Here is a 72,089-nt window from a genome sequence, read left to right as displayed (position 1 = left end):
ATGTTCACAGATGTACACTTACTAATCTGTACTGCACACATCACACACACACTGTCCACTCACTAGCACATGCTGGCAACACATTACACTTCAGCCAAGTGGCACATGGGTGGACAATACATACACAGACCTAACAGTGGTGTAAACAATGCTACATTGACAATCAGAGCTTTGATGTATAATGTCTGCTCAGACATACCTACAAGGATGTCATTACACTTTCCTGTTGACAACTTGCTAATATTGCTACACTGCTATAATGTCACCCTGTCCATCAGCACCATGTTAGCCTATTCCTACATCAATGTTACAGATGACAGGAGTCGATACAGGTATCATCATATGCACAGGGTGTGTTGTTTGCCAGAGCCTGACATTGACCCATCCAATCGACATGTTTGTGTGTGTGTGAGCCCTAGCTGATGTAATGTGTGTGTGTATGTGTGAGCCCTAGTTGTTTGGTTGATGTGTGTGTGTGTCTGCATGTGCACAGCTCCACCATGTGGCTGCCATATACGGTAGTTTGTGGGACAGCCACAGACTGTATCTGCTAGGCTGTACAGATCACTGTCTTCAGCCAAGGGCACAGTACCTGTGCCTTGAAGGGGTGCTATGGACAGTATCGGGTACCAGCCCCGACTGGGTACTGTCATCAGAAGCAGAGTTATGATGACTGGACCGATGTCCCTGCTGGGACTGGCCAGAGCCACGTGCACGTGGTCTACTGGGACGGTCAATGGACAGGCCAGCCCTGGTACTGCCACTACGGGAGTGGCTGTGAACTGTGGGCCATCTGCGACCACTGCCAGCTGTTGCTGTTGCTGGCATGCGTCCGCGTCGACGTCGCAACTGTCCCGCATGGTCCTGGCTCATGGAAGACATATTGTGGAGGGCAGCTACTGTCTCCCCCCAATGTCTATCAATGACCTCGGTGTAATTCCGGAAGGCACCGGCAAGGTCACGGATGCTGTCATTGATAGCAGTGTAATGGGCCCTCTGTGCCCTAAGTCCCATGAACACATGCACACATGCACACATGAACACATGAACACATGCACGCATGCACACATATACACTCCTCACTACAGCACATACACACACATACCAGCAATCCAACACATACTCTATAGTAGGTGAAGGTGGGTGTCAGTATCACAAGGCTAACAGTCACCACACACATGTCAGCATGCAGAATATGTGTTGCACAAGACCATGCAGTGCAAGTGTAGATGCCCCTATTTCATGGAAGTGTACATGGCTTTGATGCAACTGTGTAGTTGTTCAGTGATTGGCTACACCCTGGAACACAATGTGTACCTGGACACAACATTGCTGTGCAAGTATCATCAGCTCTGTAATGCCCTGTGCACCATCACTCACAGGTATACATGCCATGGCTGCATGTGTCACCTGTGTGACACATAGATTTCCATGTCTGAGTACAGTGTATGTGTCCATAGCAGATAATAGTGGGCACAGGTGTAGCACATGCATGCTATGTACACACACGGGATGAGTGCTGCATGTTGACATGAAGGAATCCCAATGCTCGACATGGCCAGTGTACAGTGGTTATGGTGAGTGTGGGACATATTGCAGATATGTCGGTGCCAGCCATGGCATGGCATGCTACATGACTGCAACATTAAACACCACACATACCCAATGTGTGTCATGTGACCTATACATCCGCTAGCATTCCATGACATATATGTGACACTTTGTTCGGATGGCGACTGCTGTGCATATTGTGTAAACTGGCATATGTAAGCACACAAACAACATGCTATGCATATTGTATATAGGTGCAGATGTTTGCACACACAAAACATTGAGGTGCACAGCAATGACTGCTCTGAGTAGCACTGTGGTCACTGTAACTGGATGGGGTGTAGTACCCTGTGCCATCATCATCATGCATCTTGTGGTCACTCACAGCTACTAATGTGTGCAAGACCACCACCTAGCATGCTGTACCTGAACTGCAGTGCCGTGGCTACATTCACAATTACACAGCCACTTTGTACATGGGTGTGTGAGGTGCCCAATAGGGAGCATTGCCTAACATAACTGTGTTATGTGTTGAAGAGTGTTGCAGAGCCCCATGATAGGCCTCTACCCCTGAGGTACATCATGTGTGTGTGCATGACATGTGGGATACTGAAGTGTGACCTTACAGTGGGTGTGTGGTAATGCCAAATGTAGCATGTTTTCGTGTACTGCATATGATAAACATGTTCTGTTGTGTACAGCTGTAGCAGCTATGCATATCCAATGTGCACTACAGTGTTGCCACAAATGTGTCTGCTGCTCTGTGCATTGCATGTGATTGAGGCAGCTACTGACTTTACTGAGATGTTTAATGTCTCACAGCAAACATGCACAGCATGCATTATGCGTAGGTGTGTTATGTGTACATGGCCTACACCTCACCTATGACATGCACATGTCATTACCAATGTTAAAGTGTTAATACACTCACCAGCATGTATCGTCTGCCCTGCTGTCACACCAGAGGGACCTACAAGAATATGACACAGTTTGCCAGTGGCCACAACTGTGGCATTGCTACTGTGAGTGTGCTAAACTACAGTAGAACAACAGTCAACAGTCACAGGTGTACAGATAGTATTCCAAATATCAGTATTGCACACACTAGGCAGCACAACTGCTGAACACACAGTACACATCTCACATATGCATATTCTAACAATACAGGTAACAGTAGTCTACAGCTAGAGCATATTACCTGCACGCTCATTGTCATCATGCTGGGTGGCTCCAGCTTCCATGATGACACATGTGTGATGCTGTTGCTGCTGTAGGCCAGGAGCCACCATGCTTAGGAGCAGTTCCTCCACTCTGGTGAGGGGGGATGTATGGCCACCCCACCACCTATGGCAAGCTGTTGTTTATGGATATCAGACGCACACTGCCGGACATGTCTAATTAAGTATCTGCAGTGATGGTGTACCTGCTCATATGTCCAGTTATGCATGGCTATGTCATTTACCCAATGAACAAGGTCTTGGCACAGTGCAGTATGCTCATGCTGGTGCTGGCTGGCCCTGGAAAACAGCAGTGTATAGTGCTGCACCAGGCTGTTGTGTATTTCCTGTTCCTCTGCAGCTGTATATGATGGATTGCGTTGATGAGCCATAACCCTGGAAGACAATTAAACGATATGTGTGAGCAAGTCATGTGGCACACTTAACATTATTAAGAACAGATATCACTTAACTGCCATATATAGCATCTGTTTGTCTGTCAGAGGGTACACACATTCAATACCACATATCAGTGCTCAGCCCACAACTGGCTGACAGTGCCTGCCACACTCCATATAACAAACCAGTATACACCAGTACTCGGCACAATGTTTGGGATACAATGCACAACCTTGCCACGGGGGTATATATCAAGCTAATGCATGAAGAAATATGTCATCCAATGCATTGAATGTAAAGTACATTTACAGTATTACCAATAAACCACCCTAGTCATTGATGCCATACCCCTACCTAACATATGTGCACGGTTGTTAATATAGCTGGCATACTGCTGTAACAGAGTATACATGTTGCTAGGTACACACACATACCCTGTAACACACATGTGATTGCGGGCATGGTACAGGCATCATTACACATGCATCAGACATACATACAACACACAAATGTATGCCAACACAGATGAGGATTACCTGTGTACCTTACAGTACTGTGTGCCCTACTTACAGATACCTATGCCTGAGGTATGTAATCTGTGCAGACTACAGGAAACACACAAGACAGTGTTACCAGGGAATGTGAACATACACCATAGTGTGCTGTTTAGGCCTACAGCTTCAGGTAGTACAACAGTTCATATGTGAGCTGGATTCACTAGCAGTACCACTTACTGAGCATACATGTATTGCTTCAGCCTACAATGGGACACCACAGTCGTACACAAGGAACTACGTCACAACATATGCCATCCTACTATGTCTGCATCCCAATAACTGACACATCTTTCTCTGGCCTCACACCTAGGACACAAACTACCATGACAGAAACAACCTCACACTAAGCTATCACACCTTTACAGACCTTGCACACATTCACTGTCACACTCATTCAACTTCACATAGCAGGTATTGCACTAAGTACATGTGTGTGTGTGCATTGTGTCATAAGTAGGTAATACGCTATTGGCCCTAGGGCCTAGAGCAGCCTAGAAATATGCTACCCTGGCCTTTGACACACATGTAATGTGATTTCACGTGCTCCTGTCAACCGGATACACAGAGGTGACTCCCAGGGCATATTACCTATCTCCCAAACAATCATCAGGGGTATGTATGACATCTGCTAATGAGGAGCCTTGTTTGTTAATGCTGGGTGGTTTAGTCCAGAGTATGGCATATTTGTGGATAGGAACCTGTACCTCCAGCATGTGCTGTTTAGTGAGGTGGGGAGGATTAGGGCCCTAGGTCATGTAGCCTGGATGGATTGTGATGTGTTGACATTGGGGTTGGCTGACTGCTATGGGTGTAACATTCCTCTGTATGTCCGACAGAGGTAACCTCTGCGTGGGTGGTATGCAACGCACTCTAGCTGTGGTTTTGTGACTCAGTGTGCATAGGGCATATGTTTGAGGGCTGTATTACTCTTTGTGAGGTATGTCTGCAGCCTTCCACTTGCTGTAGTTGTCATGTGAGGTACATACCACATGGGGCATTGTGATGAGTAGAGGGGAACACTGACCTATATTTCCCTAGATGACACACCTTTTGTGATGACACGTATCATGTAGACAGATTACAAGACTAGCGTGGCACTGTGATTATCAATGGGGAGGCGTCCCATGTTCCCTTCTGACACCTTCAGTGTTAGGCAGGCTACCACCTATGTGGTAATTACTGGGTAAAGTGTTTTGGAATGGGGTATGGCACTGCAGTACCAACACTGGTGCTCAGTCCATGCCTTGGTCAACAGGCACCTGTTGCAGTACGTATGACCCCATGTCTCCCTCTCTCTCTCGATATATATATATATATATATATATATATATATATATATATATATATATATATATATATATATATATACATAGATATAGATATCTATACATATCTATACATATTTATACATATCCATATTTGTTTATATATTTCTATATATCTATATATATATATATATATATATATATATATATATATATATATATATATATATATATATATATATATATATATATATATATATATATATATATATATATATATATATATATATATATATATATATCTATATATCTATATATATATATATATATATATATATATATATATATATATATATATATATATATATATATATATATATATATATATATATATATATATACACACACACACACACACACACACATACATGTATACAGCTATTCTTGTACATATAGATGCACATATAGGCACATATACTGCCCACCTTTCATGGTGGGGATGTCAATTATGCAACAGTTGTGAGACATATGGTTATGTAATAATATTGCACAGTGTTGTGCAGAATGCATTTTGCTGTCCTCAGCCCGTATAGCTGTAGCAGGCCTCACTGCCTGTAGCTCAGTCCCACAGTGTTTAACCACCACATGACATATACCGGCACTGCTTGCTGTCTGCAATGCCACACACTACAACCTACATACATATGTGCACATAGCAACCTTCAACAACATGTATATGTCTAGCCTTCACTAACAGTTGCAGTATGTCCCTTGCCCTATGCACATGTGCATATACATATAGATAGGGACTGCTGCCACATATGGATGATTCACAGTATGTACAGTACCCTTCAGACACATCAGTCAGATGCCAGCAAATACATATCTGTTACATACCTTCCCTTTGTATTCCTCACCGCCATCTGTTTGTAGCTGGTCCTTTTTTTTTTTTTTTTTTGGTTTTGGTTACCTCTGTGTGTTGGTCTTTCTTTTCAGTGTCTGTCTCTTACAGCCTGTTTGTCTCTGTCTGTCTGTCTGTCTTTCTCTGTCTGTCTGTCTGTCTCTCTTGCTCTCTCTCTCTCAGTTGGTGCAATGATATTATTGCATGTGTGGACAGCAAGTACAGGCTGCTTTTCTAGGTATCTGCACATGTGCATGTGATGGCCTCTGCACAAGTTGGTGCCCACCATTTAGCAATTGCATGCAGCCTACTGTGTGGTAATTGCAGTTCTCACTGTGACTGCAGGACACTGCTATAAAATGCTAGGTTAGGTAGGTGTAGCCCTTTCAGTTGTGCAAGGTGGGGCCCATGCTTGTTTGCTGTGGACACCGTTGTCTCAGTCAGAAGGTTGGTATATGTCTCATATCTGAAGCTAGGGTTGTAGCCAGTGATATGCATGTTGTTCTGAAGCCTGACTGTTGCTTCTTCCAGTGCACTCTTCTCAGTGTGTAAGTTTACTCACACCTCCTAATGCTAACACTGGATACATGGGAGTATGTACTTTCTTTTTGAATTAGAGAATTAACTGGCACACAACAGTAGTTATTGCAATGTGTTCCTATGTCTTTCCTATTTTCCCTTTACATTCACTCATTGTAATGCATGATATATTTCTTGCAGCACCAAGTTACTGTATATCTGCTGTGGCTTAGTGCTACTTCATACAGACGGGTGAGCCCAAGGTGTGGGGTTCAAGACTGACAAGAGTATTTTATTTTGCTGCTGAGCAGAACAAGGTCCCTGCCATAGAGTGACTAAGGCACTTTTAAGCAGTTGTAAGTGGGTTTGTGCGGGTTTGCACGACACTTAGTGACGCTTAGCTAAGTGCACACATGCACACACTGGTGCAAACCCAGTTGCTTACTCTCATTAACCCCCATGCTCATTTCTTTGACAGAAAAGTAAATGGGGAGATAGGAATGTGGTGATAAAGGGTGCACAAAGAGGGGAAGACAGTAGGGAAACCAGCCTGGGATGTACAGGATGGGTGTGGGGAAGGTCCATAGCTGCCCGTTTCTTTACTAGCAACAGCTGTGCATATGCAATACATTAGGAGTGAAATTTGAAACCTTTCACCCCTGAGAGAGGGGTGAGGACAACTAAGTATGCTTTACTACCAATTATGAATATCAGGCACATGCACTGTTTGTGAACTGCTATAATGTCATTAGTACGTTACTCACTTCTGAACAGTTTGTGGTTTGTTTGTGTTGACATTGGCACAGTCTGCTCAGGACAACTGGACATTTTTCAGTACTGTGCATACCTACCTACACCCGTGGGTGTGCCTGACTACACAGGTATATGGTACTTTTGGGTAGGGGTGCAGAACTGCGGAGAGCATTATTTATTATCATGCTGTTTATCTTGCTAAACATGCAGAGTTGCTGTGTACCTGTTAGTCTATAAAGGCTAGTAGTCTGTCTCAGTAGCTCCCACCTGTGGACATATCCAGATGGTAGACAGAGGTTAGCCTAGTATCCTTTGACTGTGCACCACACCAGTCTTTTCAGCACCTGAACAATGGCATGGTCACAGGTGGTTGCTAGCAGTACATGGCTACAGCCTTTGATATTTCTGTGGTGTACTCCTACATACGGGCATGCTTGTGGAATTCATTCTACAGCTATTTGCTGAGTGTGTAACAGCAGACAAGCCAATATGCCTGTGTGTTTCTGACACTTCCAGGCCTCAGATACCCTCAGGTAAATATTTGAACAGCCTCAGGGAAAGGTACATATAAGTGGGATACACCTGTGATATATTTCAGATATTTTGCTGTTGAGACTTTGGGGGATTTGGAGCATATGTATTACTACACCTTTTCTGATGTGCAAGCAGTGTCTACTCTCACTTATTGACATTTTTCATTAAGTGAGATTCCCCACCATTCTGCCTACTGTTAGTACATTTCACAGGGAGTCAGAGGGGCACAGCTAACATTTGTTTGCAAATCAGGGACATCCCTGTAAATCAGTCACATTTGGGAGGTCTGGCCTCTGACCTATTCAAATATGCCAGTGTTTATCCTGCTCTGATACTGTGTGGGGTTTGTAATGTGCTACTGTAACATTATTCCCTACTAGCATGGCTGGTTCTCTTTTCACAGTGATGTCATGCAATTCCACAACACTTGCTGGTTAAGGGCCACAGAACAAGATTTGTGTTATGCCATTCCTATTCTCTCTTTACATTCACTCATTGTAATGCATGATATATTTCTTTCAGCACCACATTATTGCATATCTGTTGTGGCTTAGTGGTACTTCATGCAGTCTTGTGAGTTCAAGGTCTGGGGTTTGAGACTGACAGGGGTAGTTTATTTTGTTGCTGAGCAGTACAAGGGCCCTGCAATATAGTTACTAAGGCACTTTTAAGCAGTTGTAAGCGGGTTTGCATGGATTTGCATGATGCTTAGCAATACTAAGCTAAGCGCACACATGTGCACACTCGCTTAAACCCGCTTACTACCGCTTAAATGTGCTTACTCCCACTAACCCCGCACTAATTTCTTTTAAAGAAAAGAAAATGGGGAGATAGGAAAATGGTGAAAAAGGGGGCACAAAGAGGGACAGACAGTGGGTAAACAAGCTCAGGATGTGCAGGACAGGTGTAGGGAAGGTCCATAGCTGCCCATTTCTTTAACAGCAACAGCTGTGCATATGCAATGAATTTGGAGTGAAATTTGTAACCTTCCACCCCTGGGAGAGGGGTGTGGACAACAAAGTATGTTGTACTGCCAATTCTAATTATCAGTTTACATGTCCAATGGACATGTGTGCAAAATGGGCAGCTATGTATGGGGTGCAATTTTTTTGAGGGTACAGATTGCCCTTTTTTTTTTTTTTTCTCAGGTGAGAGTGGGAAGTGAGGTAAAGGAAGTAGGTATGTCCGGGGAGGTAGGTTGGGAAGGTAAACAGACAAGACAGACAAGATGCATGCAGGGGCGGTGTATGACACATGGGGTCGGTGAACACAAGTGACGGAGTCGGATGTTTGGAAATCGCAAGCCCATGAGCCCACAGACGGTAACAGTAGGACTGAGATCCCCACCCATGGGCAGTCACCACTGAACCTTCACAGCCCCAAGGGTGGCTGTGCTGGGGGCTGCGTAGAATGGGCAGGCTCACCCGTGAGATGCGCCACTCTCGCCTCAAGCTGGTGTAGGGGATCAGCGACTGAACGCTGGATCTCCCTATGCACCACAACCCAGACCCTTCGAAGGGTGACAGGTGGCCCTTCTCCACCCACGCTTGCACGAGGGGGTGAGCCCCATCCCCTGCAGTGCTTCCACCTGAAGGTGGCACAGGACCAATGGAGGAGGGGAGCCCGGGCTAAGCACCAGAGCAGCTGGTGCCAGGTGCACTCGCCGGCTGAGGAGGGACAGGTGGGTCCGCTGGGACCGGCCTTCCCATACGTTCTGTGATTAGGTGTGTTTAATTACAACATAAGCAAAACAGCATTCCAGATTAGTTGTAACAGCATGCAATAATATTCCCATTAACCAAACACATCAAGGGTACAACAGTTGAACAGCAAGCATAACACATGCATATATTGAACCACAGTGGTTATTCCAACAGCATGCAGGGATGTTTGGTAGCAACAGGCCACCATTGTTGTGGTGTTCAAACAGGGCACATGCATCAACATGAATGCAAATATTTATAGAACAACAGGACATATGTCCCAAAAAATATTTAAGATTACACATACCCATTGAGGTGTGGAATTGCATGGTTTCTGCCCATACAGTAGGGTGTAGAAAATACCTCGTTTAACATCTTTTAATGACCTTTTCATCTACACTACATTCCTAGTAACTGCAAGTGTATATGTATTATTATACTTGCCACCATACATTAGGTTGTGTAATGGGTTTGGCTAGTTCAATATATGCCTGACCTATATCTGACATACTAATTGTCCAGGATGCAGATGTTACTGCTACATATTTCTTGATTGCATTTATATTTCTTTATTTACATATCTGGGATGTTTTCACATGACATTTTCGCTTCGATTTATACAGAACCCTGCATTTCTTGACACACACTCACATTTTTGGGGAAAATATAACATGTAACATGTGCCAGGTTTACTTATTCATGCCAGCCAGTAAGTGACTGTTGTGGACTGTATATATGTTTCACAGCTATTAGCACTTCCATCACCCACTTTATATGGGACTGCACAACTCTGGGTTGCCAGTACCTTTTCAAACAGTACTGTTTGTATAATGCAAGGGTACAACAACATTTCAGACCCTGTGACACAGACACACTCTGGGTTTTAGACCTTTATTAATGACATTACACACTTTCCACAGGCTCACTCCTTTATTTGTTTTAACGGTGTATATGGCAGACATGTTCAAGACATATTATACATTTATTAATAGGTTAGTACACTCTTTTTTCAGGCACACTCACTTATTTTATATGACAGTGCCTGCAGGGATATTATTCCAGACATACGTTACCTTTCTTAATGGGTTACTACACTCTTTTTCTGCCTCTCTGACGTTTTTATCTGACAGTACATGCAGAGGTCTTATTCAGGCAATTTTATGGCTGTATTATTGGACTACAACACTTTCTTTCATGCTCTCTCCCATATTTTATATAACAATACATGCAGAATAATCACTAACCTGCCTGGTGGCACAGCCTTAGCAGCCTATCAGCATAGGCTTGCTGATTCATAGCACAGTCACCAGCAGCTGTAAAGTAAATGAGGGGATATTGAGACATACCTATCCATTATACGCACTCCATTATCAATTCCTACATACTGCATTCCATGGCTGCATACTCAATTGTGGGTCATCCCACATCCCACGGGCCTCCTGTATCCACTGGTTCAGGCTGTCTTGCTTTCATCTCTTCAGGTCTGCATGGTGGTGACAGACCTGCTCACCAGTCTGAGGAACGCCTGTGGCACTGGTGAGGTCATGAGCTAACAATTTCCAAGCCTCTGCCTTGTACTCCGTCCCTTGGAACTGGCCCTGCAGGAGTCTTGTCTCATGATGGTGGAGGACAAGGAGCCAAACCATGTATTTGGACACCTCGATGCCCCAACGTTGTGCTCGGAAGCGTGTTCCCTCTCTGACACCAGACATTCTAACTGCAGATGTGAGCTACAATCAGTCATGGCATGTATTCCCGCCTGTGGGGCTTAAATATGCCGCATTTCCCGCACTTTTTTGTGATTGGCCATTTTGTAAAATTCTCGGCTGACTGCAGACCTGCTTCGTAATGGTTAAACTATCGTTCATAAGTATATGAATGTTAACAGTGGTTGTTTTCCTATGTTGTCATGGCTTAGTGGTTCTGTACTTTGCTTCTGATGCACAGAGTCCTGGGTCAAACCTTGTCATTCATTTTATTTTCATACTGTCCAGACAGGCTAGGGGGTGTGGCTGCATTTAAGCAACTTTGCTCTACGTTGCTCCTCAATGCCCTACGGCGCCCTGGTTGGCACGGCGCGGAACTCTGCGCAAACACATAGTGCTAGGTAAATCACCATTAAACTATTGGCAACTCTGTTGCACTGAGTAAATTGCTATGAAACAATGGGAAACTCTATTGTGCTGGGTAAAGCACTATTAAACTGTGGGCACCTCTATTGCACTAGGTAAAGCGCTATTAAACTACAGGCAACTCTATTGCGCTGGGTGAAGCGCTGCTTAACTGCAGGCAATTTTATATCAGGATCCTTTAAAATATTTATTTTCTTCACTGATACATTGGCCATTTCACTGCTTTTTAGTAATGTTTAAACATATTTGTCAAGTATTATTTCATATACTGATTTAAAAAATAAATACGAAGGGGAGTGGTGGGACTCCGAACCATGAATGTCTCTTCTTTGTGCGAATGCTCTACCATTACACTATTGCTATTTCATGTGATTTGCATAAACATTCTTTCTTATGCTCTTCCATGTCAGAATTGCTAACTCTAGCTAAGCAATGGGCACACCCGCGTACACACGTGCAAATACAGGCAGCTATTTTGGGAATTTTAAAAAATATATTGAATATTTTGCATTTTAGACCTATGATAGGGGTTTACAATATCAGGGAGTGTAGTGTTGGGTGCAGGGACATTTGAGCAGACTCACTCTTGTGTGTGTGCTTTTTTTACTTTTCAAACACTTGCAGTGACGTGGACATTTAGACTGCTCGGCAGTCCGACACGCCCCCTGCTTTCTTTCACGGTCCGTGTAAGACTTACAGTTGAGTCAGCATGCCCTCATGCATATTCACGGCACGCTGACGTCATACCATTCAACTGCAGCCTCTGAGTAAGACTTATTAAGTCTTACATAGAGGATTTGTGAATCCGGGGATTATTTAAGAAAAGTAAGTATTTTTGTTCTTAAATAATGTCATTGTATAATAGCAATAACCAACTCCATGGTTGTGATATATTGAAATTTACCCATGGTTGGCTTTATTTGATCATTCAGGCTTCACCCTCATGATCAAACCACACCAACCATGGGTAAATCTTCAATATACCACACCACGTCCTCGGTTATTGCTTAAATAAATAACAGGCAAGTCACGGCAATCAAAGAAGTCTCTTTGGCAATGGCATCCTTGCCATTGTCTTGCTGGGGACATTTCCATTTATTGCATTACTGTTGTGTTACTTTTCATACAAACATTGTCAGTTTCATGATGGTTAAATTTATGCTGGCTGAAGAATCAGAAATATGTAAATTTTCGTTTATATCATTATAGATGCAGGTAACTTCCAAACATTTTATTATTTTCTAAAATATGCAACTGCAGTAATTTTGTTTGCTGTTAAGTAGCAGTTAATGTTGATCCTGCCAAAGAATAGAAAAAATGCATTACTTTGTCAGATGTAAAGAATATTTATCTTGACCTAGAGTACAAGATTAGTATTCTGTGGCAAATAATCATTCCTAACTTTAATATAAACTTTTAATGATTCAAGTTGCATTACTGTTTAATTATGGCAATAACACTATTTAGGGTATTATTACCTACATCTACTGTCTGTTAAATTTTTTCCACTCAGTGTCTACAATTTATACATCTTGAGTTCTTTATTTCTCATCAGATATATCTTGCAAATTACTTTATATCTGATTAAAGTATTTTAGTTCCTGTTGTATTGTGGCATGTTAATTTTACTCTGTGGTCACTGTACATGTATTTAAAGGGAATTTTCAAGAATAGAGTAATAAAGTGTTTTAATTTCTGCTTAATAAACTCTGCTGTTTATTTTGGCATAATGTATTAACTGCTTTATTTGGAAATATGAATGCATTGTTCATGATATACATGATGCTAAGTCATTCAGAGGAAGGGTTATTTGGGGCTTCTAGTTTAAAAGAATTGAAAAGAGCATGTAAAACATAGGAGTATATAAGACAGGCCTGAGCCTACCTCCATCAGTACCTCTTCAGTTTACATGTACATTTTGAACCTGCACCAGCACCTTACATAATTTTGTAGCTACCTATTTGGTGGTTACAATGAAAATAGTATGGTTTACTTTTGCACTGACCTCTCCTTGAAGATCCACTGCAATGGTGAGTGTAATTACACATGTCTGTTCATTGATTAGGTACTGTCCACATATTTTTTCACTAACCATAATATCTTCCTAATGGTAATCTGTCTACCAGTTACTCATAATACAACTTCTCCAAACATATCGATTACCTTGCTAACGCCGACCGGCAAAATGTTTTCCTAAATTAGTATAATCACTATATACTATATAGTAAAAACTATTAAGATGGACCCAGTGAAGTTAAGAGTATTCACTGTACTGTCTTTACTAAATAGTTTATAGAAAGTAATGCATCATCATTGGAGGGCTTGGCTTTTGCTGATAAGGAAGCAAACAGTACTGATAATTTTAAGGAGGGACTTGAGTTGCAGTTTTTGGAAGCTGGAGCATACAAAGTCTGGTGAGAGAGCATATATGAAGGGGGTTGTGTCTTCTCCCATCTGGAAAATTACATGTGACTATATGCATGTATGAGATGTCAAAATATATATGTTTACATGCATACATGAGAGGTATGTATGCTTGTAGGTATGCATGAGAGTTATGTATGCATGTGTGTATTTGCACATATTCCTGCATGTAGGTATGCATGACGAATGTATGCATGTGTATTTGCACATATGCATGTATGTAGATATGCACAAGAAGTATGTATTTATGTTCATATTTATGTACAGTATGTATGTTTGAGTATGTATGTATATATGTATGTGTGTAGTTGTGAGGTATGTATGCATGTATGTATGTATGGGTATATTCAGTATGCATGTTATGTGTGCACAACTGTATGTTCACTTGTGTGTGAGTATGTATGTGAAGTATATGTGTATGTTATGTGTATCTGTTTGTACGTATATGCGGCATGAATGTATGGCTGTGTGTATTAATGTACGCATTTGTAGGTTTATGAGGTATGCATGTTTCAATGCATGTATGCATGCATCCATGTATATTTGATATGTATGTGCATATTAATATACGTATACATGTATGCACCTATCTGTGTGTATGTATATGTGTATGCATGTGAGATATGTATATATGTATGCACAAATTTGTGTATGCATGCATATATGTGTATGTATTTATATATGTTTGGTGTGTATGCATGTGTATATGTCTAGGTGTGTGTATATGTATTAATGTGTTCATGCATGAATATATCCAATACAACATATGGAACAGCAGGTAAAATTACTAGAAAATGTATTCTTTCCTGAATAATGTGCCTATATTATTCATGGGTGAGTTTTAATTTACCAAAATAACCTTTCAGTTAATTTAGTAAGTCCATTTGTGAGTATGAATTTCTCAAAATGATGGCTGGGAATAATTTTACTTTGCTTGCTCAGTTCCACACAAGAGGTCACAATGTATTTGATTTAATTTTGACAAACCAACAAATGCTGGCTATAAACCCTCAGCATTACCTTCTCTGGTCAATTCAGATAATGTCCCCAGTAACCTGGTTATGTCAATTTGAGCTGTAAAATGCTGATAAATTGAACTTTATGAAGTTAATTAGCAGACTAAATGCTTTGTATTCACATGGACAGCTTGTATAATAATACCTTCCAGGGGAGTTTGCCTAAAAAAAGTATGTGTGACAAAATGGCTTCACCACCATGGTGGAATATTAGGCTCAAAGTTTTGATGAATAGAAAAAGGCAAGCATACAGAATTTATAGAAAGTAATAGAAATTATAGCTACACAATCAAGAAGTTAAAGGTGACTATATTCAGAGCCAAACCAAAGTATGAAGAACATCTGGCATCATTATCTAACAACAATAAATAATTTTATAAATATGGTAACTACCAGAAACAAACTTGAGTGTCAGTGACTTTATGCCCATGGCTACAGTAATGGCCAGAACATTTAAGCCTTAACTATGAGTCTCAAGAATACTTGACATCACAGTGAGGTACAGCTACTGTAGGTGCTGAATATGATCGATTTTAACATGGTTTCTTTTATTTTAAAATTGGTATGAAGAAAATGTTAAAATAAAAAAAAACTCAAAACATTTGTGACATCTGTGAGAAAATTCTACTACAGTAACTTCATTAAAATGAATTTCCCATTGGAAATTGAACACAAAAGTAAGAGGGCATATTATTTATTAGCATGACTTCTTACCTGTGCACTACAAACTTAGTAGCAAGACATGTGTATTCAACTCAGGTCCTATTACTTTCCACTCTTAAGCACCTGCAATTCAGAGTTCTTAGCAACCAATCCCAGTGCTTTCCCAGCAATCTCTAGTTGTTTGTCTAGAGAATACAGGGAGTTACAAATGCTTGCATCTTCCCAGGTATGTTTTTTTTTTTAATTGCTGTCAGGAGACCAGATAGATCCAGTGAAAAAAACACAGTTGCATTTGTAAAACTTTAATTTTCATTCAGACCATGTGGGTGGGATATAGAAAATTACAATACATTACTGTGGCTGTAGTTTCAACACTTTTGACATTCACCAGAAGTGACCACCTGTTTGGAGGCTGTGGAAGAAAGCAAGAATAAACCCGATAGATCTGTGGCAGTGGAAACAGTACTTTCATTTATTATTATTTTTTTTTATTTAATTTTATGGCAGTCAGGGGCAGGGTGCTTTACATAGAAATACATTTACTGTGGCTGGAATTTCACAGTTTTGGCCATTACACTTAGCACATAATTGCCAGAAGTGGCTTTCAGCTTGGGGACAGTATGTTGATGAAAGCCAAACACATTTTGGGAGATCACAATAAAGTGATCATTGCTGTGATTTCATGGGTGATCTGGCAGTATGCAATGATTGAGAACTACAAACTGAAATACATTAATTCAGTTTTCTTTCAGTTTCATCATAACTGAACATCACTAGGGTACACAGAAGATGGCTATCTTTTGGGGGTACACAGGGAGACAGGGTGTGTATGAAGCACATGGCATTTGAGTTGACTCTCCTGGCAATCATAACAGCAGTGCATATGTCAACAGGCAATAGCCATGTTTCAGAAAAAATGACCCCACGGTTGCTTAAAGTGCCTAGTGCATGTAAGTCAATTTACGCAAATGGAGGAAATGCAGTGCATAGACATGCCTAGTTGCAATAAGGTAGACCATATTACTGGCTAATATGCATGTACCCTCAATCATTTATTATTAGGTCTGGTGCAAAATCACCTTGCAGCAGTAATTACCTCTGGTGGTCTATGTATCTTGTCAACATAGGCACCCACATACACTCACAGATACACAAACACACTCACAGACATCCAGTCATCACACCCCTCCACCCAAATGGACACACACACGTGCTCGCACACACACGTACACACATTCTCACACATGCTCGCACATGCACACACACACACACACACACACACACACACACACACACACACACACACACACATGCATGTGCACACACACATGCACACATGTGCACGTGCACACGTGCGCACACACACGCACATACAAATATCCACACTATCGATCCCTTACTTACCTCCTCTAGTGTGACCACATAGGCAGGACAGACAGACACATGCACACACAATCATCCTAGTCTTTTCATACCCAGAAGAGTAGCTTGGGTGAGGTGAATGGACAGCCAGCTTGAGGAAAAAGGGTTTGTGGTGGGATGTGATTGAGAGATGCTGATTGACCAGTAGTGCAGAACCACTACATATCCCTGTTTGTCTTTTAAGTAGCCATTGAAAAGAAATGGTAATCAAATCTGACTGGCTAAAATAAAGCAGGGTATCACTTGAAAACAAATGTAAAATCAATGCATTGACAGGAGCTTAGGTGCTATGATGTAATATTTTAAAGCCAAAGACTTCAATGTGTGATACCTAGAGGTAGACTAAAAATCAAGATGCAGGACCCCATAACGGTAGACTCTGGAATTACATTTAAAAACATAAAAAAGTACATAGAATTCAAAACTGGTGTTAAAACATAGGAAACATAAAGACATGATGAAATAAACATTTTTTTCAGTCTGTAGGTGTGGTTCTCCTTGGGTCTATATTAACTTAGTGAAAACTCACTTTGATGAGCAGCATTTCATTGTAAAGTTTACCAGAGTTGCTCAGAGTTTGGCTTCCACAGCCAGAGATCTGAAGTCAATCTGAATGAAATCCAAGGCATCCTGTAAATTCTTCTGAAAAATAACTATTTTTGTAACCTTCATTGCATTTTTAAACAGTGCAACTGTTTTGCCACCTAGTTTAAACTGCTTTTATTGTTTGTAATTGTGTTTTCTGCACTGCCTGTTTATAGTACTTGAACAATTTATGGCATAGGCTAGATTCAGACTTGCTGAATTAAGACTGGCATTTTCTGAGCACTAAAGCCAGACATCTTACATTAAGAGGGCCCTCCTACACCCTTGTGGTAGAAGAATGTAGTTAAGGACCCATCTGAATTTGGGGATTGTTGGAACAAGGCTCAGTATTGGGCATTCCTATTGGTTGGATTGGATTGTTTGAAAACTGCTTTACTTAGCTGATATTTAAACACACTGCATAACAGGTTTAGCGTTGTCGGTTATAGATGCAAACACTTAAAAAGTCAAAGTTTCCCTACATAACTGTTAGGAAACCTACTAAGCTTCCATGCTTCTTTGTGCCCAATGCAGTTGTGCACTGCTGCACAGAGAGCAGCCAAGCTGCACTTTTTGAGCCACCGGCACAGGTTTCTACCCCTAAACTTCCCATGGGTTAGCTGATTTTACTAGTTCTACAACAGAACCTAGTCCATCTAACCCACCCTCCACCACTGTTTTACACAATACACCTAGAATAATGGAAGGTCAGTTTTCCACCTTGTCTCCAGTCAGCCTGACTGACATGAGCAAACTAAGGCAATGTAGCAATTGTGTAAGGTATACAGATAACCTACTACTCTTAAAACATGCAAATACAATATGTGAGAGATGTATCTATAGTATGAATCTTGAATTAATGCTGTCGCTCTCACATAGCAAACCAAATACCAAGCAGGTTGTGAGCACCCACACTCCACCTCCCACACATAGCAAGCACACAACACATAAACCCGCATACATGGAGGTACTCATTAGAAATATACCAAAAGAGCAAAGACCTCCCAAGCTCAAACCTTCTACATACAATATGGTCCTAACAGCACCCGCTACACATAACACATGTATCAGTGTCCCACCCAATAAGCCTCCAAGGCAAAACATATCTAAACCAAATGTCTTGGTGATAGGTGACTCCATAGTGAGACACACAGATGTCCCCCTCACTAGGCTGAACAAGGAGAAGGCCATGGTCAACTGCCTGTCTGGTGCCAGGATCTGCCAAATCATGCACGCACTCAAGTCTCTCAACAACAAGTACTGTTATGACTCTGTCATAGTCCATGTTGGAATGAATGGCTTAAGATGTACCTGAATGGAGTATATGAAGAGAGAGTATGTGTCCCAGACAGGTATATCCCTAGCCCTAAGCAGAAATCTTCCCTCACCCAGGATGATGCCACAATACAAACAAAAAATGATTTACTTCAACAATTGGCTTAGCTTCTGGTGTCAATCCAGGGGGATCCAGTGACAGCCTGAGATGATATGGTTGACAGACCACCCTGCTTTACCAGAGATGGTCTTTACCTGCTGCCTCTAGGCTTTAGGCTGTTTGCAAAAGTAATTGCCTCCCTCATACTACCTTGTTTAGGCAATGTCATAAGAGCAAAATTCCCAAAGTAAAAATATCCCCTAGAAACAAACTCAGGGTTATGCTGCTTAATGCTAGGAGTCTAAATCAGAAACTGCACTCACTTGAAGCACTTCTCACCCTGGAGGATGCTGATGTGTGCACAGTCACACAGACATGTATAAAGGCCTCAGAGAGTACCCCTGCCATGCAGGAATACAAAACTTTCTATGCATGCAGACCACACAATGAACATGAAAAAACAAGGGAGGAGGATATCCATCTTCATTAAAAGACATATACACCTCTCCTCCAGTACGAGTCCCTAGAGTTACTCTAAGTCCAACTAACTGTAGGAAAGACCCCCCCCCTCCATGTCATTGTTAGCTATAGGTCTCGCACCATATACCACAAAAACCACACAGCCTACATGGACCTACTTGAGTTATTCTCAATACAGCCAAATACCCTGGTCATCGGTGACTAACTATCCTTCCATTGATCGGGTAACATATAAGAGCACAAACATGCTCACCCAAAGGTTCCTGGACTTTGTTAACACAAATGATCTGTAGCAGATAGTTAGCACCCCCACAAAGGGCTCTAAAATCCTTGACATAGTGCTCATCAACGTGGGACCCACCATGGCAAATTCTGGTCATAAGTCAGTCTCATTCGAAGTAATGATCATAACTGATCCACCCTCAGACCATATTCCTAGACTAGGTATTTAGCACTGCCACCAGAACCCCTTATCAGCTACTTAAGACCCTTCCCAAAAGGTCACAAATCTTACTGTGTAATGTTACTATTATCCAAATGGAAAGTGTGACCAACAGCAAGGCTATTGGAATGGCCTATACAGTGTCACCAAATACATATGCAAGTACTCTAACAGCTTAACTATCTCTAAACAAACCAGCCACAGTTAAAAGGTTTAAATATATTTAATAATAAATAATAAAAGAACTAGGGCCGGATTCACGAAGGCTTGCACGGAGTCTAAGAGTAGAGTAAGACTCCATGCAGCCAACATGTCCGCCGAGCGATCCACGAACAGCCGGTAGGGGCATGCAACAGAGCTCCCAAAATGAGTCTTACACAGACAGGGCTTGCATATGCAAATTACCTCAATTGCAGGTGAAAGCTATGCAAATGAGGTAAATTTGCGATCCAGGAAACCCGAACCTGTCTGAGTAAGAGTAGAGTTATTTACAGAAATGTACTCAGTTGACAACTGAGTACGGTTCTGCAAATAGCAAAACGGAGCTGTGACAGCTCAAAAAAGGATGCATCCAGTTGAGGAAGCATGCCAATGGCCAAAAATATGGCCATTGGCAATGTTCAGTGATGCAAAATAAAAATAAAATACATTTTTTTTTCATCCTGATCCCCGGGGTTTAAGCGTAGTGCAGCGCCACGCAAACACACTGCATTCTAAAAAACAGAAAATCAATAATTAAGATCCACAAATGTGGATTTTATTGCTATTCTGAATTTACAATGCAAGGCAATGGCAGACTGAAGACAACATGACCACCGAGTAGAGGTTGCTAAGGGGAAGCTCAGTCTAAGGGATGTAACCAAGCATTAGTAGGCAATCCTATGCAAATGAGGGTTAGGATAGTGAATCGCAAGTTTACATAGCAAATGAGCACAGTCAGTGGAGTGTAGGAGTAGGATAAGGGGACTAACAGAGTAGAAGATAGGTGACATCACGAGGGGGTATGTATGAAAGAAGTGAAGCTCATTAGAGCAGAGTGGCATGTGTCAGCTGTCATTTACACATCATTGGAAAAGGGGTGTCAACAGCTAGGCTAGGGAAAGGCAAGAAATTGAAGGTGTATGCCGTGGATAACACTAAAGTTTTTTGCTGAGCGTGTATGCATGCGGGTGCACGCCTGTAAACCCGAGTAAGACTGTGTGCACGCATGTAAGTGTGTGTGTGTGCGTTTAAGTCAGAGTAAGTATGTATACGGCTGTTTAAAGTTGTGTAAGCGCATATGCGCCGGTGTGCATGCGTTTTACCAAGAATAAGCAAGTTTTAGTCAGTGTAAGCATGTGTGCACGCATGTGAGCTGCTGTGCTCATGTTTGCGCTTGTGTGCACAGCGCTGCCCCCCTGAGGAAACAGAAAGGAAAAAGGAAGCACAACAAATAGTAGGAAGTTAACCAGGGAGTACTAGCAGAGCTAGCAGGTGAAAACAATCAGAATCAGGCAATTACACAGGCAGTACACTAGCCCAGTCCAGCCCAGCACTTAAAACTCTGCAAACAACATTCCACTATGTTTCTCTCAAGAGACACTGCAACACTGCAGTAAGCTAATAGAAGTGAAAACTGAAAAAGCTTTACTTGAGACAAAGAAATGATAGGGACTGCCATTGCCGTTATAAGGCGACATATGCACCATGCTGAGGGTGGTGACAATGCAAATGCTGCTGGACAACCCACAGTGAGGAGACGGAGAAGAGTGTACAGGCCCAGGGTAACCTACCAGGGGCTACATGAGCTGGGGATAGTGGAGCACTATAGAGTGGACAGAGACCTCTTGCAGCAAATTGTTGAGCTGTGCAAGCCATGCCTCACACACAGAACCAACAGAGGGGAACCCATCCCAGTGGAAAATAAGGTATGTGTTGGCCTAAGAATATTAGCGACAGGTACCTTCCAGAGACCAACTGGTGATATGATGGGGATATCACAGGCATCAGCATCCAGGGTACTGCACCTGGATGCCATGTCAGCACATGTCGGTGATCATGTATATTTCCCCAATTCCCATGAGGTATTGGCCAGCAATATGCGTCTCTTCCAGCAAATAGCGGAATACCCTGAGGTAGTAGGTGCAATAGACTACATGCACATACGCATCAAAGCACCAGCCGGTGAGCAGGGTAGGGTCTACTTCAACCGCAAGGGCTTCCCCTCCATCAACTGCCAGGTTGTGTGTGATGCCCAGGGCATAATACTGAATGTGTGTGCTGGCTGCCCTGGAAGCTACCATGATTCCCATATCTGGCATCTGATGCAGCTGTACCAGACATTTGCCAATGGGGACATCCCTCATGGTCACCTAGTGGGGGATGCTGGCTATGCACTGGAGCCGTGGCTGATGACACCCATCAGCAACACACACACACCTGAACAGGAACGCCATAATGAGGCACACGCACAAACACAAAATGTAATCGAGCGTGTGTTTGGCCTGCTCAAGTCACGGTTCCACTGCCTGGACACATCTGGTGGAGCCTTGCAGTACTCACCAACTACATGTACCCAAATTGTCATGGTATGTGCCATGCTACATAATATGATCCTGCGAAAACAACTGCAGCAGGAGCAGCATAGGCCTGGGCCAAACAGCCCCCCACCATTGCCAAGGCCATCACAGGCAGAAAATGACTTGGAGGAGGAACAACCTGAGCCTGCCCCAGTAGGCAGAAGGAGGCGTGTCCAGTATGCTTTGGCCTTGGCAAAGAGGCAACGCATAGCACATACACTGGCTCAGTAGAAACCCTGGAAATGATACCTCTCTCTGACTCACACAAATAGTAAAAGGGATGCCTAACTTGACACTACCTGTTTCCAAACATGTATAGGGAGTGCAGTATGTGCATCCAACATAGGCAGCCCTGCAGCACCACCTGAGGCATGATTGCCATGTCTTAAGCAATATATAGCAGTGCTAAACAGCTTTCACCACCATTTAATATATGTAAAGCAATTGCACACACTAACACTAGCACAACTGTGGTTAATGTTGAGCAATTTTGGGCAATGTTCTGCAATGCTGGTTAACGTTCAGCAATGTTGGACAAGCCTGGTCTATGTTGGGCATAGCTGAACAAAAGCCAACATGCTCATATTTGCTCTACTGGCCCTTAAGCAGTCTGGTCTGCTCAGTATGAAAATATAAAGCAGTGACAGGCCTCAAACCCAGGATACTGTGCACTACAGTCATAGTACTGAACCACTAAACCATGACAGTATTGCACTGGTGAGCCTGTATGAAGAAATGTTGATAAGTCTATGCAACGTATCTCATGGAAACCCTGCAGGCACAGCATAATCCCTGTCGAGTTATGACACAAAGGTGAGCACTGCAATAAGAATAGAACCTGATTTTCAACACACATATAGTATAATTGTTAATATTAGTCATGTTCACACACATCACGAACCAAGTGAGCACACCAATCCAACGGAGCTTGGACCCCACAGTGTAAATTAAGTAAATGATAAAATGCACCAAATATTGTAGAGTCACTGGCAGAAGGAAGCAAAGTCCAAATAGTGTCGCCACAGTTCTATATGAAGTGGAACTGAGGTTTGACTTCATATAGAACTGTGGCGACACTATTTGGACTTTGCTTCCTTCTGCCAGTGACCCTACAATATTTGGTGCATTTTATCATGTTCACACACATCAACAAATGTACTGGACTTCAGACAACAACATACTGAAAGATCACACTGGGTATGCTCACACACGAATAAATGAGACAAATATCAGGCAACAAAACACTGAAAGGACAGACTGGGCATGCTCACACACTTAGGCCATGTCTGAGTATAGCAGTGGGCCACAAATATACGGCAGTTGCATGTGTTAACACAGGAACCTCTCAGTATTCCTCAATCTGCCATGTGCACACAATTATATGACAACAGACACATATATAATATATTGGAACCCTGTCATAATAAAATATGTTCTGCAGATACTTAGGTTGTTCGTAGAAAGTGTGAAAGCAAAGAAGAGAAAAAACTTGCAATCAGTATCATCAATAAACAATGTGCATCCCAAACATTACCACAGGTGCATAGGTTGATACTAGCCTATCTGCCCTAGGGCATGTATAAGCCTAGCTGGAGTGTGTTTGGCTTTCGCAAACCTATTAGATTAGTAGACTGTGCCTGTGAATAGTAGGGCACACACAATAGGCCTTTTACATTTGCTTTATTGTGCCTCTGTCCAGCAGGGACCCAGAAGAGATTCCAGGGGTAAACATACGATCACCCATACACTCGTCAATATGTCTCCTGTAGGGGGTCAGTGGGGGGCTCAGCCTATGCGGGACTGGGATCCCATTCCAGAGTGAGGGGAGCGTCTGGGATAGAAATGTGTCTCTGCAGCATGTCCTATAAATATCTGTGCTGAGGTGTAAGTCCCTGGACCGTGTAGCTCTAAGGGATCCGGATATCCTGAGGTGGAGCATGTCCATTAATTCTGTGTTGGACATGGCTGTAAACAACAGGCACAGATCACATCCGAGTAGGTGGTAAGCGACTGAGTAGAGCTGGAGTTACTTTAGCTGAACTGCACAGGGCATTTGTGTGAGTCCCTAGATCCACTTGGTGAGGTACTTTTGTGGCCAATAGAGTTGCTGCAGGTGTCGGGTAAGGTACATCCCAAATGGGGCATTGTATCCAATCATGGGCCTCATGAGTATAGGGGCACAATGACTTTACTTGATCTAGATGTGAAACCTGTTGGGATAGGGAGGGCTATATAGAATGTCTGTCTAACCACTATGGCAATGCGATTGTCAAAGGCAAGATTACAAACTACTCATGTCCCCATATCCCTAACAACTTCTACCATACTTAATGTATTAACACCTATGTGGTAATGTGTGGGCACTATGTGATTCCCAAAGGGGATGACTATGCATTTAATGGCATTCAGCTGTAGGCCATGGCTCTGGCACCAATTATCCATCTCTGTGAAACCCTTTTGGAGGAAGCTTGTGCCAGCTGGAGAGTCAAATATAGCACCCAGTTTGCAGTCATCTGCGAACATGGTCAGCCATATTCTTCCTGTGTTAGCCTGTACGTCAGAGGAATATATACTGAACAAGACAGGTTCCAGGACTGAACCTTGTGGGATGCCACGTGTAACTGGTGTAGAGTCAGACATGGCACCTGCAATACATACCATGTGGGTGCTATCCCTGATCCACTTAGCAATTCATCTTGTGACATATATGTCGATATCTGTATGATGCCCGAGTGGGATACTGTTGTGAAGGTTTTTGCGAGGTCCAGGTAGGCTGTGAGGACCACCTTCCCTATGTCTATGGACCTGGTAACTGCTTAAAGAAGTCGACCATTTTCAAGAGGCAAGATCTGCCCACAACAAAGCTGAATTGTATAGGATCCAGTGCCTGTAGGTTTCTGATGTCTGTATGTATGAGTACCATGATGATACGCTCCATAGGTTTGCAGACCAGGCTAGATAGGCTTATAGGGCGATAGTGTCCGGGGTCTGCTTTGGCACCACCTTTGTGGAGTGGGACCACTGTTGCTGTACGCCATTCCTTGGGTACATATCCTGTAGTAAGTCTGATACTGAACAGTGGACTTCATGTGAGGGTTACGTTCATCATGAAGCTTGTGTAAGATGCAGGTTCATAGGTTCATAGGTTCATAGGTTCATACTAGGCTATCTGCCCTAGGGCATTTATAAGCCTAGCCAGAGTGTGTTTGGCTTTCGCCACCCATTTTAAATTAATTTTGCTATGCCCTTTTTTGAGGTTAGTATACTGTGCCTCTGTCTAACAGGGACACAAAAGTGATACCCGGGGTAAACCTACAATCTCCCATCCACTCATCAAGATTCCTCTTGAAGAGAGTCAATGAGGGACTCTGCCTAACCTGGACTGGGATTTTATTCCAGAGTGAAGGGAGCCTCTGGGTTATGAATCTGTCCCTCCAGCATGTCCTATTTATTTCATGGCTTTATACGTCAGGCACAGATCGCCTCTGAGCAGGCGGTATGCCACTGAGTAGAGCTGGAGTTTCTTTAACCGGGCAGCATATGGCATCTGTTTGAGCCCTATGATCCTCTTGGTGAGGTACTTTTGGGGTATTTCCAGTTGCTGCAGGTGTCTGGTAAGGTACATCCCAAATGGGGCATTGTACTTAATTATGGGCCTGATGACGGATGAGTAAAGAGGTACGATGACCTCCCTCTGGGAGGCTGGGACACCGTCTGGTCCCATTGATGCTGTGTTCTCTGCTTTGGAGAGGGCAGCACTCACCTGATCATCTGTGATGTCAGGGATGCTACACTCTGTTGGGATGGACATTTGCTCATTAGGGGGGATGGGGGATGACATTTGCACTGAACCTGTTTGCCAGGATGATGGCAATGTCTATGGGTTCAGTGTATGTATTGTCATTTTGCAGTAACACACAGCATATCTGGGAGTTGGCACCCAGGCTCATGACATAACTAAAGAAGGCCTTGTGATTGTTCTCAGTGTGTGGTGCAATTTACCTTTCGAAGTGGGTCCTAGATGAATTCATTAGTGAACGTAGCTTCTTGCTAGTACTGATCAGAGATGCCTTCCCTTATGGGGATTGTGCTCTATCATGTAGTAGCCCCCTCCTTTTGTTGTATAGCTTATTTATGGCCATGGTCCACCAGACAGGTCCCCTGCCTTTGGAGGAGTGAGCATTGTTCTTATTTGGGATAGCACGATCCATGCATTCCAGTAGGTGTCAATGGAATGTGTTTGTAAAGGATTCAGCGGTCTGAGCCATACTTACCTCTGTCCCAGGGTCTTTGAAGGATACCACCTTGGTTTAGAGAAGTGTGATGTTTGCTGTTGGTAAGTACTTCACCGAGAGAACCTAGGATGGGGATGGGATATGGATGTCCAGTGAGATAAATGTATGGTCTGACCTTACCAATGAGGGGCATACCTCTGGTGTGGAACATGGAGTCCCCATGTTCGTGATGATCAGGTCCAATATGTTTTCCCCTCATGTGGGTGTGGTGACCAGTTGTGACATAACATTTGTGTTTATAAATTCTAGCAACCGTTGGGCGAGGGTGTTGTGGCCTGAGTAGTATTCCCAGTCAATGTCTCTGTAGTTGAAGTCACCCCATATAATGGTGTTTGTAGAGACTGTCATATCCTCCAGTGTTCCCAGGAAAGCTGAGTGGGGTTCCTGAGCTTGGGAGGGTGGTCTGTAGCAGGCTACAAATTGAAAGGCAGTTTTGCCCACTGTTAGTTGCACATGTATGGTATCTGATGCTTCCTGCAGTGCTACTAACCTGGAGGTGTGTGTATCTGTGATGTATACAGATACCCCCCCCTAAATTTGTTGGTCGGTCCGAGTCTTGTGGCCAAAAAGCATGGTATGAAGTATAACCTGGTAGTACTGGTGTGCATTTGGGAGCTTGAACCAGGTGTCTGTTACTGCACAGATATCGACATTCACCATACTGAGGAGAGTCTTGAGTGTGTGCATTCTGGGGTCTAGACATCTGGTGTCGAGCAGCATTACCCGTATTTTCTTTTACCTTGTATTGTCCATGGAGGTGGGTTTGTCATTTGAGCCTTGCCCAAAAAAGGCACTGTGGGGGTGGCCACAGCCTTAGCCAGTATTTGAAAGTCCAGGGGTGACAGGTGCAAGCTGTCCATAGCAAAGCTAAGTGGCATGTCAAGCATGTCATCCCAGGCTGACAGACACTGGATCCCCTTTGAATGACACCAATGTGTTAGTCAACTGTTACAATTGATCAGCTTGTCTCTATACTGTGCCATCATTCTTGGTGAGGGTAAGATGCTACACAAGGTCAGGGCCATACTAGCCTGGGTTACATGATCAGAGAGCTCCTCTACGTCCCTTGTCATGTAGTCCAGGGAGGAACGTCTGAGGTAATACACACCAGCATGGACAATGATGGAGCCATATTTGTACTTGCTTTGGAGTGACCTGAGTGCATGTTTACTGTGGCAGAACCTGCCACCCGACAGACAGCTCAAAGTGTCCTTCTCCATGTTCAGCCTGGTGAGTGTGACGTCAGTGTGTCTGACAATAGAGTCATCTATTATAAGTGTATTAGGTGTGCTTTTAGCCCTAAGGGCAGTGACTGTGTGGCACACTGACTTTATGAACCATGTGATATGTGAGTAATGTCGTGGGGTAGCAGTTGTCTGGGTGTCTGCTTAGGAGGTCTCTGCTGCTTAGGCAGATATTATGTAGAGCCTCCGAGTATGTATTTGTGTGGTAATGTAGTTTGTTTGCTGTCGCTATAGGTCTATGTGTGACGGAGTTGTGGTGTGTGTGGTGACCTTCACCACCCCATAGACTGTGCCGGTCATGGTTCGAGAGAGCTCAGCCTCCCGTTTGTCTATATAGTTGCATCTCCCTCATATATCTGAGTTTGTTGGAAGGAGGTGAGGGTTGTCTGTGTACATAAGGCAGTTGTAACATTGCCTCAAATCTCCCATATTCACCAGCTGGACTGGAGAGCAAAAGCAAAATCAACCGTTGGACATGCCAGGATATTATGATGACATACTCTCTGTTGACTGATCAAAAGGGATCAGTAGGGTGTTAAGTGTGTAAAAGAGTATAACAGGGGTTTAGTGCTCAGGTATGTTGGTGTTTTTGAAAGATTATCTGTGAAGGAGTCCAGACAGAACCATGACACTTCCTTCAGCTATGTCATACACAGCACTGTACACACATATATGTCCTGAGTCAGGGCCAATTGTACCTGACTGACAATGCCGACATCCTGTCAGATAGGCCCATACATACATACCCACCTCGCACTGACAAATGTCCCTATCATCATACCAGGAGATATCACATGTAGAATGGGTAAACAGCTCCTTCCAAAGCTGAAAACATGGCATCAATTGGATGACATTGTTTCCCGATATGTGTCATAAGTGAACTACAAAACAAACAGACCCTGCACCTTAACAGTCTGTTGAGCCACACCCTCTCTACAGGATCTGAAACTGTTGAATGTGTTACAGCAACATATGGCACACCCCACAAGTGCTGGTGCACAACAGACCATGGGAACTATAGTCCTATAAGCCTATGATGTCTGATCTGCAAGGCCATTGAGTCCATCATAACTGAAGTCATGAACAGAGCTATCGGAAGTCGACAAACACACAGCCCTACCAACTGTGGTATGATCATGGGCAGATCATGGTTCCCAAACCTACTAGACTGTTTGCACGGCAGCCACCCAGGACACACATCACTGAAGGGAGCTACACACGTCCCACATAGACTCTGAGTAGCCCTTTATCAACATCACAGACACATGTTATATCCACAAATTCAACAACCTGTGCCTAAATATGTATTGTCATATGAAGGAATGGAAATTTGTCCACAGAGAGATCACACAAGCTAAGAATTGTGGAGTCCTGTTCAAGCTGTTAACACCTGCTGACCCACATGGTTCATTCCTGGGAATGCATAAAACAAAGTGCACACACATTACCATGTCCATTCTGATGATGTCAGCATCCTACAAATATAGCAGGAGGAAATCAAACACCCAATAAAACATATAGCGTGTCATGTTAATGCGTACCTCTGTAGATTTATAGCATAGTTAAGTAGGGGCTTGAATCCTGCAATTGCTCAGTGTGTGGGGGGATGTATGTGTATGTGTGTGTGTGTGTGATTTCCTGTGAGAGGAGTGCCCATTTTGGAGACTTGGTACACACATGAAAAGAGGTAGATTCTTCTTTGGCAAGTCTGATGATGTCAGCATCCTAGAAATATAGCAGGAGAAAAGAAAGCACCCAATAAATCATACAGTGCGTTGTGTTAATGCATATCTCGGGGTTTGAATCCTGCAATCACTGTGTGTGTGATCTCCTTTGAGAACAGTGGCTTATTTGGAGCCTGTGAAAACACATTCAAAGAGGAAATCTCTCTTTGGCATGTCTGATGATGTAGTATCCCAGAAATACAGCAGTGGAAATGAAAACTTCCAGTAAAGCATATAGAGTGTCGTGTTGATGTGGATCTCTCTAGTATCATAACATAGTTAGGTAGGGGTTTGAATCCTGCAATTGCTGTGGGTTTTACTTTTACAACTATATGACATATCAATTAAACAACAGTATGTGCATTGCACACTTCCGGTATGTGTGTGGCACATACATATATGTGTACAAGTGACCTCAATTGTTATCTGTGTGGCAAATACATATATGTACATGTGACCTCAATGAGTTCATAGGTGTGAAGCCTGCTTTCTACATGAATACATCTGTTACCATTGACAGTCTGTGCTGCTGCTTCTCAGCCCTTAAGTCACATATGTATGTATGTGTCAAGGTCAGCCACTGTAGTGATCTGTGGCCTAGGTCATCTGTGTCACACACACCCATGACAGTTTCTATAGAATAGTGTGAGTGAGGGTTCATGCCTGGGGTATATGTCAGACATGTTCAAACACAACACAGTCTGTCAATAATGGCCATTCATTACAGGTGTACAACACCTCCGTGGATATGCATACAGGCCCCTTCATGCTTATGTGATGCACTGAGGGACATCAGCATACCTTTGGAAATGTGAATACCAAAGGACAGATGACATAACATGTGGCTGTATGTACACATTGGTACCCCTGATACATGTTGTGGTCTACTAACAATGTGGTACTGTCAGGATACTATGTATTGTAAATGTGGATGACTATGCTATAGTTGGCTTATAGCTTTACAGCATGTGTTGGTCCACAGGTATCTATCTGTATGATACCCTTGTAGGCCACTGTATGCATTACCAGATCTGGACGGAGATATCCCTAGTGTGTTTGCTTGTACTTGGGACATCTACATGCCAAACAGCAGTGGTCCCAGGAATGGGTGGCGGCCAATACCACTGGTTACTGGTATAGTATAGTACCAGAAGGACTCAAATGCTACTGTGTATCCTACATCTGTGGGTCAGTTGTCAAGACATCAGCTAATGATTGGGTAAAGTCAGGCTGTTGAGGTTATGTATACTACCAGTATGCAAAACAATGACCGATATAAACAGTATCACCCACAGCATAGTGTCAAACCATGTCATACACACATGTGTACCCAAGTCGTAACATATGTGTAGTAAAATGCATACTGGCCATCAATAGGAAATATGAAGTGTTAACACTGTGTAATACAGGGAATGTCACCCTTCCCATGTGTCCACTATGCACATACATGCAGATGGTGCACCTCCACCATGTTCACAAATGTACACCTGCAAATCTGCACTGCACACATCACACACGTACCATCCACTCACCAACACATGCTGCCAGTACCGCACACATCAGCCAAGTGGCACATGGGCGGACAATACAGTATTGGAATTAACATTGGTGTAAACAATACCACATTGATAATCATAGCTTTAATGCATCATGCCTGCTCAGATATACCTACAAGGATATCAGTACACCTTGCTGTTGACAGCATGCTAACATTGCTACACTGCTATTAGGTCACCCTTTGCATCAGCACCATGTAAGCCTGTTCCTGCATCATTGTCACAGATGACAGGGGGTGGCAGAGTTTCATCATATGCACAGGGTGTGTTATTGGTTTGCCAGAGCCCGACAATGACCCATCCAATCGACATGTATGTATGTGTGTGTGTGTGTGTGTGTGTGTGTGTGTGTGTGTGTGTGTGTGTGTGTGTGAGGGACAACAGTACAGTATGGGTCAATGTTGGTGTATGTGTTAGCCCTAGGTGTTCGGTTTATGTGTGTGTGCCTGCATGCACACAGTTCCACCTTGTGGCTGCCACATACAGGTGATTGTGGGACAGCCACGGACTGTACCTGCCAGGCTGTACAGATCACTGTCTCCGGCCATGGACACAGTACCTATACCTGTCAGGGGTGCCACAGACAGTATCAGGTACCAAGCCAGACTGGGTACTATCATCAGAGGCAGAGGGATGTCGACTGGACCCATGTCCCTGCTGGGACTGGCCAGAGCCACGTGCACATGGTCGTCTAGGATGGTCTATTGACAGCCCAGCCCCAACATTACTGGGGCTGGTACTGCCACTACAGGAGCGGCTGGGACTTGTGTGTCATCTGCGAGTGCCAACTGATGATGTTGCTGGCATACGTCCATGTCAACATCTCAGCCATCCTGCACTGTCCTGGCACATGGACATTACATTGCAGAGGACATCTAGTGTCTCCCCCAATGTCTATCAATGACCTCGGTCTAATTACGGATGGCACCGGCAAAGTCACGGATACTGTCATTGATAGCAGTGTTGTGAGCCCTCTGCACCCTTAGTCCCTGCCTGGTGTACCGTTCCATACGTGCCTGTGCCTGCATTACAGACTGGAACATAGCTGAGGTTGTGGGACCTATGGGGGCACGTCTGCCAGGGGCATTATGACCAGCAGTGTTCCCACGAGCACCCCTGGACATATGCCTATGTGGTGCCATTCCAGGTGTGTGGGTATGGCTGCTGTGTGGGGTTGCATGTGCCATAGATACCACACTATGCTGGTTGATGCCTACTGTATGCTGTTCCTCCGCTAAGGCCATTGCTATTGAGGGATGTATCGGCAATATGAATGTGCACATAGATGGGGAGGACAGCTGTGTACTGTCGACTGGCAGACCAACGACAGACCCTGACAAACCTGCCTGTGCCACTACACGTGTCATCATGCCCACTATTTGTGGCAGTGACCTCAGGTTCCCTGCTGCACTCATCCAAAACCTCAGCACCTGTGAGAGGAAGACAGGAAACACACTTCACAATCATGCACACATGCACACATACACTACTCAGTCAAGTTGACACACATGCACACACACACACAACAAAAGCAATATGGAAAATATCCATTAGTGGCTGATGGTGCAGTACAGTATCACAAGCCAAAGAGTCCTATCACATGTGTCAGCATGCAGGATGTGTGTTGCTCAACAGCATGCAATGCGAGTGTGGAGAGTCCTTGTTGATAACAGTATACATATTTGCATGTGTGTTTTTCAATGATTCGCCTCACCTTGGAACACAATGTGTACATGGACACAACATTGCTGTGCAAGTCTGGAATGTTTTACAATGTCCTGTGCACCATCACTCATAGGTATACATACCATGGCCGGATGCACACAACTGTCAGGTGTATAGCAATGAATGCTATGTGTAGTACTGTAGTTACTGTAACTGGATGTAGTGTAGTACCATGATCCATCATCAGGCAGCATCATGTGGTCACTCAAGGCCACTAATGTATGTCACACTGGCAACTATTTTGCAGTACCCGACCTGCACCACTTTGGCTACATTAACCATTTTACAGCCAGTTGTTACATGGGTATGTAAGGTGTTCAATAGGGAACATTGCCTCACATGAATGTGTTGTGTGTTGAAGCATGTCACACTGCCCCATGATAGTCCTCTACCCCCAGGTATAGTATGTGTGCTGTGTTGTTGACATTTGGGATACTGGAGTATGACCTTACAGCAGGTGTCTACATACGCCATGTGTATCAAATTAACACTAACTGCATATGACAAAGTGGTGTATGTTGTGTGCATGTGTATTGACTCTGCCTATACAATGTCCACTACAGTGTACCACAATTGGTTGGGATGCTCTGTGTATTGCATGTGTTTGAGGTGGATACTCATGTTACTGGGATGTGCATAGTCCCACAGAGAACATGCAGAGCATGCATTATGCATAGGTGTTTTACATGTGTATATGGCCTACAACTCTCCTATGACATGTACATGTTATATGCTATATTAAATGTAGAACACTCACCAGCATGGGTCTGCTGTCTTGCTATCACACCAGAGGGACCTACAAGGATATGAGACAGTTTGTCAGTGTCAACAACTATGGCATTGCTGCTGTGTGTTTGCAATTCCACAGTAGTACAAGAGGTGACAGTCACAGGCATACAAATTATGTTCCAAATTATCAGTATTGCATGACACCAGGCTCCACATCTTCTGAATACACAGTAAACATCTTGTAAATGCATGATCTAATAATTGATCTAACAGTAGTCTACAGATATGCTATGTTACCTGCACGTTCTGTATCTACGTGCTGGGTGACTCCGGCCTCCATGATGACGCATGTCTGTTGTACTGGTTGGCCAGGAGCCACCACACTGAGGAGCAGCTCTTCCACTCTGGTGAGGGGGGGATGTGTTGATGCACCACCACCTGTGGCAAGCTCATAAGTCTGGTTATGCATGCCTACATCATTCACCCGACGGACAACATCCTGCCACAGTGCAGTGCATCCATACTGGTCCTAGCTAGATCTGGAGAACAGCAGGTTGTAATGCTGTACCAAGGCATCAAAGATGACCTCCTCCTCCTCAGGGGAATAGGCAGGCTTCCTGTTGTGAGACATATTCCTGTAAGACAATAAACCAGTAATTGTGAGCAAGTCATGTGGCACACTTAACATGCTAAAGTACAGACATCAATGAAATGCCATATATAGCAACCTATTGGCTGTCAGTAGATACACACCTTTAATACCACATAGGACTGCTCAGCCCACAACTGCCTGACAGTGCCTGGCACATACTATATTCCAAAACATGTTCTGCACAGCAACAAAGTGGAACCAGTATGTAAGACTATACAACAGTACATGGCACACTTTATGTGACACAATGCACCACCTAGCCACAGGGGGTGTGCATGAAGCTAACGCATGCAGACATTTGGCATCCATTGAAATGAATGTTAAGTACAGTTTAAGTACTATCAGTACACCACGCTACTTGTTGATAGCAACCCCCTCAGTAACAAATGTGCACATTCATCACTATAGGTGGAATACTGCTGTAATACACTAAACATGTTGCTAGATATGCACATATATCCTGTGACACACATACCCACACACACATCAGGCATACCTACAGGACACAAAGGTATGGCAACCCAGATCAGTTTTACCTGTGTAACATACAGTACTGTGTGTCAGCACCTACAAAACCTCATGCCTGAGGTTTGTAATGTGTGAGGACTACAGGTAACAAACAAAACAGTGTGTCCAAGCAATGTGGATATAAACCATACTGTGCTGTTTAGGCCTACAGCTTCAGGTAGTACTACTGTTCCTACAGGATTTGTATTCACTAGTGTTACCAATCAATAAGCATACATGCACTGCTTAAGCCTACAATTGCACACTCCCATCAACACCATGGGACTACGTCACACCGTATGCCTTACTGCTTTTCCTGCCTAGCAATAGCATACGTATCCTTTGCTGGGATTCGAGCTACAATACTACATAACATGATATACACAGTTTCCCACTAGGCTATCACACATATACACAACTTTGACACATTCGCCTACACATTCACCGTCACACCCAGTCAACCTCACATAGCAAGTAATGCAACAAGTACATGCGGGTGTGTATTGGGTCCTAGGTAGCTAATAGGCTATTATCCATACGGCCTATGGAAGCCTAGCCATATGGTACCCTGCCCTTCCACACCCATGTAATGTAGGTTCATATGCCCCTGTCATGCAGAGCCACAGTGGTGACTCCCGGGTTGTGTTTCCTATCTCACACCCACTCATTATGATTATTCATGACAACTGCTAATGAGGACCTTCATTTGCTATTGATAGGTGGTTAGTTCCAAAGTATGCTATGTGTCTGAGATGATAATGTATCCACTCCAGCATGTTCTGCTTTTACACATTACAGGGTTTAGATCAGTGCAGTGTGTAGCTTGTATGGAGTTTAATCTGTATATATGGAGCATGTCCAACACCTGTGGGTTTGGCATAGCTTTGTATGTTAGGCAGAGGTTGTCTCTGGGTAGGCAGTATGTGACACAGTGCAGATGTGGTTTTGTAAGACAGTCTGCATAGGGCATCTGTTTGAGTCTGGTAATACTCTTTGTGAGGTATGTGTCTGGCATCTACTGTCACTGTGGATGTCTTCTGAGGTACATACCGACAGGGCCAATGTACTCTATGATGGGTGTTATGACTGATGAGTACAGTAGAACACTGACCTCTTATTCCATGGATGACACACCTTTTCTGATATGTGGACCGTACTCAGTTTACATGACTAGTGTGGCACTGTTATTATCAATAGGGACACTACTGTCTACCATTGTCCCGTAGTCTCTCATCACACTTTCGGTGTTGAGTAGACTGCCACCTATGTGGTAATTCATGGGTACAGGGTTTTTAACAAGAGGGATGGCAATACATTTACAACATTGATTTTGGACGTACATATGATCATTCATTGGTGTACATATAGATATACATATAGGCACATATACAGTCCACCTTTCATGGTGGGAATATCACTTATGCAAAGGTTGAGAGGGATGCAGTTATGTAATGATATTGCACAGTCCTGTGCAGAATGCATGGAAGGTAGTCTCAGCCCATGTACCTTTAGCAGGACCTCCTATCTGGAAGACTAAAACCTGAGGAATCATACTCAGGGCATTTAAACACCACATGTCATATGCCAGCACTGCACACTGTCTTGATTGCCACACACTACCACCTACATATGTAAATGCACATAACCTGCAACAACATATAATTGTCCACCCTTCACAAACAATTGCCGTATGTCCCTTGCTCTATGCATATGTTCAGATGCTAATTTATCAGACACATACATATCTATCCATATGTGTGTGCCATACACACACAGGGTCCACAGTGTTGTAAGTCCATACACCTCACGGATGACCTGTTGAGCCTTGCTACAACATGGACAGTTGTCACATGTGTACATACAGTAATAGTACAGGGAGTATATATAGCTGCAAATGCTAACATTACTATACTAGCCTGGTACAGCAGTTGCCAATGCTAAGCTACAAATTATGTTACTATCATGCATGTCATACTCTGTCACATCCAAGTTTATATAGGTGTTTGCACTACTCCCCCAAACTGCCATTATACGCAGTACTGTACAGACCATAGATAACATGTTCAGATGTTCGACATTTAATGCTGAGATACATATGTCACAGTTATGCCCCACTGCACTCAGCTACACACTAATTTGTCCATGGCAGTAGTTATGCATGGCATCACTGCATACATACCTACTGCTGCCACTTTATGCATGTTTCTGAGTATGTACAGTACTATTCATAAGCATCTACTACTTGCCGGTAACTACAAATCTGTTGCATACCTGTTACTCACTGTCAGGTCCATCTATGTATGCTTTTCAAGGTTTTGTTTTATTTATTAAGTAAAGTTATTTACTTATTTGTTATTATTGGTTATTAATTAAGTTTTTTTTTTCTTAATTAATATATTTCAGTTTTACAGGAGTAAATATAATATTTACTTAAGTAAGGTTTCTTTATTAAGTAATAAAGTTTGTCAGTAGTTGCTGACACGTGCAATGTAATGATTGCATGTGGGGATAGCAAGTACAATCTGCTTTTATAGGTATCTGGGCATGTGCATGTGATGCCCTCTGCACCAATTGGTGCCCAGCAATTGGTAAATGCATACAGCCTGCTGTGTGGTAATTGCAGTACTCACTGTCATAGCAACCCAATGCTATAAATTGCTAAGGTATGTAGGCATAGCCCTTTCAGATTTCCAGTGTGGGGCCCATGCTTGTTTGCTGTGGACACTGTTGTGTAAGTCAGAAGGTTGGTATACTTCTTATATCTGAAGCAAGAGGTGTAGACAGTGACATCACATACATGTGTACATACATGTTGTACTCAGGTCTGACTGTTGCCACTTGCAGTACAGAGCTATCAGTGTAGAGTTTAACTCACCCCTACAAATGTTTACACAACATTTATGTGACTATGTAGTTTCTTTTCTACTCTTATAATTAACTGCCATACAAACGTAGTTATTGAGAAGTATTCTTTTGGCACATGAACTGTTTGTGAACTGTTATACTGTGAATATTAATGTACTCACTTCTGTAGGGTTTGTGGTTTTATTGTTGACATTAGCACAGGGTTCACGGACAACTGGACAATTCCAGTACTGTGTATGCCTACCTACATCCTTGGTAGACCCTAAACACACAAGTGTATTTAAAGTGTGTGTGTGTGTGGGGGGGGGGGGGTTGCTGACATACAGAGAGCATTTTGTATTATTGTGTGAATGTCATCTTACTGGACTTAAAGGATTGGTGTGTACCTGTTTGTTTATCAAGGCAGGTGGTCTGTCTGCATAGTTCCCAACTGGGAACCTATCCAGATGTAGTCAAATGTTACACTGTTATTCTTTGTCTGTGCAACCCACAGGTGTTTTCATCACTAGTATAATGGCATTGTTACAGTCAGTTGCTACCAGTACATGGCTACATCCTTTGGTATTTCTGTGTTGTACTCTTACATAAGGGTATGCTTGTGGAAGTCCTACCACAGCTATTTGCAGAGTTTGTAACAGCAGGATAGCTGCTATGCCTGTGTGTTTGTGCCTCTGGCAGGCCTATGAAACACTCAGATACATCTTTGCATGGAGTCAGGGATAGGTAGTTAAATGTAAAGTACACCTTACACATAATAGAGACAGTAAAAGTCTAGACTTGTGTGAAGCAGTGCATATGGATTTGTACTCCTTTTATGAAGTACAAGCTGTGTCTACTGTTATTATTGTCAGTATTCATTGTGTAATACCCCACCTTTCTGACTGACGTCAGTACTTTTCAGAGGGATTCAGAGGGGCACAGTTTAAATATGTTCCACAATCAGGGACATCCCTGTAAAGTAGTCACAGTTAGGTAGTATGGCCTCTGCCCTAACCAGATTTGCCACTGTTTGTCCTGCTATGATACTGTGTGGGAGTTGTAAAGTGCCTCTGTAACTTTATTTGCTGCTAGAATGGCTGCTTTCATATCACACTCATGTAATGCATTTCACAACAATTGCTGGTAAAGATCCACAAAGCAAGCTTTGTGTTATGGTTTTCCTATTTTTCCTTTACATTCAGTCATTGAAATGCATGATATATTTATTTGAGCATTGGATTATTGTATATCTGCTGTGACTTAGTGGTAATTCAGGCAGTCTATTGTGTCAATGGTCTGGGGTTCAAGACTGGCAGAGGTATTTTTTTGCTGCTGAGCAGAACAAGGGTCCTGACATAGAGTGACTAAGGCACTTTTAAGCAGTTGTAAGTGGGTTTGCGCAGGTTTGTGCAATGCTTAGTGATGCTTAGCTAAGCGCACAATTGCGCACACTCACTTAATCCCGCTTACTACTGCTTAAAAGTGCTTACTCCCGCTAACCCCCACGCTAATTTCTTTGAAAGAAAAGAAAATGGGGAGATAGGAAAGTGGTGAAAAAGGGGGCACAAAGAGGGAAAGACAGTAGGAAAACAATCTCAGGATGTGCAGGACGGGTGTAGGAAAGGTCCATAGCTGCCCATTTCTTTACCAGCAACAGCTGTGCATATGCAATAAATTTGGAGTGACATTTGAAACCTTCCACCCCTGGGAGAGGGGTGAGGACAACAAAGTATGTTGTACTGCCAATTATAATTATCAGTTTACATGTCCAGCAGACATGTGTGTAAAATGGGCAGCTATGTATGGGGCGTAATTTTTTTGTGGGTACAGATTGCCCTTTTTTTTTCAGGTGAGAGTGGAAAGTGAGGTAGAGGAATTAGGTATGTTTGGGGAGGTAGGTTGGGGAGGTAAACAGACAAGACAAACAAGATGCATACAGGGCCGGTGTATGACACATGGGGTGGGTGAACACAATTGATGGGGATGGATGTTTGGAAATCGCAAGCCCATGAGCCCACAGATGGTAACAGTGGAACTGAGATCCCCACCCATGAGCAGTCACCACTGCACCTTCACAGTCCTGAGGGTGGCTGTGCTGGGGGCTGCGTAGGATGGGCAGGCTTACCCATGAGACATGCCACTCTCACCTCGAGCTGGCATAGGGGATCAGCGACTGAACACTGGATCTCCCTACGCACCACAACCTGGACCCTTTGAAGGGTGACAGGTGGCCCTTCTCTGCCCACGCTTGCATGGGGGGACGAGGCCCATCCCCTGCAGCGCTTCCACATGAAGGTTGCACAGGACCAACGGAGGAGGGGAGCCCAGGCTGGGCATCGGACCTGCTGGTGCCATGTGCACTCACCAGTTGAGGATGGACAGGTGGGTCCACTGGGACCGGCCTTCCCATACATTCTGTGATTAGGTGTGTTTAATTACAACATAAACAACAGCATTCCAAATTAGTTGTAACAGCATGCAGTAATATTCCCATTAACCCAACACACCAAGGTTCCAACAGTTGAACAGCAAGCATAACACATGCATATATTAAACGACAGTGGACATTCCAACAGCATGCAGGGATGATTGGTTGCAACATGCCACCATGATTGTGGTGTTTGAACAGGGCACGTGCATCAAAGTGAATGCAGATATTTATAGAACAATAGGACATATGTCCCAACAAATGTTTGAGATTATACATACCCAATAAGGTGTGGAATTGCATGGTTTATGCACATACAGTAGGGTGTAGAAAGAAACCTCAATTAACATCTTATAAATACTTTTAGTCTACACTACATTCCTAGTGACTGCAGGTGTATATCCCCTACATGTATTATTACACTTGCCAACATGCATTAGGTTGTTTAATGGGTTTGGCTAGTTCATTATATACCTGACCTATATCTGACATACTAACTGTCCAAGATGCAGATGTTACTGCTACATATTTCTTGATTTTATTGATATTTCTTTATCTACATATCTGGAAGTGTTCACATGACATTTTCAGTTCAATTTGTACAGAACCCTGCATTTCTTGTAGCACACTCACATTTGTGGGGAACAAATTAACAAGCTACTCGTATGCCAGATTTACTTATGCATGCCAGCCAGTAACTGACTGTTGAGGACTGTATATATGCTTCACAGCTACTAGCACTTTCATCACCCACTTTAGATGGGACTGCCCAACTGTGGTTTGCAAGCACTTATTAAAACAGTACTATTTGTATAATGCAAGGGTACAACAACATTTCAAAGTAAGTGACACAGACATACTCCAGGTTTTATACCTTTATTAATTACATTACACACTTTTCCACAGGCTCTCTCCTTTATTTGATATTACAGTGAATATGGAAGATATATTCAAGACATATTATACCTTTAATAATAGGTTAGAACACTCTTTTTCAGGCTCGCTCACTTATTTTATATGACAGTACCTGCAGAGATATTATTCCGGACATATTTTACCTCTCTTAATGGGTTACTACACTCTTTTTCTGCCTCTCTGATGTTTTTATCTGACAGTACATGCAGAGGACTTATTCAGGCAATTTTTTGGCTGTATTATTGGACTACAACACTTTCTTTCAGGCTCTCTCCCCTATTTTATATAACAATACATGCAGAATAATCACTAACCTGCCTGGTGGTGCAGCCTTAGCAGACTATCTGCATAGGCTTGCTGATTCGCAGCATGGTCACCTGCAGCTGTGAAGTGAATGAAGGGATATTGAGTCATACCTATCCATTATACAGAATCAATTATAATTTCTTACATACTGCATTTCATGGCTACCTACTCAGTTGTGGGACATCTTGCATCCCACGGGCCTCTGGTATCCATTGGTTCAGTAGGTCCTGCTTCCGTCTCTTCAGGTCTGCATGGTGGGGACGGACCTGCTCACCAGTCTGAGGAACGCTTGTGAGGTCATGAGCTAACCGGTTAAAAGCCTCTGCCTTGTACTCCGTCCCTTGGAACTGGCCCTGTAGGAGTCTTGACTCATGAAGGTGGACAATGAGCCAAACCATGTATTTCGACTCCTCGATGTCCCAATGTTGCGCTTGGAAGCATGTACCCTCTCCAGCACTAGCCATTCTAACTGCAGATGGGAGTTTCAATCATTTATGGTGAGTATTCCCACCTATGGGGCTTAAATATGCTGCATTTCCCGCACTTTTTTGTGATTGGCCATTTTTGAAAATTTTTGGCTGACTGCAGGCCTGCTTAGTAATGGTTATTCTCCCATTTATAAGTATATGTATGTTGACAGTAACTGTTTATCCTAAGCTGTCATAGCTTAGTGGTTCAGTACTTTAATTATGGTGCACAGAGTCCTGGGTTTGAACCTTGTCATTCATTTTATTTTACTACTGTCCAGACAGGCCTGGGGGTGTGGCTGTGTTTAAACAACTTTGCTCAGCATTGCTCCACTTGCCCTATGGTGCGTTGGTTGGCACGGCGTGCACCTCTGCACAAACTGATTGCGCTGGGTAAAGCGCTATTTAGCTATGGGCAACTCTATTGCGCTGGGTAAAGTGCTATTTAGCTATGGGCAGCTCTATTGCGCTGGGTAAAGCGCTGCTTAACTGCGGGCAATTATATGTCAGGATCCTTTATAAATATATATTTTGTTCACTGATACATAGGCCATTTCAATTGTTTTTAGTAAAAGTTTAAACATATATGTCATGAATTATTTCATATACTACTTTAGAACATAAATAGGAAGGGGAGTGGTGGGACTCGAACCGTGAATGCCTCCTCTTTGTGCGAACGCTCTACCATTACACTATTGCTATTTGGCGTAATTTGCATAAACATTCCTTCTTATGCTCTTCCATGTCAGGATTGCTAACTGCAGCTAAGCAATGGGCACACCCACGCACACACGTGCAAATATGGGTAGCTATATCGGGAATTAGAAAAAAAAATTAATGTTTTACTTTTTATAACTGTGCTGGGGGTTTACAATGTCAGGGAGTGTGGTGTTGGGTACATGGACATTTGAGCGGACTCGCTCTTGTGTGTTTACATTTTGCATTTCGGACACTTGCAGGGGCGTGGACATTTAGACTGCTTGGCAGTCGGACACTCCCCCTGCTTTTCTGCATGGTCCATGTTAGACTTGCAGTTGGGTCAGAGTGCCCTCATGAATATTCATGGCATGCTGATGTCATACCATTCAACTGCAGCCTCCGAGTAAGACTTATTTAGTCTTACATGGAGGGTTCGTGAATCCGGGGGCTAGACAATTTTCAGTCATTCAGCACAGTGACTACAGAGTTCAGAATCGTAGGAATATTTCAAAACAACATTACAGGAAAGTCTCAAATAAATACAGAAAACATATAAACTAATCCTACTATATTCCTATCTATCTCTAAGGGAAATACTATAGCTAAATATTACTTACAGAGAAAGGCAAATACAGATGAGATGTGCTGAATATGGATGTTTTCAGGCTCAAAGACAAATACAAAATACACAGAATTTCTCTGAGAGATAGTTCTTAAATTAATAATACACATTACTGCTGGGTCAGCTAGATGATATCTTTATTTTTCACCTGCCTCCAGTTCCCAGGCTAAACATATACCAACAGAATTTAACATTTCTCTGTGAAAAATACTTATCTCACAAAAGTTTGCCTAGAACTGGAAGTCATAAAACAATTTTACATTTGAAAATTAGCAATTATTTCTGTTTCCAGACAATAGGAAAACATCTAGCTGTAGACATCCTGTCTTCTTGCTGTATTAACTAATTTTATAGCACATTATAAAACTCTTTATTTTTCAACTTATTTTCTTAGAGTTTTGCAAGTTAACTCTATATGTTCCAACACCTGCTATTCATATAGTTTATATACATTTCTGTTCTTTTCCAGTAGGGTACACTGTGGTTACATTCTTGAAGCTCAGTACATAACATACAGTTCAACACACACTTCTGCACCAGTAATTTAATATCCACATAACATACAGTTCTCTAACATTTGTAACAAAATCCTATGGATCATATTAATATTCACAAATGACATACGATTACTTATAAAATTCCAGATAGCTGGACTGGCAGCCTCACAGATGTCATGAAAAAGAATATACCTGCTAGGTGCACACATGGTGGCACATGGAAGAGTATGGTTAGGGGTGCATCTCACTCCTTACGTGCTCTTTTTAATGTAATTTTACCTTAGCTAACCTATCCAATGATAGGCTAGAATCAGCCATGTTCATATGCGATTAGCTGGAAACAAGTCCTTTTTTTTAATTAACTTACCTCCTTCTTGAAAAAACTTGGACATGAGTTGAGATTGCAGCCCACCCTAAGGAGTTTTGTCTGCAGGAATGGTGGCTTAAAATAATGTGGTTACAGAACTCAAGTGCATTTGGGTCACACTTAAAGCATTAACAGAGATTCTCAAGGCTAGAACTATGTACATGGAGAAAATTAAACTCACTACATTAGCACATAGATTAAATTGCAAAATATTGAAACAGTAATACCTCAACAGCATACTATGTTGATGAAGCAGCAATCCATAACAGGGCTTTATTCTCTCCAGCTACAAGATATACAGGAGAGTAAGGAAAGGTTAGCATTAAAAGTAGATGATCCTGAAAACTGTGCACGATATAATGTAAAGGTAATAGAAATGCCTGCAAAAACTGAAGGTGCCAACCCATTAAAATTCATTAGGAAGGAATTGTGTGCTTTGTTAAAAATGCCTAGTCTATCTAAAATTGAAAGAGCCCACTATATAAATCCTAGGAGCAGGAACATAAATCAATCCAGACATTTCATTTTTAAATGCCTGTACTACAGTGATTAAGAGACTATCATGAAAGTGCCATGGAAAACAGATCAGCCTTAAAACTTGCGTGTATCAAAATTGCCCCCAATTGTAGTGCCATTTTACATACTTTCGGGGATCTGGGTTAGAAGCTGAATTTACAATTTTTGGCTTCACTGTCTGTCACCAGAGGGACATTACAAGTTGGTCTTCATTCTCCTTAGTAATCTGAGCATTTCCTGCAGACATCTGGTACCACCTCTCAAATATCCTATGCTGAGGTGATCACTCAGCTGAATTCATAGCCCCATAGTAGAAAAACAGATTGTTTTATCTCTAACTCCTCACAGAAGCTGCAAAGCCAGAAGAGAGACATACAAATCACAGAACAAAATAATGGGGTATTACCACTTATTACACTGAACCTCTTCATTTTGGCAATTTCCAGATAAGCATGTTGGTGATTTTAGGATGACTGAATACATGAATTTTTTCACACCAGAAATCAACAATCAGAGGGAGAGAGACTGTGGAACCAAGCCATGCAGTGGAAGTAACCCTTAGGACCAAATTGCTCAGTGAGGCTACATGAACATGAGACAAAGGTGTCCTCAGATGGCATTTCATTGTTTCCAATCCCTACCCCTAGGTTTTAAAAGAAATGAGTTGAGTAAACTGCTCCTATACTAACATTGTTTCAGGCTTAATGTCAACATTATTTGATGGACATACACCTTGTCAGATAATTCTTTACTACACAGTAATAGATTAAGGTACAGCAATTAGCAAGCTGGCGTATGTCTGTAACAGCCTCTTAACTATTTGTGCACTCCAGTACATTACAGTTGGATATCAGTGAATTCCATGTACTGGTATAATATTTGCCCATGGGCAGTGAATAGGTGTCATCTTACTTAATAATCTTGATACAGAACATAGAGAAGCAAATTACAGTTCTGATATTTACAGCATTTCCTTCAGTGACTCACCCAGCATTGTTATCAAAATTTCTTCCTTTTTTCCCTATTATTCCTAGTTTAATATGTTGGATAGATAATTATCATAGATTAGTTTGTGCTTTGTTAATTAACCTCTTTGATTCTTGTGTGCATATTTATTGCTGTTATAGTTATATCCTATCATTTTAATACTAAACAATATTGTAATCCTATAAGAAATAGTAGGATCAATTTTATGCAAAGAGCTGTCAGAATATTTTATTTTCAACTCGGAATATGAAAGGTACATCCTCTGTTTTAAATGAGGATGCTAATGCCTGCTCATTGAACCAATACAAAGCCCGAAAACGTGGTATTCTTACAATAAACTAAAATGAAAAATAGGTCAGATCAAGCCTTTATGAAGAGGAAAGAGAATAAATTGTACTCATGTCCATCTACATTTAAAAGAGGGGTATTAATTGATGACATGGGTGGATGGATCATTGCCATGGTGAAGCTGCGCAAGAATATCTGATTTTGGCAAATTACTATTATCTGAATGAGGGTGATACATGAGTTCTGGATAATTTTCATAAGGGAATAGCCTTCTTTATTCTGCACAGAGGTGAACTGATAGTCCAGGGGGTTGGATTTTAATGTAGTCATTGACTCTATTATGGATAAAGGCCCCTGTGGTACAATACATCATTCAAAGATTGACAAATTAACTGTCTCTTTGATGAATTTCAACTGATATTTGGTAAGTAGATCCTTCTTTCATTATGGATCATACAGACTGTGCTAGGGGCTTTGCTAGTAGGTTAGTGGCTAGTTAACAGGACTATTTTACAAAGGGGAGATAGCACTCAATACATTCTAACATCTGATCAGAGCATGCAACTGTTAATTTGCATTTGGTTTGGGTTACTCGATCTTTCGACAATGGAAATATGACCTTATTCAGCTACAAGGTATAGACAGTCAAATAGAAATGAGGCGGTTAATAACTATGTATTGAATGCCAGTTCAAATTGCTAAGAGAAATATTTTTGCCATATGGGAATGTGTTGAATACAGTGTAGGAGTTTGAATGACTGGTATGATTAAAGAAACAGGAATTAATGAATCAGGCAATAGCTTCTCTTACTGACAGGCTCAATAATTTAGAAGGGAAATACTAAAAAAAATACAAAGACAAAGAAATAGTATGGTGGTTTAAATCTAAAAAAGAAATTAAAAAATGGAAGTGATATAAGCTGCTACACTGGGCCTTGGTATCAAACAAGATGACAGCAGGGAGATGTAAGGAAATTGCCAAAAAAAGAAAGAAAAAACAGTTATCCCAGCCCTAAAAGATGACAAAGGGAATAAACCATACAGACCCCAAACTGATTAATCAAATATATGTAGACATTGAAAGGTCCTACTACCAGCCTGACTGGAGCCTATGATTCTTAAATCAGTCCCAAGCAATCAGCTTGGGGGACCCAATGCAATGAGAACATGGTTAAATAATCAGAGGCTCACATAAATTAACAAAGTGAAAGTTGAAATCCTGTTGCTGAATTTTAATAAAGTTTTTGATATGGATAATTGGAATTGTGTGTGTGAAGTGATGAGTTATTATTTCTTTCCTAAACAATTCATAATTGGGTCCAACTATTATACCTGGACCTTTGACTACAAGTCTGCATTAATGATATTTCATCAGAATCTATTTCAGTATTGTAAGGTATGCATCAGGGATGTTCCCTCTCCATTTGCTCTTTATTCTCATGGCATCAAGTAGAGACAAACATCCTTCAGTATATCACTGGGGACAATTCCACACCCATGCACCACCTAGCCAGGAATGCTAGTCCATATTATGTTGGCTATGTTAGTTAATCTTGCATATGAGATGGGGATGAAACTGAATAGAAAAAAAAAAGTCCTTTATCTCTTCTCCCAGTTTACTCATAATGAAAGGACATCAGTCTTAGTTGATACTATCTCCATAGTAGAAAAAAGTAACAAACTGGTGTTCAAATCTGGTAGACCTCTGTTTCAAACCAATTGTGGAGATGGTATGCAATCAGTTATACACGTGGGAAAATGTAACCTACAGTTCTTAAGTCATATTCAGGTGTTCAAAATGTTCCATATCCCAAAATGCATTCTGTCTTAAGGCATTTAACTTAAGCAACTTTCTCCCACTATATCAACACAAGTTATCTATACTAACCTGGTATGGGGGAGGGGCAGCGTGCCTGATTTACAGGAATATGGTAGAGCCATCATTTGACATTTTTTCTTAAAACTGGACTATCTTGTAAGCCAGTATGGTTTCTGTCTCAATGCAAGTTAAATTATAACCCCCCTCCAATGTCTACCCCATTTCTCAAACCATGGGACCCGAGTAGATGAAACCTTGATTTCATTGCTTTGAAGAAGCTTTTATTTCCATGCCAAAAAAAAGCAACTGTATCTTATTCCTTTCTCTTATATGATGAATGGTTGGGGTGATTAAATGGAGAAACTGGGTTGATGCCGAGTTATATTACATTTATGACATTTGGAATGTTGCCCTGGTGACTATTCACACATGGGAGGCAATAAAGGGTTCCTTTTCCCTCCTTAGTGGCTCACTGATGTCAGTATCTGTAGTTACAGAACCTGTATTCATACTAGGTATATAACATAAATCAATAGATATAAAGTTAATACATTCAAATGAAACTACTATTTCTTATCTAAAAGGCCACCTAATCTACCCAGAGTAAGTTTTTTTTTTCTGCCTGGAGAAACCAGTTATACTATTCCAAGACTATCTAAGAAAATGGAATACTAAGTTGTCAATACTTCTTTCTTCTGCAGGATGGATCAATAGATTAAATAGAATATGGTGTCAAAAATGGCCCTTTCTATCCAGAATTTTATGTACAAAAGCATTGCACAATTGGTACCGTATCCTGGTTAGACTACAAGTACTATGCTTATCAAAGGATAACAGTTACAGGTAGTGTTGTCAGCCAATGGCACACTGCTTAGATTTGTTATGGGACTGTCCCAAAGTATAGGCATTATGGGATGTTATAACTGAGGGAATATCCAAGGATCTATGTATGCCATTATTAGCCTACACAGATGTAAATTTTTGGCTGTTTTAGTAGCTGTAACCCTCAAGTTAGTATGACATCTCTGGAAGTAGCCTGGATTAGGACAGTGATTGCTACTCTATTATTGTTGTTTTCTACTGGAATATGTTATGCATCAATTGATGCTTCTACATGACACAAATTTCAGTCTAAGTTTAGAAAATAGTATAGTAATACAATTGATGTGAACAAATGTCATAAATATTGAAGTATTTTTATTTTTAAAATGGAAAAAATTGTTGAGTATACATTTTTGTAATTTTTAAAGCAAATAATACTTTTGTCTTTGTTTATTTTTCTCTTCTGTTCATTAGTATTTACTTAAAACTCTTTGTGTTAGCTTATGTATGTAAACAGTCAAAATGATTGTGTATATGGATTGTTTGTTTGTTGGCCTGTTTGTTCTTGTAAGTACATAGGTAAGTACTAGTGTTATGGGCCATTTTCAGCCTAGCCAATTTTCCTTTTTGTGCTCAAAATAATCTATCCCATTTGGTTATAGACTGGCCTTACCCATCCCATGGTTGATAATTATATATTACCCTTAAGAAGAATAACTGGGACCATACCATACATAATTTGAGGGGACTCATGCAAGGGATAAAGCATTTAGGAGCTGCATATGTCCATTAGTAGTAGTACAGAGGGCAGTCCTGGGGTAAATTTTACATTTCCCATCCATAGATCTAAGTTGCACTTGAAAACGTATAGTGATAAACTTTGTTTTATGTTGATGGGGAGTTTGTTTCACAGCAGTGGTATCCTCTGCAAAGTATACCTGTCCTGCCAAACCATTCTGCTGATGTCACAGAAGAGGTTTGGATCCCTAGACTGATGCCATTTGACTTTTTAATATGCAGTAAATATATCAGTAATGGGTCAGTTTATGCCTTGTATGTTAGACACAAGTCATCTCTTAGCAGTCCCTAGGATACCGAGTATAGTGACAAGGCTTTGAGTCAGTTCATGTAGGACATATTCTTTAGGACTTGTATCCTTTTAGTAAGGTATCTTTGTGGGCATTCAAGTCATTGGATGTGTCTGGACAGACACATGCCAAATGGAGCAATATATTCAATGACTGACATAATGAGGGCTGAGTAAAGGGGGAAACAATGACTTCTGTAGATCTAGACACAATACTTGGTATATAAGCTGTGCAATACAGAAGTAATTTCTTACACAATAGACACCTATTCGTCAAAAGTTAGGTCACTAACCACATAAATTCCCAAATTCTGAAAAACTGTGTCAACTCTTAGGGGCGTATTGTCAATGTGGTATTTCCCTGGGGTAGATGACCTCCCAATGGATACAACAATGCATTTTTTGGTATTTAGATTCAGACCTTAATTTTGATACCAGTTATTTATTTGCGACAAACCATCCTGCAGGATGGCTAAGAAATTTTGGGAATTCAATGACTGTTCCTAGCTTGCAGTCATCTGTAAATGTACTGAGCCAAAGCCTGAATATTGGCTTTTACTTCAGAAAAATAGATGCCAAACAGGAGAGGTCCCAGCAAAGAACCATGGAGAACTCCACTGGTGACTGGTCTCTTTGTTGAGGTCACTTGCACTATTTTGATTATCTGCATCCTATCTGTCAGCCAGTTGGCAAACCAGTGGGTGACAGAGAGGTTTATTCCCATTTTGTTTAGACTTTCTACTATGCCTGAGTGGGGAATTGTGTCAAAAGCTTTGGCCAGGTTGAAGTATGTGGTGTGTAACAGTCTGCCTTCATCCATTGCGTTGGTGACCTTTTCAAAAAATCTACTAGCTTCTATAGGCATGACCTGCCCTCAATGAATACAAACTGAGATGGATTCATTGTTTGTTGGTTCCCCATGTCCTGATGGATTAGTTCCATTATAATTCTTTCCAAGCCTTTACATTTGAGGTTAGTTAGACTTATGGGCCTGTAATTGCCTGTGTCTGTCGAAGATCCTGCTCTATGTAAAGGAATGACTATAGCTGTTCTTTATTCGCTTAGTACAAAACCTGTATGGGGCTAAGATTGAACAGTGTTGTTAGGGGTGTAGCTAAATCATGCTTCATGCCATTTAAGATGCATCCAGGTATATTGCCAGGACCCATCAATTTAATATTTGCAGCTTTTGATAGCACTTTTAGAACTTGGTCTTGTGTGATAGTTGGAAGTGAGACAGTTTTGGGTATACCTTGAGGGATGGATGGAGGGGAGAGGGGTAAAGTTAGAGCTAAAATCTTGCTGCTGTAATAAAGGTGTTGTGTGATAAGATACCTGGGTAGAAGTTACCATCTTTCCCCAGAAATTTAAATTCCTGCTTCACTGAAGGTTCATTTCCTTCACTCAGTTCTCTCATTTTGCAAGTTCAAGTTTTTTTGCACCAGGAACTCTACGTTTGAGGAAGCATTAAATTATAGCTATGCTCAGTCTTCCTCCTAGAAAGCATACATCCTCCTGTAAGTTCTTCTTCTCACCAAGGAACTGCCCTTTGATCTTTCTGTCCTTTTTATTGGCTTACAGGTTTAACTGCTTCAGCAGCTCTTACTATTAGATGTGGTTTCCATACCATTTGCTAACACAACAGTTTTCACTTTGGCTCTGACATGCTTTATATCTCACTGACAACAAGGTCTATGATATATTAGCTTATGAGACAGTCATACTGCTTAATTGCATTTTCTTAGATAATTCTAAATTTTTTTCACTAATGCTAAATTAAACTCTAATCCAGTCACAACTGTAGATGGCAAATCCGAGCTGAAAATTATTTTTACCACTTGGCATTACCATTTTAAAAATCCTTTTCAGACCTACATCCAAGCACTATGAAGAATAATCCTGTTCAGTCCTAGATTCAGTTTTAAGAAGAGTAAGCCTGTTCAGACCTAGATTTTTTTTAAATATTTTTCTCTCCAGATGTGTCTCATTCTTAGATGCCTTGTGTTCCTTGGCCCTTTGTTTTCTCTTTATTTTTTGTCCTATCTTCCTGACCATGTTACCATTAACTTGTATTATTCTTCTTGCAATTTTTCCTACTTTCTTTTTTCTATTTTATTATTTGCTGCTGTTTTCAATATTAATTTATTCTTTTTTTGCCATTCAGCTCTACTCGTTTTGTCAGAAAGACTATTATTAATGTCTCCTCCAGCCCTCACCCCACATAAGCTGCTTGTTTCTGACTTCATTCACATTCATACTGGATTGCTGTGCTGGGAATATTGCCCCTTTTTTCCTCTTGTACTCAGGGCACCTCCACCTATTCTTTGTGTCTTTCATTTTTGGTGATTCCTTCTTCTGCTAATCATAACAATACTTTGAGCTCCTTGAGGTTCTTTCCACATTCATTCCCTCCTGTCTTTTGATCATTCCTCTGTACATCTCCCTCACTGTTTCTTCTTCTGTACTTAGAGGTCAACACAGCAATGATCGCTGATACTTTTCCAGGAATGATCATCGGTAGCTTATTAGTATTCATACTTAAAACACTAAAAATGAGATGTCAGATAGAATGTGCATATGACATGCATTCAGCTGACAATAAACTTGTTCTGTCTGTTTGAATTCTTAGCCTGTGGACTTGTACTTGCATCCAGGAATTGACTAGCTTACAGCTTCTCTTGTTCTTTTTTTCCTTAAGTATGGGTAACTCTGTGTATGTGCATTCTTTATTGTTGCACTTCTACAGTTTTTCCCTTCCCTGCTCCCCTTCTGACCTTCTTCATTTTGTGATGCAGTGCTCTCTTCTCTTCTATAGCTTTGCTTTAATTTCCCTTGCTTTCCTGGGTATATATGTACACAATAACAAAAGAAAAAGAATAAAGGGTGGCAGTTTAACAAATAAAATATGAACAACAACATAAAATGAAAGCTGTAGCACTAATATAGCATCCAGATTGTTGAAATGCAGATATGTCTTAGCATAATTAGCAGTTCTGCATGTGTTAGCATTGTCTCCCCTTTTAAGTAGTGAGAATCCTCTGCTTCGCAATGTAGTGCACCAGACTTCTGCAGTTATAACATTCTTTCCCCCACCCTTATTTCTCTGTGAATAGCATAACCCTCTTACTTTAAAACACTGCAGTACCTTTTTATAAGTGTATGTTGTTATTCTTTATTTTTTTAATGCCCTTTTATTTCCTTGGAGTTTTCCTGGGTCTACCAATACTTCCTTTTATGTTTGGTCATGCTACTTAAGCTTGTCTCCTGTGCATTCACTGTGGTGTTTGCCTTCTCTCTCTCTCTCTCTCTCTCTGTCTCTCTCTCTCTCTCTTTCCATTATCTGGTTTTATATGCCCATATTGCCAAATCTTATTTGTGCAAGCTAGCATGTGCCTGTGTGTGCACATATATGCGTGTACGTGTAATGTGACATACCTCTATGCTCTGAGTTTCCTTATTTGTACTTTGCTTTTTTATAAGCTACCTATCCATCTACATGACTTTCTTGATTTAGCAGGATGTTTTAGCATAGATTGATAGATTGGATAGATTCCAAAGACATGCATCTGGAGCATTTCTCCCCGGGCCTCCGCTGAAAACAGGCTCTGTGGAACCTAGTCGGACTTTCCCGGTCAACAAATGATAAATAAAAAATAAAATAAAATAAATTGACTATATTGATTATGCAATAATTTGGCTGGATACTGTATTTTAGTTCACTACCTCCTTCTTTCTTCTCTGACAGAGCTATAGTCTTGTTTTTTAACACAGTTTTGCCACATAGCTTGTACCATCATCTGCTTGGTTTCTGGCTCTACCAACTTTGCATTTCTTGATTGTCTCAGTCTATGTTCTTTAGTATCGTGGCTGACTACCATGTATCATTATTTCAGTCCTGTTCTTTGTTGCCTGTCTACTTACAGATTCAGTTTTTCTTGATGGGATTCATTTGCTTTTTAATTAAGTTTAGAAAGTCTCTCAACTCTTCCTCTGGGATTCTTTAAATGATTTCAGCCATTTGTAAGTTCTATTTTGGTCCTGTTTTTTCTCTATTGGTCCTGTTTTCTTGCAAGCCCAGGTAATTTTTCAGTTTTCTACCTCATCTTCCAGGATTAATAGCTTGCTCATGCAGATTGTATATTGAGATACTGATCATCCTTCCTTTTTTCTTTCTGTTCCTTCATGATTTTTTTCTAGGTTCTCTTTGTGGGCCTCTGTTGTTTCCCTCAGTAAATGTGTACATTTGGATTATTTCTCTGCCATCTAAATCAGTTTTCCCACATTTTCCATCAAATTACTTTATTTTTGCAGCTGCATTAGTTCCCTGTAGCTAATGTATGGATTCCTTGTAACAGTTGTTTTCATTGATTTCAAGAATTTTCAAAAATTTTCCTTTAGGTCAAGCCAGACCTTAGGACTGAAGAGCCTTGTTTCTGCATTTTCTTCCATGAAGTCCCAGGCCCTTTCCACATTCTCTTGTTTGTTTCTTTATTCTGTTTTTAACTTATTCTTTTCATGTTATCCTTGTAGTGTACCTTCTTCACCACCCCAAATGAACTTACTAAATGTTAGTCATCCTGAAGTTTTTCAAGTGCCTTTACCATCAAACTCAGCTGTACTTAATACATCAGTGTCTATGGACTTGCATTACAGACCATCTAACTATATTGCAAAAGTCATATACCTAAGGTCATCTCCTATGAAAATGGTGATTTAGTTTTCCTCATTTTTACAGGCCCCATTCAAGTATGTCTTCTTCAGATTAATTTTTTGCTTGTGATTTACTTTCACTTCAGATTTAAGTAACAGAATCAATTAATGAATGTTCTATGTATATATACGGATATCTACATAATCAAATAAATTTAAGTCTTTATTATTATTTTTAGATTTCATTCTATTATTTCATTGTGTGCCAACTGTCTAGTAGCACTTTTAAGCTTTTTATCACTTTTGTTTATTTGCAGTTTACCATTTGTTTCACAATAAATAAATACAAATAAAAATGTGGTTCTTTACAGACAAAATATAACCTTACCCTTAGCATAAATTAACAAACATACACATTGAGCTGACACCATAGCGAGGAGGTCCAGCAGTAAGAATAAAATAAGCAAAAACTTTAATCACAATGTACAGAATATAAATAATGAAATAAAACAACAGGAGATAAGTACTTTTGGCATTTACTTTCATCAGATCTTAATAGAATCCACAACAACTTCATTTTTAAAGAGTCCCAGTATTGCTTCAGCCAGTAAAATTATCCCTTAATTTCCTCCCTTTCAACAGGGGTTTTAAAGGCACCTTGTCATTCAATCCAGGAAGTTTATTTGCCTACAAATCCACTATCCAATGTGCTTCAATAGACTCAGTTTTGTTTGTCAGATTCCTACATCTTAAGTTTTTAGGAACAATTTCCAGTACCATAAAGCAAAAACTATGTCCAGCCTGAACTGAAATATGCTGAAATAAGGCATTAGTTCTATTACAAAGCCAAATGTCACTGAGATGTTGCAAGAGCCAATCTTTGAGTGATCTGTTTGTCTTGCCACATTCAGCAATGTATATCACATTCTTTGTGGAACAATCTGCATAAGTCCTTAGATGAAAAATTCTCCCAGTTATGGGGTTCTAAAAAGCGTTCTTAGAATTAATACAACTACAGGCTTTGCATTTTGTGCAAGGAAATGTACCAGTTCACATTGATGTTGAGACAGTCTTATTAAAACTCCCATCCCTGCATAATAGTCTTTTCACATTGTTCTTGTTCTTAAAACAAAAACTGGGTTTTTCACCCACAATATCTTTGATGCTATCATCCGCTGTAAGAATCTTCCAGTTATTTCCTATAATCTGACAGACATGTCTAACATCATTGCTGTGTGTAAGAGAATATCTTTTAGCAAAGAGAAATAGATGAAGCAATGTTGGAAATTGAAGCACAACGGCATACTAGGGGTTGACCATATTTTATGGAAAGGGGTGAACAAAGGACATCTGGAGATATTTTGAATGTCACTTATTCTACAGAAAGCCTAAGATGTTCTCTTCATCACAGTCATACCTTAGAGGTATGCACAGGAGGTCATTATAGCTTGTGTTTGGGATGAGGACAATGTGGTCTTTGATTCTTTTACTTTTCTCACACACCTCAGAGGTGTACAAAGATGGTTACTATAACTTGTGTAAGGGCAGTGTACTGTGGTTTACATACGTTTGTGCGAACGACATTCTGTTGGCTGCAATCTGCCAAAAATCAGAATGTCGAACGCACAAACATTTGTGAACCAGATAGTCGACTCCACTTATGCGAATGCACTGCTGCATTCGCATAAGTGTAAGTTGACTATCTGCACAGAGATCGCGTTACAGTGGGGAGTGGAAATTCATCCACATCCCCACTATAATGCAATCTTGGAGTTAGAATATATAAGTAGGGGGGTGGGGGGCACAGTTCCCCCCCACATGGGTGGTCCAGGGGGGCTTGCCCCCCTGCAAAAATGTGATTTGTCATATAGGAGTCTGATTTACATCAGCTCCTATACGGCTATCACTTGGTGGTTTCGACAACAATGTCGAGTCAAATGCGTTGAGCATTTGGTTCAACATTGTTAACATTATTTTTTTTTTTTTTACTTTCGGTATTACTATTCATTTATTTGAATGGAAAATGTTTTTCAGGTCGAATAAACAATAGTAAACCATGTACTGTATAGGAGTAAGAAAGTAGAATACATTACTAGAATAATTTTTTTTTTCATTTTCCTCACAACCACACATCAGGCATGTATACAAATGGCTGCTTTTGGGGTTTAGAGATGAGGAATGAGGAGGCATGCTTTGTATACTTATGACAGCAGTCACTTGAAATACATGACTGTGGCAGCTTTACTCTCTGCTTTCATCTCAATCTAACACCAGAAGGATGTATACGCAGTGACTGTCTTTTTTTTTTTTTTAAGGGTGGGGGTTTAAGGAAGCATGCAGTATTCACAGATAAGGCCTTTGTATCATGAAAACAATTGGCTTGTTAGTTTATTGTGAGCTAATATTTTGTCAGCTTTGAACATTAAGCCTTGGACATAACTTATGTCTTCTTTGAAAAAAAAATATGACTGAAATTCTTTTCTTATTTGTGAATTTTGTTTAGAACACCACTGATTTAAAATGTTGGGAAAATGCTCTAAAATACACCCCAGAGCATCTATAACCTTATGGCTTCTTGGACCCTAGTTTAATTGAGTTATTTCTTAAATGGTTATTACTGTGCTGTCTTGATCAGGAAAGGTGTGTTGAAAGGATGCAAGGAAAATTGAAGCTGAACAACAACACTGAATTTCTTTCCTTAATCATAATTTCTGTTCAAGCCATCACTGGATGAAAAGGTTGGATTATTAAAAAAAATGAAATGCACTTCAGAACACACAGAAAATTGTGGCTTTTTGAAGAGTAAGGAAAATGTCAGAGAAGGAAGAAAAAAGTAACATGCATGGTATGGGGATCCCAAGGTTTGGGGAAACAGAGAGGAGGACTAGATGGTGTCTGTGTGTGTGTGCAGGGGGGTGGCGAAGCAGGGGTAGCAGTGACAAAAGTGATACTTGACTAGAAGTGCGTAGGGGGCCCCCAAAATGCTAACACTGGCCCAGGTGCTGCTGAAGGTGTTTTTGAATGTTTCCAGTGTTGCTGTTTGTTATGTCTGTCGGTAGTAAATTCATTAATGCAAGTTCTGGTCTTAAGAAGGTTTTTTCTCATATGAAAGTTTAAATTTGAGTCTGATCAAAGTGAGGGAGTTTTCTTCACTGTTTCTAAGGGAATAGTTTTGGTGTCTAATTTGGAGTAATTTTTGAGGGGTGGCAGTAGCCTAATTTAAGAATTTTAAAAAGTAAAAGGGATAGGATGCATTATTAGGAACAGTGAGTCAGTAGGATTTTTTCATACAAGACACAATAATGGCAATTTTTGTTTGGAAGAAACATAAGTCTAAACCTTTTTGTTCTCAACTATTTGTATTTTGTATGTGTTCTGAGCAGAGTCCACAAAAGCACAATGGGGCTGGTCGCTGAAGATGAAACAGTCCACGAAAGTTATTGCAAATAAAACACCCTTTAAAATCTTTAAAATCCAAAAGTAACGTTTATTAAAGGGTTCGAAATAAAATCACATAAGTTCACATGAGCGCTTTCGTTTGGCTCCTGCCAAACTTTTTCAAACAGTAACAATAGCTTCATGTTTGATTAAATACTACTACGTAAACACCATCAATTAATTAATTAGTGTATAACTGCATATTAACCTCTAAAATACTGAAATGAATAAGCTTCCCAGTTCCATAACATCTAAATGCTTTGGGAAACATATACTTTTAATGACAGGAATGGATCGTAAAAATTATACAGTAGCTTCCTAAATGGTATAAACTATTTTTTTTAAAATACGTAACTATGGGAAACACCTGTATTGGGCCACTTTAAGTATTAAATATCTATGCAAATAATAAATTATATATTTATCTATAACAAATATAAAGAAATAAATAAATACTAAATAAATACATACAATAAATATCAAATACCAAATATTAACTATAAAAATATATCGCTAGATACTCTTTTATACATGCATTTATTCAGTTGTATATAATTTCATAAAAAATTGTTATTTCCATAATATATTAATTTACTGCATGCGAATTGGATTTTAGATCTATTTATAATAGTAACAATAGCAAGGTTAAATACAATTTATCAAAACATGAAAATGATACTTTGATTAATTTAGCAAATATGAATACTGTGAGATTTATTAAACCAGATAAAGGTGGAGGTATAATGATATTTAATATAAATGATTACAATCAGAGATTGATGACCATATTAAAGGGTGAAACATATTCATTGAGCTCAATTAATGAGATGAATATTTCATATAGACGGATTAGAGGAATAATTTATGATTTATTCATAGATGGTGATTTAACAATTGATGAGTTTAATTATCTAAACATGGATCACCCGAGAACCCCAATGATTTTTGGGGTTCCAAAAATTCATAAAAATATTGTATGTCCACCGTTTAGAGCTATTGTAGATACACAGGGGTCCATCACATACCCCATAGCAAAATTTATAGATAATACATTAAAGAGTTACATATACTCAGAGAAACATCTGCTAAAGGATTCTTGGCACTTTCTTAGTATTTTAAATACACTTGATTATCATGAAGAAGATTTTTTAGTTACAATTGATGTCAAAGATCTTTTTTCTTCAATACCCCATTCTGAAGGTACCAGTATGTTTAACTCTTATTTAAGCAAAAAAGGCATTAGACAAAACATCATTAATTTACATGACCAATTATTGGATATTGTTCTTAGAAGTAATTTTATTTATTTTAATAAGAATATTTACTTGCAAAAAGAAGGGGTAGTGATGGGTTCTCCGTGCGGTGGACTATATGCCAATACTGTTATGTACACATGGGAATATGACCATGTTTTTAGCTCTAACTACTTTAAGTATTGTAGGCTTTACCTCCGCTTTCTGGACGATATTTTTATCATTTGGACAGGAAACAGTAAGCAACTAGAGGAATTTTTAGAATACTTGAATGGGACCACATTATTTTTAAAGTTTACTGTAAGCTATGATGTTAATAAAATAGCTTATTTAGATGTTTTATTAGAGAAAGATAAGATAAATAGGACATATAAAACTGAAATTTTTCGTAAGAAAACATATAGCGATGCTCTTTTACATTATAACAGCTGCCATCCTTTCCCTCAAAAAAAAGCAGTAATTAAAGGTCAGTTCGTGAGGGCTGCAAGGATGGTGAGCAAATGGGAAGATTTTATTAATGAATGTCAGTTGTTATCTAATATGTTTAAAAACAGAGGATACCCGGAATTTTTAATTACTGAAGTAATGTTTGAGGTAGTGAAAAAACGGGAAGAATTTTTCTATAGACCATTGTTGGAATATAGAGTTAGGAGCTCAATAGATAATCAAGTAGATATGAGTACAGAATCTACATTAATAAATCAACAACCAGTTGGACCTACAATTGAAAATGATGAAATTATAGTGAAGCATATATTGGAAAATGATTTGGGAAGTAATACAAAAGCTTTTAGAAATTCATTTATTACGGATTACAGTATCCATAGTAATATTATAAAGCAAGTTTTAAATAAAAATTGGCAGATTATTATGAATGATACTACATTGCATAATATAATGGATGAAAAACCTATAATAGTATATAAAAGGGGTAAAGACATGAAAAATATTTTTGAAATAAATAAAAACAATGAAATAGGGAGAACTTTTAGATGTGGGAAATGTAAATTTTGTAAATACATCTATGAAGCAAACAATATAACAATTTTTAATAATAAGATAGTGTTGAAACATAAGGCATGTTGTTCAACCGAAAGAGTGGTGTACTGTGCATTTTGCCTGTCTTGCCCTATGTTTTACGTGGGAAAAACAGAAAGGAAATTAAAAGAACATATAAGTGAACATATAAGGGCGATAAGGGATGAAAATGAATTTAATGCCCTTGCAAAACACGTAAAATTCCATCCAGGACATAATTTTAAATTTATTGTATTAGATGTTATAAAACAAGATGTTAGAGGGGGGGGGGGCATGGCAACCACTGTTAGAGAAACACGAGCTTGAATGGCAACTGAGATTAAATTCCAACAATTGGCCAGGTATGAATAACTACATTTCTATCAGTAGTATTTTAAAATTAAAATCTTTATCCAGGTAATTTTAGGTCTGTATAAGAAATTTAGATTTGTAAGCATTGCTATAGTGTGTTTTCTTATATATTTATGTATTTGTATATATATATATATATATATATATATATATATATATATATATATATATATATATATATATATATATATATATATATATATATATATATATATATATAATTTAAAATGCTTTTACAAACACAGTAATTTATTATCAGAAGTAAATTAATATATTATGGAAATAATAATTTTTTATGAAATTATATACAACTGAATAAACGCATGTATAAAAGAGTATCTAGCAATATATTTTTATAGTTAATATTTGGTATTTGATATTTATTGTATGTATTTATTTAGTATTTATTTATTTCTTTATATTTGTTATAGATAAATATATAATTTATTATTTGCATAGATATTTAATACTTAAAGTGACCCAATACAGGTGTTTCCCATAGTTACGTATTTTTAAAAAAATAGTTTATACCATTTAGGAAGCTACTGTATAATTTTTACGATCCATTCCTGTTATTAAAAGTATATGTTTCCCAAAGCATTTAGATGTTATGGAACTGGGAAGCTTATTCGTTTCAGTATTTTAGAGGTTAGTATGCAATTATACACTAATTAATTAATTGATGGTGTTTACGTAGTAGTATTTAATCAAACATGAAGCTATTGTTACTGTTTGAAAAAGTTTGGCAGGAGCCAAACGAAAGCGCTCATGTGAACTTATGTGATTTTATTTCGAACCCTTTAATAAATGTTACTTTTGGATTTTAAAGGGTGTTTTATTTGCAATAACTTTCGTGGACTGTTTCATCTTCAGTGACCAGCCCCATTGTGCTTTTGTGGATTCTTTAGTTGATCGTTTGGTTTTCTTGTTCTGAGCAGAGTGAAGGGTTATATCTGGCAGGGCAGATTCAATAAAAAGACATTTTGCTTAGGCCATGCATCATATTGGAAAGAGAGAGTATGAAATTATGTAATAAAGCTTTTGTTGTGATAAGACATTGTTGACTATGCTTGCTATATGAATATTTAGAGTGAGGGAGGGGTCAGGTGTAAGACAGATATTTTTATTACCTGATATTTGATATAGTGTTTTTTGGAGATGTGTGGGCCAACAATAATTCCCTTCTTTTGAGAGAGAAATTAGTGCAACCATGGAGTTGGTATCATAGGATCATAGGAGGTTACTAGGCTAATGGCCTTGGGGTCCTTCCAAGCCTAGCCAAGAGTTTATCCCCAAAAAGAAACCTCAGTCAGCATTTGTCTCCCCTGTCAGTGAGGGATGCAGGTGGAACCCCTGGGACAAATTTGTGGTTTCCCATCCACTCATCAAGGTTGCACTTGAAGAGGGTCTGTTTGACGTGTATGGGAAGTCTATTTCAGAGACAGGGCAACCTCTGGGAGACAAACCTCTCTCTCCAGCAAGTTCTGTTGATATCACATATTAGATTCCAGCCTTCTGCGTGGGTAGTGTCTGAGGAGTTAGATTTACAGATATGTAGCATCTATAGTAGGGCAGGGTCTGAGATTGCCTTGTAGATGAGACACAGATCACCCCTGAGCAATCTGTACAATACTGAGTAGAGTGATAGTGAATTGAGCCTGTCTGCATAGGACAGGTGTTGGAGGCCATGGATTCTCTTTGTAAGGTATTTCAGTGGCCTTTCCAGTTGGTGCAGATGTTTGGAGAGGTACATCCCGAATGGGGCGTTATACTCAATTATTGGTCTAATGAGGCAGGAGTATAGTGAAGAAATAACCTCCTTTTTCTGGATGCAATCCCTTTACTTATGAGATGAACCAAGTAAAAGGCTTTTCTGACCACTGCCGCTACATGATGGTCGAATGTGAGGTTGTTATTAACCTGAATGCCAAGGTCTCTCACCACAGGTTGTGTTCTTAGGGAGTTGCCTTTGATGTAGTAATCAATAGGGGTCATGTTTTTTTGAATGGTATGGTGATACATGTTTTTACATTTAGCTTGAGGCCATGACTTTGGCACCAATCATTAATTGCTGTGGGACCCTCTTGCAGTATGTTAACATCATTTGGGGAGTCAATGACAGCACCCAACTTACAGTCGTCCACAAACTTGGTCAGCCACAAGCCTTTTGTCTTTGCCTGGACCTCTGTGAAATAGAAACCAAACAGTAGGGATCCAAGGACAGATTCCTGGGGAACTCTACAAGTGACAGGTCTGCTATCTTGAGGGTCCTGTCAGTGAGCCAGTTGGCTACCCATCTGATGAGATAAGGATTTACACCAAGTTGTGTTAGCTTTTCAATGATGCTCGAGTGGGGGATTGTGTCAAAGGCTTTTATATGTTTGAGGGCATGGGGGCCCCCTGCAAAAAAAAAAAAAAAACAAACCTCAGATAGCCCAATACTAGAAAACAATGTCCCTCTCTCATCATTACCAACAAACTCTTCTAATACTAACACCTGCATGCCTCACTTCACTATCCAACCAGTACCCACATCCTTAGTACTCAGACTGCTATCCAAACTAAAACCTTGCTCCCTATCTGCTGATAAACTTCCACCTGAATATCTAAAACTTGCTACCAATGCAATTGCATACCCTGTCAGTATTCTTATAAATCCCTCCATCTCAGAATCATATGTCCCTAATATCTGGCAAAAATCTATTCTAACCCCATTACATAAAGATGGGAATTCTAATGAACTGTCTAACTATCTCCCTATCTCTATACTCTCCCCTCTATCAAAAATACTGAAAAATGTATACATGCTCAACTTCTCAAACACCATACAGACAATAATCTCCTTGCCCCAACTCAGTATGGTTTCCGTCCAGCACACAGTACTATTACTACTTTACTGTCCTTTACTAATAAGTAAACAAAGCCCTAGATGCAGACCTAGCTACATCAGTAATTCTGTTAGATCTATCTAAGGCATTTGACGCTGTGTCTCATGCTTTACTACTAAAACAGCTAGGAAAATTGGGCTGCTCCTCTAATGCTCTAACATGGTTCTCCTCCCACTTAATAAACAGAGAACAATCAGTCAAATGGCTCAATCAACAGTCAGAATACGAAGCCAATCATACAGCTGTCCTACAAGGATCCATTCTCGGCCCCTTCATAAATAACCTTCATCACAGAATAAACTCATTCGATATGCAGATGATTTCACCATTATCTCTTCCACTGAGAACTTCTCAGATCTCCTTAAGCTCACACAAATCTCATTTACATCCATTGAATCCTGGCTAAATGATTTTCAACTTCTACTGAACCCTAAAACATCTAAACTTCTACTTTTCTCTACAAACCCACCACACCTAAACTTTAAAATGTATTCACAAAATAAGACAGAAATCATACTAGTAAACTCTTCAAAACTACTAAGTATAACTACTGACAGTAAGCTCACATTTGAAAAAAAAAGCAAGCGATCTCCTTGGTATTCCCGAAGTCTCAAAACAAGCCACTAAACAAGTATAGTGGGTCCAAAAACAAAACAGTGTAAGAAACATCTCTGTGGAAGATTTTCAGTCCATATATCTATAGTTAATCAGTGTATATTAATCAGATCAGACAAAGGTAGTAGAAGTAGCAAACATAGTCTCATCTTAAGTAAAAAAAATGAATAAAAAATATATAATTGTATAGAATTACTAAGTATTCGAAAGTAATCCAAGCAAGGCAGGCAGTCTGTTTCCAGACGAAAATCCTTTATTAAGTACACAGACAAGCGATCCAAGTAAAACAAAAATAAGAGTACTAGATTCCTCACAAGTTTTATAAATATATATATATATATATATATATATATATATATATATATATATATATATATATCATTTTTATCAGGTAAGGGAGTTGTTTATTGTGTTGTAAAACAAAAGTGTTATTGGTACACATGTTAAATTCACATCCCTTCCCCATCAGTGTGACATTCGAGCTGGTCCTGCCCTATTTAGTAGCTGTCATAATAATATAACCATTATGTATACTTTAAATAAAATTTATAATGATGTGGTACCTCTCATTTAACCAGATTATTAAGTAGATTATTAAGTCTGTGGTTTTATCCAAGACAATATACTACATGGCTGGAAATATATCAACCTTAGTCCATTTGGCAATCAAAAAACATATATAAATATATACATATATACTTTGCATGTAAAAAATCAATTGTAAAAATCATATTCTATTTTCACAACCTATTGTTAACAAAGATCGCTTTCGTCCTTCTAGACTTCTTCAGGTCTGTGTACAAGAACCCTAAAAACTATCTATAAAAATATATATAATTGTATAATTGGTAAGTATTGTTATTACACATCATTTTGAACAAAGTGAAAAAAAGAGAACCAGAAAAAGAAAAAATAATAAGGAAAAGAAGTATGATGATGGAACAAAATATACACTTAAATTACAACTGATTTAAAATGGTATTTAAAACCAACTGGCAGAATAAAATAAAATAAAATTAGTCATGTAAACAATGTGGCAATTTTCTAAGTTCCAATGCACTTTTAATTGAACTGTAGTAGTTTAGTCCAGGCTTCCTAAAAGAGTTCAGCCTTAATTGCCACATGAGTTCATGTTTCTCCAGAATATTTGGGATGTCTCCTTCAAGATCACCCATGTCTATGTGATCCAGAATCTGGAACTTTTATGAAGAGAAAGGTGTTTGGCTAGTGCATTATTTTTACATCCAGAGCGGATTTCTGACAGATGACATGAAATCCTATTCTTGAGTTTATTTACAGTCTTGACCACATAGAATGCATCACATTCATTGCACTGTGCCCTGTAAATTACTTTTATACTGTTACAGTCAGCCCCTGCACTAGTCTTAATGATTTTCTTTAAATAAGGGCAATAAAAACTATCACCTTGCTGTATAAATATACAAAATGTACAATTAGTTTCACATCTTTTAGTGTTTCTCTCATATGGTTTATTCAACAAAACGTCTAATGTTCCTGGCCTTCCTATAAACAAAGGATGGGGCTTCACCTAAGATGTTAATCAGAAAAGGATTTCCTGTGACAATGTCCCAGTTTTCTTCAATAACATTTTTGATACTATGATAATCCAAAGTGTATGTCAGGATGCAGCTATATTTGCATTTGTTATTCTCTGTGGAATTTCTTAACATTCTCCTACTGGGGAGGTTGATTGAATGTGTTTCAGTCCTTTTCAGTTCTATAATGGGTTCCAGGATGTTTTTTAACATCTGACTTTCATAACCTCTCACTAGGAAATCATTCTCTAAGTTGTTCAGGTTTCTGAAACATGGTTCCATATCTGTGGTAATTCTAGCTACTCTATAGCCTTTGGACTTCACTACATTATACTTATTTTTTGTAGGATGTAGACTTTTACTGTGGAGTAATAAGTTAACACTCGTTACTTTTCTGAATAGATCAGTGGTGATTCTGTTATTGTTAGTGTCCTTGGAAATCTGCATATCTAAGAAAGTGGTTGAGATATATGTATGGGAAGAAGTAAACTTCAGGAAGGGGGTTGTTTGATTGAGGTAAGTGATAAAATCTCTAAGCTGCAAGGTGTCACCTCCCCACACAATAAATATGTCATCAATAAAATGTAAATAGCATGTGATATGCTGCATGTAGTCTGTGTTGTAAGCTGACATTTGAGCAACACATTCTTAATACAATTAAGAAAACCCATTTCAAACTAGGTAAACAGCATTGCCATAAACTTTATCTTGACACTAACACCAAAGAAACGAAACAAGGAAACCAAAATCAGGATCCACAACCTCAAATCTTAACAAATTTCCACCACAGCAAGTCCAAGGATGCAGGGACACCAAACAGGAAGATTTAATTCTTTTATTCCAAGACGACAACCACAGACTGAGCGCTTTCACCAGCCAAGCTGGTATCATCAGAGTCTGTAACAATTGTTCATTCACACTTAAATACACATCCACACACCCTAACTCGCACAATTAATCAATAATTCCATTAATTCCTTAAAGGGATATTCATTACAATGATGAACATAAATATATTTAGTTAAAAATACATACTGTATTCGATTTCATTTGTCTGACTAACATATAAACAAGTAACCATGACACCAACCCACAAAATTTAAAAATCAAAACTACGTACATTAATTACATTAAATAAATAAATTAAATGATTAAAGTTTGTTGACAATGTATATAATCTATAATGTATAATATGTAAAACAAACCTTTAGCATTTCATATTACACTAGCTCTCAGCTTTAAATGAGGTTTTAAAGAAATGTGGTCATTTAAACCTGGAAATCTGGTGGCATTCAGTCTCATCTGCCACTCAGATTCCAGAACTGCCACCCTATTACTGATGTCACCAGGCGTGAAGGGCATCACCCTGTCTATAATGAAGAACAAGAATCTAATGAAATTACCACACACCCTACTATGCAAATACAAAGCATTATGCACATCTCTTTTTCTTATACATCTATTATGTTCACAAATTCTTTCTCGTAGCTTACGGGTAGTCATGCCAATATAGTATGCATCACAGGTAGCACATGATGCTATGTAAACACAATTTTTTGTATTACAATTGCATAGACCAGGGCATGCTAGTGTTCGTCCATAGCTCACTACACAAATGTAACTACCTTCAGCTATAAATCTGCAACTACTACAGTTGCCACATTTACTCATCCGAGATCTGATGTATCTTTTATCCTCCCTTTCTAAAATGTTTTTCATGTTGTTTCCCCGACTAAAGACAATGTTGGGACTTCCACCCAACAATTCTCTAGTTTGTGCATTGATACAATGATCCCAGTTGTTCCTTATACTGTCACAAAATTCTTTAGCCATATCATTGAACCTTAAAACAAAGGTAAGGCTATCTTTCTCTGAACCAGTCCCTTCATTATTTATTCCTTGTACTAATACCATGTTGTCCATACCCTTAAGTATGGGAATGTACAAGGTTTTCCTTTTCCTATATATCTCCTTTTTAATTTTCAATAATAAATTTAATGGATATCCTCTCTCCATAAATAAACCTATCAAGGTATACATCTCTTTCTTAAACAATTCATCATTACTAACCAACCTTGATAGTCGGACCATTTGTCCTTTTATCACCCCTTTCCTTTGATGGAAGGGGTGACAACTTTTGAAATGTAGCATGGAATTGGAGAAACTAGGTTTCCTAAATATATTACTCACAAGTTTCCCTTCATGCTTAAAAATAGAGATATCCAAATAATTGATGGACATCTTATTCTACGTATATGTAAATCTAAAAAATTCCGTAGTTTGATTAATGTAAGCCATAAAATCAATAACTTCACTTTCACTACCCTTCCAAAGGATTAAAATGTCATCTAGGAACCTATTGTACATTAAAATGTGTTCCCTAAAATCTGATGATAAAATGTGACATTTCTCCCATGACAGAAGGACTAGGTTGGCATAAACCGGGGCGCAACGGGCCCCCATCGCCACACCTTTGATCTGTTGGTAAGTTTCACCTTCAAATGTCAAATAGTTACTGATCAAAATGAATTTCATAAATTCAAGACATATATTTAGTCTTTCCAAATCAAAACTTACACTATTCAATAAACTGTCATGGAATAAGTCCAACCCCTCATTATGGGGGATAGTTGAAAAAAGGTTCACCACATCAATGGTTAGGAAACCATATGACTCAACATCTACATCACTTATTGCCCTAAGCCTCTCCAGGCAATGCCAGGAATCCTTTATAATGTGAGGTGTATCCAAAAGTGCCTTCTTACAAAACTGGTCCACAAAGGCTGCCATAGGTTCTGTCTTAGACCCCCTTGCCGAAACAATGGGTCTAAATTGTAAATGGTCAGTACCTTTGTGGACCTTAGGAATTCCAAATAACTTTGGTAATTTTGGAAATTTCACACTGAGATAATCAAACTCATCCTCATTTATAGCCCCCTGATACATTGCATCCAATAGATATAAATCAATTTTGCTATATGCCCTATTAATTTCATGTCTTGACACCCTGCTATACGTATCTTCATCACCTAACATCTTCATAATGATCCCACTATAATCCATTTTGTTCATGATGACCATCCCGCCCCCTTTATCGGGGCGCATACATCTATAATCATTGGTCACAGTTAATTCATAGATAACCTTTCTCTCATTAACAGATAAATTATCCTGTACCTGCTTGTGTTGTGCACATATTCTCCTAAAATCACGTTCAACCATTTGTTCAAATACATTTATGTCAACATTTGTGGGAGGCATAAAAGTAATTTTCCTTTTCATAACTGTTGTGTCAGCTTTGGAATCGAAAGTTCCTGTCCTCAAACCTGGAGTTAAAAAATACAAGTGGAGGTTTAATTTCCTCGTATATAACTTTAAATTGACTAACACCTGTGTTATATCCAATCTATAACTCGGAACGAAGCTAGTACCCTTACTAAATAGTTCAAAATGAGCTTCACTAATAATCATGTCAGTATAGTTATAAATCGTGAAACCCCCATTCTTTAACACCTCATGTCTCATTACGGGCTCCTCTTCCCCTTTAGTAAAATGTAACATGTTAGACCCTTCTCCTTCACTATCCAAAATAATACTGCCTAAATCACTGTTGTTACACAATGAATTCTCTTCAGGAAAAATGAGTGAGTCACGCCTAAAAGGCTCAATGTTGCAAACATCATTTTCAAACTCCAACGAACCTGAAATACCTTCAGTCCATTGTTCATGTCTATCCCTACCATGAAAACTAAAATTTCTTTCACCACATTGATCAAATGTCTTCAATTCCTCATTCTCGCAACATTCAACCACACTCTCATTCCAAAAATAAGATGCAGCAAAACCCAGATCAAAACAAACTTTGAAATCAGCGTACATTTCATAATTGCAACAATTGTCCATTAATATCGTTGGTTCCCTCTCTTCAATGGATAATGGTCCGGAACATCCCTCAATTGAGGCCTCCTGCTGAGAAGCCTCTTGGACCTGCGTGGATAATTCTCGGCCTCTAAAAAAACAGCATCCTCTTCCTCGGGTATAGATGCCACCTTGAAAGTATGAGCATCTTCCGAGGCTGCCATAAACAAACTACCAGTTCGCATGTTAAAATCTTTTCTACCTGGTGGATATGCCAGCCTCTTTTTATATTCGTTGGTATCCCTAATTAATTTCTTTTGTTTGGTAGCCCTGCTTTTAGTTACAAACATTTCTATGTTCCTAATCACTTTGTCAAAATTACTCTTATGCTCAAAGAACAATAAATCTGTTGTAATGTTTGTATGCAACATATTAATCTCTTCACGAAGTTTGAGCAGTTTAATATCATTGTTGCGTAAGATAATGTCAAGCAGTTCCATACCTGTTTTGTCAAATAGGGCGACCAATTCATTGAAGCTATCCGAATCAATGTCCACACCCATAGGTAGCTTCCAGACGCGTAGTCCTCTAGGGACCTGTTTCAATTCCTTGGATTTGGGCAGAAAAGAATTATCCAACTGCATAGCCCTGTATTTTCTACAGAGCTTTTCATACTTGTATATTTGTTCACGCAAAGTTAAAGGATACTGATCCTTTCCGCTACCATTCTTAATACAATTAAGAAAACCCATTTCAAACTAGGTAAACAGCATTGCCATAAACTTTATCTTGACACTAACACCAAAGTTAAACTAGCCAACATGCTACTCATTCCCTCCATTCTCTATGGAAGTCAGATTTTTACCAACCTTCATTCAACCCTTTTTAATAGGCTTCAAGCATGCTATTATAAAATTGCTAAATTTGCCTCTGGTCTGTCTAACTGTATACATTATTGCCAGGCTATATCCCAGCTCAATTGGCTTGATTTCCCCCACTACCAACATTACACTCAACTTACTCTTGCCCACAACCTACTATTTAAACCAAATAACTGCCCTGAACTCCATTCTATTCTTCAAGCATACACTCCTACTCACACACTCAGATGCAGTAATAAATATCTCTTAAAGGTGTCCAAACTTAATAAGAGAGCTGGTCAGTGTCTGTACTCCCTCAGCATTGCCAAGATATGGAATGCCATCCCCTCACACATCACTTAACTTGGATCACTCCATGCCTTTAAATCTGATCTAAAACAAAATTTTCTAAGCAATCCCACCTTCTCCTGTACAATAAATGTCAAGCCACCATAACCCTTTCTACATGTCTTCACATAAAACATTTATGACTTCAAATACATTCCTCATCAAACAGCTAAGAAATGTACATTTTTGCTTTTTGCCTTGTTGATTACACTTCTATTTTTATTTTTCTTCTTTCCATCATCAGCTTCTTTTTTATCATCATCATTATTATACATTGACTATTTTATTGTTTTCATATATGTATTTCTTCTGACAATCATATGTTATCATTTTTTTGTAATATATGTGTATGTTTTTTTTTCTTTCTATTATACAGTATTTTGTGCAGCTTTTCTCTCCGGGCCTCCACTGAAAATGGGTCACTTGTCCCAGTGAACTTTCTCAGTTAACAAATGTCAATAAATAATAAATAAATAAATACTTTTTCACCATTCTGTATTTTTGGCATTATTTTGTGCCATTTCATATTCTTGGGATTGTAGAAATCAGCATTTTGTGGTATAACCCAAATGATCACCATCATGGTTCCTTTCATCTTTTAATTAGGAATCTCTAGTCACTATTCAGTCGTGCCATATAGTTCCATTTTGGTACCATTCAAACTGTCACCTTTTATGGCACTGTTCTAACTGTCCACTCTTATGGTGCTGTTCAAACTGCCCTCTGTTACAGTGCTGTTCTATTTACCCTGTCTTGTCAAACAACCAATGAACCTTTGTGCTTCTTTACCCTGTCTTGTGGCACAGTTTTACAGGCCCTTTCTTAAGGCACTGTTCCAACAGCTCATTCTGTAGTTCTGACTATCATCTTTTTTGGTACAGTTCAAACTGCTCTGTCTTATGGCTGTTTTCTAATTGCCCTCTCTAATGGTGCTATTAACTGCTCTGTGTTATGATGCTGTTCTAAATGTTGACTCTTATGGTAATGCTCTGTCTACTCTTAACAGTGTTTTTCTGGCGGTCATCTTTTATGGCACTGTTCTAAATGCTCTCTCTTATTGCTCATTTCGTATTGCCCTGTTTTGTGGTACTCTTCTAACTATCCACGCTTATGGTGCTGTTCTAAATGCCCATCTTTTTGACCTCTTTAAGAAAGTTGCTTGGCAGACTGCATTAGGTTCCACATTGACATAACTTTGTTATTAATCCCTCTACCTGCTTTTTGATATGGTTCTTGAAATTGCTGTAAATTCTTATACTTTAAATGCTGCCCAAATATTTTTTACACCCTGTTCACTATACTTAATAATGACTGTTAAAACATATCAGTGCTTTTATTATTTATTTTACCCCTTCATACTCTTCCTTTACTATTTTTTCATATTCTGATTCACTTCCTTTTCCATTCCACAGTTTTCTCAAAATCCCAAATGATACATATTTTACAGTACTTCCATAAAAATGTTTCTCAGCCTACCAGCAGAATAATGCTAAATTTTCTTTTTTTTTTTCTTGATGTGACTTTATAAGTTCCTTTTAATGACCATCAGCATTCATCAGTTTGTCCCTCCAAAACTTATATTTCCTAATTTCTACTTTAATTCACTTTTCTGCTTTAGTTTTCCTTGTCAAGTAATCCTTGC

The sequence above is a fragment of the Protopterus annectens genome, chromosome 12.part0, assembly GCF_019279795.1.
Source record: "Protopterus annectens isolate FY-2018-M chromosome 12.part0, PAN1.0, whole genome shotgun sequence".
Classification (NCBI taxonomy): domain Eukaryota; kingdom Metazoa; phylum Chordata; order Ceratodontiformes; family Protopteridae; genus Protopterus; species Protopterus annectens.
This window is presented reverse-complemented; position numbering follows the sequence as displayed.